The sequence below is a fragment of the Juglans regia genome, chromosome 8 (genome assembly GCF_001411555.2).
Source record: "Juglans regia cultivar Chandler chromosome 8, Walnut 2.0, whole genome shotgun sequence".
NCBI lineage: Eukaryota > Viridiplantae > Streptophyta > Magnoliopsida > Fagales > Juglandaceae > Juglans > Juglans regia.
The window spans coordinates 10,600,788-10,672,876 of record NC_049908.1 but is presented as its reverse complement, the minus strand read 5'-3'; the positions used below and the strand labels follow the sequence as shown (position 1 = coordinate 10,672,876).

Below are 72,089 nucleotides of genomic sequence, written 5' to 3'. Positions count from 1 at the left end.
TTAATTAAATATTTCATGTGTTGGGCCACCTATTAAGGGGAAGTCTAGCCCACAAGTGAGGGGGAGTGTTAAGATATAAAATAAATAATAAAATCCACATCTTCCCATCAGCTTAAGCTTTTGAGACAAGTGGTGATTTCACAATCCTATGTTGTCTGAAATCTATCAAAGAATTACCATTACAAACGATCTCGCAGTAAACAACCAACAAGTTCATCCGCTAGTCCTACATGTTTAGCTCATGTTGGACATAAATTGACAGATAGTAGCATCATTCTGATGTTCATCCTCATGTGGACTTTATATAAACTATCCTAGTGCATGGCTTGGAGCATCTTTAAGTGCAAAACATCACAAAGAAAGATGAATTGGATTTGGAAAAACTATGTTTTGGTATCATTTTTATCATATCTTTTGAAGCTTCGAGTTGGTTAAAAGAAGTGCCAAAAGAAGCACCAGACCGATATCAACTAGAAAACTTGGGTCAGGTGGTGATATGTTTGTTGTCTTCAAAATTCGTGGCCATAAGATACTTGGTAACCACAATTTCTTAAGATTAGTGAAATATTTCCACTACGCAAGTCAACTTTACTTTGAGATGCAAGGATATAAGAGTTTGAGTCTATTTAAGCCTCACTGATTACATTGTAAATAATATCAAGTTAAGTATTCTATTTGATGTTTATTATCTTATTTAATTTCCGTAATTATCAAATAAAATGATTTTCATAAATATAATAATAATTGAAATGGAGAAGGGGATCAAGGAGGAGAATGATGGGGGGTGGGGCGGATTAGAGCTGTAAGACTATCGGTCCATGCTGGAAATACCGACTGGACCGATAGTATTATTGGTCAGTTTCGGGGTGTAATTTTTTTTTAACCGGACTGGACCCAACCGAAACCGACCAAATGTATATATATTTTTTTAAATATTTATATACATATAATATATTATTTTATATAGTAGTTATATAAGTTAATTATGCAATTTTCATCCAAGGGATCACCATTGACCATATACAATGAAAATATTTAATATTCACTAACCATATATAAATTGTTAAAGAGATCACTTAATTTTAATTTTCTAACTTAATTAATATTCTCCCAGCTCTATCTTTTCTCAGATCTAAACAGTAAAAAAAGCATTCAACAACTTATTTGTAAACATTGTATGAAAGAAAACATGCATTAAAAAAAGAGAGAGAATTTGTAACCCACACTCAAGTAACTTGTTCTCGATCTGGCTCTAGTTTCTTAATTGATAAAGAGACAATAAAAAACAATGAGAAGTGGGAATTTATTATACCTTTTTTATACTTTCTCATCAGAGTTGTCATCTTCTACGCTTACTTCAGTTGAATAATCAGGGTGCACATGACTTCAGAGTTGTCAACAACAGGTGCATTGTAAACTAGAAATGACAATGGAGGATCAGAACCATCATAGAGGTAGACACAGGAGATGACCCAACAAGAAGAGATTGGAAATGAAATGTCCATTCTGAAACTCCTTTTTTGAAAAGGAAGAAATTGAATAAAACTCACATTTACAGAGTTTCAATTTGTGCCAATTGTAATCTCAAGTCAAACATTAAAGAGACTGAGAGGTATCATTATTGTGTAAAAATGCCTCAAATCAACTATAAATTTATGTAAGTTTTTTATTTCATGATTTATGAGCCAACACATTATAACATGCTTAGGTTAAATCCTCTTACAGAAGTCAACATTGTTCTTTGCTGCTTTGTCTTTCTGTTAAAGAAGAAGTGGTGGCCATATTAAGACAAAGCTGCTGGTTCTAGTCTTAGATGATGGAATTTTCAATTAGAGCAAATAGAACAGGGTGACTACAATTCAGATCTACAAAGAGATGGTACTTAAGACTCCAAAGAAGGTGTAATATATTAGATATAAGATAATACCTTTAGTAAATTTAGGTGTGCATGTGCTAACAGTGACAACATACAGTCATGAGATATCTACATGAGTTTTTAGTGTAATAACTCATCCATAATGACCAAGCGATTGAAGTGAATACGAGTTACTAAAGGTCAACATGAAAAAGTTGTCTAACGTAGCTTAGAGTTTGCAAGCATCAGATGCATTCTGGGAAAAAAACATGTGCAAAGAAAATATATATATATATATATATATATATATATATATATAAGGATACCATGGCCCACAAGTTCTCAAATCATTAAACCTGAACTAAGATAACAGAGGCATAAATCTAGGCTTCTATGACTTATCAGTCATGGTTTCTCTGTTAATCGCATGTCAATCCATCAACAAACCAAAAATTGGAAAAAAAAAATACAAATTATAAACAAGATCAACAACATTGATAGCAGTTAATACCATACAAGAAATGGGTTTGGCTTGCCTCCAGTTGTCTAGTAACAGGACATCTCTTATTATATTGTCCCTTTACTCTCTTTTCAAATACATGGTTGAGATTAGATTCTATAAGCTCTTATAGATTTTAACAAAAATGGATGTGTTCTTATAAATGAGATTTTATATAAGCTTTTTAAGAAAAGTAAGTCTCATTAATAAAGAATATTCTTTTACACTTTTTTTTAAGCGAAATCTCCTTTTTTTTCAAGAACTTATTTAAGATTTATCTATTTAAATTTTTACAAATCATTTCTCTAGTTAATTTCTTTTGTCACGCGTGGTCGGATTTATATCGCTTCCTCATTAATTATTAAGATTTATTTTTCTCACCACACTTAATGCCAGGATGCTTTATTTCTGGTTCATTTAATAATCTTAGAAATGCCCTTATTGCACATTTAAGCATTGGCATTGCTTTTAAAATTTGGTGAATTTGACTTTAAAATCACTGCATCACCATATTTCAAAATCTGAAATTATGAGCATTTTAATTCATCTTTAAATTTAAGGTCCACTGTTCATTACTATCCGTATTATTTTATTAGCAAAATCATCATCTTCCGATTGTGAATTCGTTGCTTTCTCCCCTTTTCTCTTCCTCTGCCTTTCTTCCTCTCCCAACAACCCGAAATCCCCTTTCTCTTCTTCTACCTATCTTCCCTCCCAACCGCCCGTGAATTCCCAAATCCCCTTTCTTCCTCTCCCTTTCTTCCCTCTGTTTCCTCACCCTTTTTTTCGCCAAGCTATCCATTCTTTATGTTTCTGTCCTCATGGCCACCATCACAACCTCCACTACCACCACCTCCATCATCACCAATTCAATGGTCGCCGTCATATATGCCCCAGTTTTAATACTTTTCCTCGAAACCCAGAACCTTCTGGTCCGGTCCTGTTTCTCTCCCAAACGATTTGAATAGGTGTGTTTCTGGGCGTGAAGAAGCTTATGATTTTGCCACTCCGTAAATTGCTCTAACCCAGTTATTCTCTACTCTTTGATACGTTTCGTTCATTTATTTGTCATGGCAAGGCCTTTTGCTCTCAAAATCTTGAGAGTACCGGATAAAAGATCTTAATGGAATTGCATATCATTATGTTTGGGAGTTAATTGGGCTTTTGAAATGAGGCTAAAGTAGATAGAATATTTGTATTTCATAGAAAATTAGATAAGCTGAGTTCAGTTAAGTGAGCTTAAATTCTTTCTTTTATATTTTAGATGGTTGGGTTGGGAATTGATTTAGGTAGTATTTGGACATCCTAATTCAAGTGGTTATTACACATATTGAAGGGGGGGGGGGGGGGGGAAGATTGCGAGAAAAATGTTAGCACCTAAATCAAGTGGAAAAAAATAGGTAATTTGTTTAATTTTTAGAAGCCCTTGTTGGAAGTTCTCTCGCAAACAATGGAATTTGTTTTGTTTCTTGTACAAGACCTTTGATTTTTGAACTTATATGACTAATGAGACTTGTTTCTCAATTGAATTTTCATGCTTGCTTTGGTTGCCGTGATTACGAAAGTTTGGCACTTTGCATCTTTTCATTATCCGTGGTGTTGCAAAACTAAGACCATTATTCAATAAAATGTGCTATAAATGTTCAGACTAGTTGGTCTAAATGAGAGAATACATTTGGAATTGTTTGTCAATTAGAACATGTTCCGTGTAACCCAAGCAAATTTTCTTGTCTAAATATGAAAGAGAACCAATTCCTCGACTGCGGAAAAGAAGTCAATTGTGGCAATGGTACTAGCTGGATCCTTGAATATCTAATGTCTTTTTGTTTATTTGTTGATGTCTAATAGAAAAAAGTGATTCACAAGCTCTATTATTAGTTTTCTTGTCTAATTTCTTTTTGCATAAACACATTCATTATTAGTTCTATTGTTCTGCATCAAAAATATTCCTACTAGTTACAACAATATTTTCCATTTGGTTTTTCTTATTAAAATTGGTCTTTCATGGTGGTGTTGAAATAGGATGTTACAAGAGTATAACTATGAGGGATTAAAAAAGGAAGAGGATGACCCAATTTTTGTTCTGACTGATGAATGGAGGGAGTTGTTTGTTTCATTTGTTATCTATGTTAGAAGCAACTGTTGCTCATGAATGAATGAAAATACTGCAAATTTGTATTGATTTACTGATTTACTACTCCAACATCAGTAACTAATATTTATATGTTCAAGTGTCTTCTGTGATTGATACACTCGAAAGTAGAATCCAGTTTGGTGTGATGAGAAAATTCGGCTACTGCAATCCTCTCATTTTTAAGTAGGCAATTTGGAGGAGCTTTTACTTTAATTTATATACAATATCACAACATTTTCTCCAAAATCCCGTGCAAAATTTCAAATTTTGCAAATATTTACCTATTCTATTCCTGCAATGACTATGGTTACTTTTTTTTTTTTTTTAAAGGCAACATAGTAATCAATCTTATTGATCTGAGATATGGCGATCAGCCAATACAAGAGATTCTATACAACCAGCAGTACAATCAATATCTATTAATTCATAATCTAAAGTCATTGCAACTTGAGCAAGTCGATGAGCAACACCATTCAAGTCCCTCTTAACATGCTGAATTTTCCAATGAGCAGAACGCAGTAGCTTAAGGATATATGATATAATACACTGCAAACATCCAGTAGAAGATCAAGACAATGCACTGCTTTAACAACTTGACAGGAATCTCCTTCACAGATAACAGATTCAAGTCCTAACTCTTGACAAAATAACACAGCAGTGAGTAATCCCCTTGCTTCTGCCAAAACAGGATCTGTGCAATAAGATTTCGGTTGCATTAAACTTGCCAAACAGAACCCCTATCATCTTTTATAACCAAACCAATAGCAATCTTGTTAAGAGCAGATCTTAGAGCCACATGCCAATTAACTTTCACCCAATGTGATGGTGGTGCTTCCCAACGAGAAACAAGCAGAGGATTCTAGTTTACTGACCTTACTGGCTTTGAGCTAGCATTATAATACTCTTCCACAGCTTTGACTGCATTTCCATAAAGCAAACTGGGAGCTTGAAAAGGCCCATCATGGATTAATAAGTTTCTTCTAAACCAAAGCAAACGTGCTATGGTTGCAAAGAGCACAAGATCATGCATTGGTAATCTGTTAACCAGATATTCAAAAACATGGAAGAAGGTAGTTGGTTGAAAATTAGCCTTTTGAATAAGCTTAGAGCACAGAATCCATACATCTTTTGCAAAGGGACAAGCCCATAAGATATGGGCTGGTGTTTCATCTTCCAACATACTCCAAATGAATTGTTTAACAACATTAGTTGTTTGAACTCCAAATGACTATGTTTATTTTAATTAACATATGGTTAGTGTAATTGTAAAATATGAAAAAAAAATTAAAAAAATTATTCTTAAAAAAAATAATATTATATTATTATTTTGATGAATCTAATGGCTAATCCAATATAGGGTTAATTTAGAACTGTAATCGAGCCGAGCAGAGTTGAGCCGGTCTTTGGCTTGCCGAGCTCGGCTCGACTCAAAATACTCAAGTTCGAGTCCGAGTTCGAGATTTTTTTTTATTCTTTGTTTGAGCTTGACTCGGTAAGCTAAACTCTCAACTCGAGCTCGAGTTCGAGCTCTTCCCACAAATGAGTTCAAGTCGAGTCGAGCCGAGCTCGAGCTCAAATTGTTTATTTTTTAATTTTTTTAATAAGATTTAATAATTAATAAATTAAACAAAGAAAAAATAAAAGATCTAATATTAAATTTATACAACTAACAAGTAGAACCTCTATTGAATTATAAAATTTTAAAAGATTTATAAATAATTAATATCTAACTAGTTGATATTTATCCAAAATAACAATATATTATATGCCTACATATATTATTAACACATACACTTAATATGATACCATATATCTATTTCATATATGGTTCCTATATACTAGTATATGAAATTATTAAATTTTATCGACTAATTATTATACACATTATAAAATATACCTATAAAATATATTCATTATATAGACATAAGTAATTAGATTATATATTATATATTTAATTATAAAAGTGATATGCTTATATTATTAGCTAGTACATATATATGTATATATACATAGGTGTATGTATATGTTTATCAATATATGAATGAGTTTTAATCGAGTTAAGCTAATGAGTCGACTCGAGCATAAACGAGCGGGCCTTTACAAGTCTTAGCCGAGTCGAGTCGAGTTTTATCGAGTATGTGTTGTTTACAAATTAAGTGGGTATCTGCTTTCACGAACGAACTTTTTTTTCACGAGTCGAATTTGATTCGAATTTAATCGAGAGAGTACCGAGCAGGCTATCGAACAGACTGATTCATTTACAGCCCTAGGGGTTATGGATATGGAGGTTTTGGATTTATGAAAAACATATATTTTTCATCAAATTTTGAAGATGAGTTTGATGAAACTAATGCCAATGCTTTAAAGACGTGTCCCTTTGAATTTCCCATCCTTGAGTCTTTTGTTGAGAGACATCTGGCTCCCCTTTAATTTGCTTGCCCTTGCCATATGGAAGAATTCTTTTAATATGAAATAAAAATGGCATGCATATACTTTAGCCTAAAATGCCTTTTTTTTTTTTTTTAATTTAAAGAAATGGAAACTTTATTGATCATACTCTATAAAAGAGTTTGAATACAATGAAAAATTTCTTCAATATTAATAATAACATCAGAAATTGTTAATGCATCCCTTCCCAAAGCATGAGCCACAAGGTTGGATTCTCTTTTGACATGTCTAATGGACCAGCTCTTGAAATGTGATAGAGTCTTGCAGGTATCAGTGTTGATCATACCACTGCTATCCCACCCCTGCATTCTAACCTTGATTGCCTGCACCACATTTGAAGCATCTCCTTCTAATATGATTCTTTGAAAACCCAACTCAAGACCCAAAACAAAAGAATGAAAAGCAGCCAGTGATTATGCTAGTAAAAGGTCTGGAAAAAGTGGTCTGTTCATCCTCAGTGTAGCCAACACATGTCCCTCACAATCCCTTGCCACAGCTCCTAAGCCAACACTACACTTGTTCTTGTCGAGAGTAGCATCCCAATTGATTTTAATCACATCCTGAGTAGGTGCCTCCCAATGAGAACTACCATCAGGTGATCTTACAGTTGAGGTTTCATGCTCCTGGTGAGAAGCTTTGATGTCCATCAGTCTTTGGTAAGCTTGATTATACATTGTGAGGGGATTTGTGAAATGTTTCTCAAAAAGTACTTCATTCCTTCTTTTCCATAATTTCCACATCACCACATCAAGCTCCATTAGTTCCTCTTTTCCAAGAGTTTCAAGAAGGTTAAGCATAGTATCCTTGAAACTCTAATTTATCACTTTGCATTTCTGTAGTTTCTTGTAGCAGTAGGCCCACACATCCCTAGACGAGGCACATGACCAGAGGACATGCTCAATAGACTATTCTGTTTGTTCACAGATTGGGCAGAGAGGGTTGTTTGTTACTTTCCTCCTATACAACTTCAATATAGTTGGCAATCCCTCATGACAAGCCTCCTAGATAAGAAGTTTTTTAGAGTTAGGAAGCTTGAGTCCCCACAGTGCAGCCCATTTATCCTTAGGACATGAGTTAACAGAAGATTTTCCTTTTTTCATCATTTTGAGATCTATTTGCAAATGATGGGCAGACTTGACAGAAAATATTCCATTTTTTGTGCATCTTCAAATCAGTTTATCTGCACTTCCACAAGGGCTAACAGGCATTCTTATAATCAAACCAGCCTCTTCACTATTAAACACTGCTTGAACCAGCTACATCTTCCATTGCCTCGTGTCCTCATCAATCAATTTAGAGACGTGCATTTTCAGAAAGAATAGATACCTTGCTTTGAGCTTTGAATGTAATAGACTTGGGAATCCACCTTTCAAACCAGACCTTAACAGCCTTTGCGTTGCCAATTCTCCAAATTAAGCCTTCATTGAGGAGAGGTCTAGCGGCCAAAAGACTTCTCCATAAGTAAGATGGCTTTGTCCCTAGCTTAGCATTTAGCAAGTCCCCTCCAGGAAAATATTTTAAAGACAGTACCTGTGCAGCAAGTGAATTTGGATTTTGCATCAATCTCCAATTTTGTTTAGCCAGCATAGAAATGTTAAAATGTTCCAAGTCTTTGAACCCAAGACCTCCCACAGCCTTCCTCTTCCCCATTTGCTCCCATGGGATCCATTGAATTCTTCTCTCTATCCCTTTCTGTCCCCACCAGTAGGCCAGCATCAGTCTATTAATTTCCATCAATATAGATTTAGGGCTTGTTTGGATAGAGAAATGATCTAATCTCATCTCATATCATCGTTACAATATTTTATTCAACTTTTTCAAATTCTAAAATAATATTCTAATAATATTTTATTCAACTTATCTAAAACTATCTCATCTCACTATCCAAACGAGCCCTTAGGGATTCTTGAAGACCCCTAGTTGGCCTAAAATGCTGTTAAAAGACAATTGTCAGGCAATGAAGCAAATTAACCATTAGTTATACCCATTAAATACATAGGTTTTTATATTCTTTTTATGAAGTTCTAGATGATATAATTAAAAGAACTTGTCATGAAAAACTCTCAAGTCAAGTCTATCTCTCTCATTTTAAAATTTTAATTCGTGCAAAAAACTTTAAAAATATCTATCTCAATAGAACATATTGTATACCAAACAAAATCGATTCTTTTTACTTTAACAAACTAAAAGGTAGTCAAGGAAAACTTAAGATTCATAAAGTCCAAGATTAAGCTGTAGATTATGGATTTAATATTCTCACCTATAAGAGATTGGATTCGAAAATTTGAAAACTAAAAGAAGTAATATATCATAAAAAGCTTTAAATTATAGAACTTTATTGTATTTCTTTTGTAGATGTTAAAAAAAACTGAACTTTGTTTGGATCCAAATAATTAAATGCATGATCAGGAGCAGCAAAAGTTTGAAATCCGGGGGGGCCTTTCAAAAACATGTAAAACCGTTTACTTTCCTAGTCGACCGTTGAAGATGGGACCCGACTGACTTCATGATAACCTAAGCTTTCCACCTAAATCGACCGTTTCAGTTCAAAAGCAACTGCAGGATATTTCCTAATGTACGGTCCAGATCAGCCGACCGTTGAAATTCTCGCAAACCCCAAGGAAGACCATTTTCAAATCCGACCGTTGCCCCCAGTTTCTTCTTCTTCTTCTTCTTCCTCCTCTTCTTCTTCCTCCTCCTCTCTCACCCAAGTATCTCAGCTTCCTCTACTATTTACCATTTTTCATTACGAAACTCAGTTTTTTTCGTAATGGGTCTTTGAGGGTTCTCTCTTTCACTCACTACTTTTGTCCATTGCGACTCTTCCATATTTTCTCAGTACATTTCCCTTTCTTTTTCAGAAAAGTTTTGCTTTCTTGGCCGAAATTGAGCTGTTAATAAAATGGTGAAATCGGCTTCGTCCCCTTCTTCCTCCCCGGTGACCATCACGGTCTCATCGGGAGGGAAAGGAGGAGGGATCAGAAGCATGGGCTTAACCAGTCCAGTTCCGCGAGCTTCGGTTTCAAACAGCCAGAATTCTCCTCTCAGCAGCCGAGGAAACCGACGGCTTTCGAGCGGTGGAAAGTACTGTTCGATGTCGAAGGAGGAAACCACCTCCACCACGGAGGAACTGAACTCCGACTTTGTGAGTTACACCGTGCATATACCACCTACTCCTGATCACCAGCCCATGTCAGCTTCTCAGACTAGTCTCCCCGAGGACTGTAAGAGTGCCGGAAAGCCTGAGAGGAGCTTCATCTCGGGTACTCTATTCACAGGAGGGTACAATTCGGTCACTAGAGGACATGTTATTGATTGCTCAATGGAAGGGACGGATCCAGCATTGAAATCGGGACTAATTTGTGGGATGAAGGGTTGTGATGAGAAGGCGATTCAAGGGATGAAAACGAGGAGGGGTTTATGCGAATGCGGGTTCAAGATTTGCAGGGATTGTTACTTGGATTGTGTTGGAAGTGGAGGAGGGAGGTGCCCTGGGTGCAAAGACTCTTATAAGGAAGTTAGTGATGATGATGAAGACGAAGATGATGATGATGAACCTAGGTCGGAAGCAGAGGACCAAGCCTTGCCATTGCCTTCTATGGCAGAGTTTAAGCTGGATAAGCGACTTTCGGTCGTGAAATCATTTAAGGCACAACAAAACCATCCGCCAGATTTTGATCACACCCGGTGGCTATTCGAGACTAAAGGGACGTATGGGTATGGGAATGCGCTGTGGCCTAAAGATGGGTATGGGGTTGGGTCTGGGACTAACGAGTTTGAACACCCTCCGGATTTTGGAGAGAGAAGCAGGAGGCCTTTGACAAGAAAAGTGAAGGTTTCTGCAGCCATTCTCAGTCCATATAGGTGAGCTCAACTCTGGACTCTTTTTCTCATTCACTCTTTGTATGTTTTATTTGTAGAGTCCATTTTTATCTGGAAATATGAATTTTTGTGCTAGTCGCGAATTCGAATGGTGGTTAATGTTGATCGTGTCTAACTTGGTGTAATATATCTCTCCAATTTGGGACATAGTTATCTCATGTTCTTAATAATGGCTATTTCAATTATTGGTATGGTCATTTATAAGCTTGGCTAATTCAGCTGGTTTCGTTTGGGTTGTGATGACAGTCTAAATTTCAAAAACTGGAACTTTGTTTTTCTGCAGATTACTTATTCTGCTACGTCTTGTCGCCCTCGGTTTTTTTCTTACTTGGAGGATTCGACACCCAAATCGCGATGCAATGTGGTTGTGGGGAATGTCCACAGTTTGTGAGACTTGGTTTGCTTTTTCGTGGCTTCTAGATCAGCTCCCTAAGCTCTGCCCTGTAAACAGAGTTACTGACCTCTCTGTTCTTAAAGAGCGGTTCGAATCTCCAAACCTGCGCAACCCGAAAGGGCGGTCCGACCTTCCGGGGATTGATGTGTTTGTTTCCACGGCAGACGCAGAAAAAGAACCCCCTCTTGTCACTGCGAACACCATTCTTTCGATCCTCGCCGTTGATTATCCGGTGGAAAAGCTCGCGTGTTACTTGTCCGATGATGGCGGCTCTCTTTTGACATTTGAAGCTCTTGCCGAGACTGCCAGCTTTGCGAGAATTTGGGTTCCTTTTTGTCGGAAACATGGGATAGAACCAAGGAATCCTGAGGCATATTTTGGGCAGAAGCGCGATTTTCTTAAGAACAAAGTACGGCTTGATTTCGTAAGGGAGAGGAGGCGGGTGAAGAGAGAGTATGATGAATTCAAAGTAAGGATCAATTCCTTACCAGAGTCTATACGACGAAGATCTGATGCTTACAATGCGCACGAAGAGCTGCGAGCAAAGAAGAAACAGATGGAAATGGGGGGAAGTCTCTCTGAACCTGTTAAGTTTCCTAAGGCTACTTGGATGTCAGATGGTTCTCATTGGCCTGGAACATGGACTTCAGGAGAGATGGACCACTCAAGAGGGGATCATGCTGGTATTATTCAGGTAATTCTTCACATTTCAATTTGTAGAGGGCTTTGCTTTTGAATTGCTCATGATTTTCAAACACTAATATGTGGTTTCTCTGCAGGCAATGCTAGCTCCACCCAATGTAGAATCGGTTTATGGTGCAGAAGCAGATGCGGAGAATTTGATTGACACAACAGAAGTTGACATTAGATTGCCAATGCTGGCGTACGTGTCTCGAGAGAAGAGGCCAGGCTATGATCACAACAAGAAAGCTGGAGCCATGAATGCACTTGTGCGAACCAGTGCAATCATGTCAAATGGCCCATTCATTCTTAATCTCGACTGTGATCACTACATATACAACTCCTTGGCTCTTAGGGAAGGAATGTGCTTTATGCTGGACAGGGGCGGTGACAGGATCTGTTATGTTCAATTCCCACAAAGGTTTGAGGGTATTGATCCGAATGACCGGTATGCAAATCATAATACGGTTTTCTTTGATGTGAGTATGAGAGCTCTGGATGGGCTACAGGGTCCAATGTATGTAGGGACAGGCTGCATTTTCAGAAGAACTGCACTCTATGGGTTTAGTCCTCCCAGAACCACAGAACACCATGGATGGTTTGGTAGGAGGAAAATTAAGTTGTTTCTGAGAAGATCAAAGGTGGGAAAGAAGGAAGAGAATGAAGAGGTAATTTTGCCAATCAATGATGATCATAATGATGATGATGCAGATATCGAGTCCTTGCTTCTTCCGAGGAGGTTTGGTAACTCTAATTCTCTGACTGCATCTATCCCAGTAGCAGAATACCAAGGAAGGTTGCTTCAAGATTTACAAGGAAATGGTTACCGAGGCAGACCTGCTGGTTCTCTTGCCGTTCCTCGTGAGCCTTTAGATGCTGCCACTGTGGCAGAGGCGATAAGTGTTATTTCTTGCTTCTATGAGGATAAAACTGAGTGGGGCAAAAGAGTAGGATGGATATACGGTTCTGTAACAGAAGATGTGGTAACTGGTTATAGAATGCACAACAGAGGGTGGAGATCAATATACTGCGTCACCAAAAGGGATGCATTCCGAGGGACCGCTCCAATTAATCTGACAGACAGGCTTCACCAAGTACTTCGATGGGCAACAGGGTCCGTTGAGATTTTCTTCTCAAGGAACAATGCACTGTTTGCAAGCTGCCGAATGAAATTCTTGCAAAGGGTTGCATATTTCAACGTGGGAATGTACCCTTTCACATCTTTGTTTCTCATAGTCTATTGCTTTTTGCCTGCAGCTTCTCTCTTTTCTGGGCAGTTCATAGTCCAATCCCTCAGTGTGACCTTCCTGGTGTTCTTGTTGGCCATCACCATCACCTTGTGCATGCTTGCAATTCTTGAAATTAAATGGTCAGGTATTAATCTCCATGATTGGTGGCGAAATGAACAGTTTTGGTTGATCGGTGGAACAAGTGCCCATCCTGCTGCTGTGATACAAGGATTACTGAAGGTTATAGCAGGAGTTGACATCTCTTTTACATTGACCTCTAAGTCTGGCACTCCAGATGATGGAGATGATGAATTTGCAGATCTATATGAGGTTAAATGGAGCTTCTTAATGATTCCTCCAATCACAATCATTATGGTGAACATGATTGCAATCGCTGTTGGAGTAGCAAGGACAATGTACAGCCTGTTCCCTCAGTGGAGCAAGCTCCTCGGAGGGGTGTTCTTCAGCTTCTGGGTGTTGTGCCATCTCTACCCATTTGCCAAGGGGTTGATGGGAAGGAGGGGAAGGGTTCCGACCATTGTCTTTGTCTGGTCAGGATTGGTCTCAATCATTCTTTCCTTGCTTTGGGTGTATATTAGCCCTCCTTCTGGTAAGCAAGATTACATGAAGTTTCAGTTCCCTTGAATGTCCTGGGCAGCTGTAAATGCAGGCAGCCACAGGCAACAGAAATGAAGTTCCTCCAGCTTCATATTGTAGTTACGTTTTGTTATTTTCTGCTTCATTCACATTGAATTTACTTGGCTTGTACTCTGAACTATATATTTCTGATTGGACCAAGCATGGCACCCCATGCTCGGATATGTTGCACCACTAGTATAGTCGATTGTTCGTACTTTTCTGGTCTGGATTGAACAGAAATGAAGTTCCTGAGCTTCATGTTGTAGTTACTCGTTTTGTTATTTTCTGCTTCATTCATACTGAATGTACTTTGGCTTGTAATCTGATATTTTTTTTCTTACTCTTCTATAGTTTGGAATGTACTACGTTTTTACCATTTCATACTTTGAAGGATTTATGTTCTTATTCAGCAAAAAAGAAAAGGATTTTTAAGAGTTTTCATATTGGTTATGGTTTTTTGGGATGAATCCAAATGGCATAACAAGGACACACATTAAGGCGATAAGATTCTTCTGCATGCTTCGTGACAAAATGGTCCATATTATCTCAGAAAGTTTGAAAAAATAGGCAATATCGCTGTCTGCATTTTACACATGCCAAATTTGGTTTCTTCCTGGCACCTTTCGCTCAGTTAAGGATTCAGCCATTGTAACCCGGATCTTGCTTCGCTCAAATCATCAATTTGCAAACTCACTATGTCCGTATTCGTTCCCACAAAATTATTCGATCCACAGATTCAAGTCCTGCTGAAAATTGAGTTCATGTATCATCCATCCAGATTAGCAAACAATATAATCTACAGCTTGAAGCAGATTTGGAAGGAAAATTGCTCTGCAAGATCTATAACCTAAAAGTGATGATTTATCTCTTCTCATCAATTTAAGCATTTGAAAAGTGATGATTTAATAATTTGAACTCTGACTTTTATCCTGTACATTCAGATTTTTAACTCTTGTATATAATATGTCAAAAGAAAAAATCTATTTATAAGCCGGCCTGAATAACACACCTAATAAAATATTCACATGTCATGATTTGATTTGGAAAAGAGATTTTGAAATTTGAATCTTACAAATTAAATCTTACCATTTAAATGATGTGGACGATATGTTTTATGCACCGGTTTAAGAATAGAATAGCTCTATGTGAATAGCCTCTTACTCTACGACTCTCATGGTTAGGTGAATTTTCTTAAAAATTACATCTTCAGTGCTTCACTTTCGACAAGGGAATACCATGTGTACTATAGAAATTAGAAAGCCTGGGGTCCAAAAATCCCAAAACCAAGACTTCAAAAAAAGTGAGAATGTAAAAATCTAGATGTTCATATTTACAAACATCAATCAAGTACTATAGATTGTGTACAGTTAGAAAACTATATGAAACAAAATGTATTTAATGAGGCAAGTACATGTAATCCATCCTAAATTCATCTAATGCCAGCCTTAGGAAACTCTGGGAAGCTAAGAAATAAGTTCCTGAAATACCTGCAGCCACTATTTTACCCTATTTTAACCAAAGCATCAGCCACGAGTTATTTTCTCTATGAGTGTAGAAGAGAAAATGGGAAAACTTGCTGGAATGATAATATGTCATCCCATATGCCATAATACACTGCCAGGAAGGACGAATAGAATTTGTAAACCAAAGTACAAAAATTAGGGGTGGCAATATATGATACGACCCGTGAGTCCGAGACGAAACAAGTGGGTTTAGATCAAAACAAGTTGACTCATATAGTTTAATACTCATGATTTGACATAACACGAATATGACTCACACACACTAATCGTCATCCCTAACAAGAACCACTGAATCTATTCCAAAAATCACTCCCAATAAACCAAATTGTAAGTAGTATAACAATCCCTGTCTAAAAGTCATTGGTTATGCATGCGTGTTAATGCCATCTCCCAAATGAAAGAGAGAGCAAAAACCAACTTGTTCTAATAATGCCTCCACACCCTGTCTTCCTAGGCCTATTAGACCCATCTATATTAAATTTAAGCATCCCAGAAGATGGGTGCGGCCTACTGAGTAAAATAAGCCTTTTAATCATCACTTGTTTTGGATTTAAATCCAAAGTTTGCAAGGATAGATTTGCATCAAAAGGTAAAACCTTGGATGGTTTTATCAACATATTCAACTCAGATATCCATCGACAGGCCTCGTGAATAACTACAGCAACTGTTGTTTCCTTTCCATTGTGGTAATGATCATCTCAGGCTATCCAAACCTCTCACAAAATGAGCATAGGAGTGATAGATGGTAGAATTTACAGGTTAATAGTTTGTTAAGATTAGAATTCAGTAGTCTAAGGGCATATGAAATAATGGTTAGAACTTTAGTCATTGGTCTACATGATTAGGGGTGTAATCGGTCCCGTCAGGTCTAAGGGGGTCACAGACCGAAAATTTCAGTCCATCATTTTTGCCAGACCGGACCATTAGCTATTGGTCCAGTCGGTCTGATTCGGTCCATGAACATTTTTTTCCTCTTTTTTCTTTGTTTGGCAGAAAAATTAATATAAAAAGTTAACTAAATTAGTAAAATTAAAATTAAGTAATCTTTTTAACATTTTATAAATGGTTAATGAATATTAAATAATTTCATTGTATATATAGTCAATGGTGGTCACTTGAATGAAAATTACATAATTAACTTATACAACTACTGTATAAAATAATATATTAGATCTATATAAAATATTTAAAATATATATATATATATATATATATACATTCGGTCGATCTCGATCTGGTCCAATCCAAAAAAAAAAAAAACAAACCTCGAGAACGACCAATAAGACTACTAGTCCGGTCTACACCGAATCATTCAGTCCTGTCGATTTTTTCGATCCGGACCGATAGTCTTACAACCTTATACATTATAGAATATCATAATCCTATACATTAAAATTTTAATTAAATTAGTATCTACTACTTAGGTGTCTAAATAACCCATAACAACTTACTCGAAATCCTAAAATAACATATATAGCTAATAGATTGATAAATCCTAAAACAACTCCCCTTCCCCATCTTACTCAGTTACATGGCTAGATTGAATACAACTCCAAGGTATAAATGATCTTCCTATATTATGGGCCTAACTATATTTCAGCCTTCTGTGAAATCATCACTTGTTCCAAAATCTTAAATTAATATGAAGGGATAGATTTAATCATTTATATTTATCTCAACACTCCATCTCAATACGTGAAATATTTAATTAAATGGTTGAGGTGTAAAATCAGAGTTCGAATTCAGAACTTTTACTCTGATACCATGTAAAATCACTACTTATTTAAAAAAATGCACTTATTGAAGAGGAGTTTAGCTCACATGTAAGGATGAGTATTAAAACAGATATAAATGATTAACTCTAACACTTCTTATTAGTTTAAAGTTTTTAGATAAGTAGTGATTTCGCCCTTCATTTTCTATCATTCAAAAGTAGCCATTATAGTATCCCAAGGACCATGGCCCACAAGTGTGGTATACATCTCCTAGCACTCTAACTTTGAAGGTATCGATCTTCTACCAATATCCTTGCTTTGGCTAGTAGAATGAAAGAATTTAAGGGCTGACCAAAAACAAAAATTGGGGGTTAGTAAAGTTGCACGTAATATGTCAACTCTTTAGTATCTTAACTCAGCTAGCTACCTCTCATTGAATTGGTACTCCGGAGCTGTTACAGTTGAAGAATACATGTACAGTACTCTACTGCAGCCAAATGCCGCCTTTGGCTTCATAGCCATCATGTGCATCCTAATTAGAACATAACTTTGGTTTTGAGGGCGTTGAATCGCTTCTTTTAACATGATATTTGCCCTTGCTCATTCAAAGTTTCCTACCATCTTTCAGGTAAATCATCCCCAAGATACAACAAAGTCTGTGAATTTTATAGATTGTAATTCCAGAGAATTCTCAAGAATTTCATATTAGAACCCAAAAACTGAAAAAAAAAAAAAAAATTAAATGAATATATCTGGGATTAATCTACAATTTAAGGGATACATATATAAAGTGTTTCAAACCATCCTGAATTACTTGTGTTAAGACGTGTTTTGTAGCCACCAGCTTCGAATCCCGTCGAGAACCTGCAACAGAATAAAAGAGGGTGGTCGAGTGTGTAGCCAAGAGAGAAAGAGCTAAGAATTTGATGATAGTGATTAACATTTTTCCCTTAGCATCTTTATGTTACTTATACCTCTCACATTGGGGTCTTGTCCGCTTAAATTTTCATTCTGCCACATTTAATGCGGCAATCTTTTGTCAGTAACAGGATCTTCTGCTAGGATTTCATATTTGCACTCTATGCTAGGGCTGAAAACCGATGGGTTCGGCGCGGTTTCGGTGCCAAACTGACACCGAACCGATGTCTGCCATGAGATGAAAAAACCGGCCGAAACCGATCGACTAGGGGAGAGAAAACCAATATTATCGGTCTCGGCGCGGTGTGGTTTGGTTCCTCGGTCTACCGTCGGCGTCTCTGTCACGGAGGAGGGATATGCCGCCGTCTACTATGAGAGAGTAGAAGAGAGTTGCAACTAATGTTTTGAATACCGTACCGGATGGCGTACCGGTCAAGACACTGGAACGAAATATTTCGGTATCGGTACCGTTTCGTGTACCGTTTCGGGATAGTCGATATATGAATAAATTATATATATAAATATATATAACAATTATATTCTAAAATAATAGTTTATATATGAATAAATTATATATAAATACATACATACATATAAATTATAAATAGTCTAGTCTAAATTGGAGGTCAAAAAATAAACTTGTAGTTTGAAAAAATGAAAAAAAAAAAAAAAAAAAAAAAAAAAAAAAAAAAAAAAAAAAAAAACACAGGCTGAAATATCGGCCGGTACCGGCCGAAATATAGGCCGGTACAAGTCGAAATTTAGGCCGAAACGGCCTGTATTTTGGCCGGTACGGTATATATCTAGTACCTGTACCGGCCGAACGGCCGAAACGAAAAATTTCGACCGTACCGGCCGGTACGGTACGAAATTAAAAACATTGGTTGCAACTTGCAGGTGAAACAGAGCGAACGGAAGAAGACGCGGGGAAGAAGAAGAAGAGGGGCGAGGGGCAATTAAATCCATTTTGAAACGACGCCGTTTGGCTTTTAAGCCAAACGGCGCCGTTCCATATATATATATTTTTAAGTTCCAAGAGAAAAACGACGTCGTTTCACTTAAATAAGTGAAACGACGTCGTTTTATATAAGAAATATATTGTAAAAAAATATATATAAGACGTCGGCCGGTTTGTCGGTTTAGACCGGGATTGAACCGCAGACCGAACCGGCCGACGTCGGTTTCCTTAATTTCCTACCGCCGGCCGACCGGTTCTTTGCCGGTTTCGGCCGGTTCCTGAATCCGGCGGTCGGTCTGAGTCGGCGGCAGTCGGTCCGGCCGGTTTGTGTACAGCCCTACTCTATGCTAGTGCATTTAATGCAGTGCGGCCTTTTGTGTATCAGGAGAGTGCATATGCTTGTTTTGGCCTGAACCTCCCCCACGATGGTGATCTGGACTCGGTATGCCTAACTCCCAAGTCTCGATGCTCAGATGACATAGGCTCGGCCCAAGAACATGGAGGAGTGGGGAATATTGAATATTCCCTTCCAACTTGAGCTGTTTCAGACCATCCATTAAAGCCATTGACAAAAAACTGAGCCACTAAATTACTTGCTGTGATTTAAACCACCGTAGTTCCATTGTTATGCAACCGTCAGGATGTATTTTCAGAATCTATTTGGTATTTTTTCAGGTATATCTGGTCAGAGTGATCATATGAGTTTTTTAGGTACAAAAAAGTACGTCCCAGTCCCACGCCAAAAGGGCATGCATGCCCTATGATTTAGAGGTTTGATAACCTTGTATATGTAGGACTAGGTCTCCCTAATAAGTTCAAAAGGGATACTTGTATTTTTGGAAACGATTTATGGTGGTGGGCCAAAAGAACTGCTATGGTCCCTCAACCCAAGATTTTAATTAAATGGCTGTTTCTAGCTGTAGAGGTTCCCATGGCCTGATCAGCCTTTTGGCCTACCTGTGAGTATGTTGCGTGCTTCTTTTTCTTTCTTTTGTTCCTTTCTTTACATACTACAACGACTCGTAGATGTTTTTAGACCCATAAAAGCTTAAATGGGGATGGGATATCAGCATCTCTACAAAGAGCCCACCTTGAGTTGCCTTCAACTTTTCTCGGGTTAACTAATCATATGATTCAAGATCAGAGAATGGATGCTAGGTGAAAAAGATCTTACAATACTAGAACTACTCATATACTAGTATGGCTAAATTAGAACGGATCAAACACTCACGTGGTTAGATGTGATACATTAGATTTATTTTACAATAAAAATAACTTTTTACAATCTGATACATCACAACAAATCAGATTGTTGTGACTTTCACTTGGAGAAACGTTTAATTCACAAAAAGATCTGATTCTCCCTTTTCTACGCAGGCATTCCTTGATGTCCAAATTAACTTTGTGTTTTGGTCGAAGGCCAGGCTCTTTAATAGCATATATAGGCAATAAATGGCACGCATAGATAGAATAATTGGAGAACATGTATTCTAATCAGTGTGGACCAACCGATGAAAAGGGCGGAGGGGTTACGCGTCTACAGCAGTACTACCTGTAGCTCTCTTTCTTGTACCTTTCAAGTGTGTTGGCCCTTTTATGCATTTTGAGTCGTTTTGTTCTCTTTCTTTTACCTTCATCTTGTTACCATGCAGATAGAGTTCTTCAAACAACATATATTCAGGCACGTACGAGTCAATTCCATCCACGTGAATAACCTACTCTCTCTCCTACCCAAAAATAGAATTATACATACGGATAATGTTATATACAATCGTGTAATACGTAAATACTATATAATTATTTTAAAAAAGAATAAGATCTATTATTAAAAAATTAATTTTTTTTATGTGAATCTCATATTTGTTTATTTTTTTTAAATAATTACATGACACGTATACACTCAATCACGAATGTAACAATCATTTGTCGGTGGCCCTCAATTAATCGCCCACCTCTCGCTTCTATAACCATCTTACCCAAACCCAAAATGATTTAAAACAACAAAAGATTGCATTAGGAGATTATTCAACATAATAATAATAATAATAATATTATTATTATTGTAGACAGCTTTGCTGTCGATGTCACACTGATATTTTTCAGAGACTGTTGGCAAGTCTCAATCATTTTTGTTATTCAAATGCAAGAAATAAATAAACAAATAAAAAGTTACCCCACATATTAACTCTAAACTTGGGGAAAAGGCAAACAAAGCCCAACAAAACATATTTTAGCAATCTAATCGATAGAGCATACTGACCACATGTTAAACCCTGATTATGCCACACTCAGTCCACGTGTGAGCGCTGCCAAGGCAAAAGGAATCCATTTCCTTCTACTCTGGACACTTGCTATATGATGCAAAAATGTCGTCTGGGTCCCAAATCCAATTAGTTTTTGTTTTTGTTCAATTCCCTATATACTTTTTATCAATCATTTTATGCTCCCTAAAACTAGAATTAATAAGATAGAAATAGATCCCAAAAAAAAATGAAAAAAAGGCGAGAGAGAATAAGGGATTGCCTGCAGTGTGCGTAAAGGGACATAGCCGGGTCTAGGAGAGTAGCTCACAACTCCCAATTATTCCGCCCCGCTGCTGCCGAAGCCAACATTTTAAAGCCTTTTTTTTTTTTAGTTAGATTCTTCCAATCGCCTCAATTTGGCATCCTCATGCCGTCACACAAGAGCACGCTCCATAGACATCCACGTTGTTACGGAAATGGACAACTTCAAACAAAATCATCGAACGTACATTCTCTTTCTTTTCTCTCTTCAACATTTTCTTCTTTGCCAAACAAAATTAAAGTGTCTAAGCACACACTAAAAATTTGGCCACCGTAGTGCTTTAAGTATTGAATTTCAAGGAAAAAGAGGACAGTATGTATTAGTTCTCTACCTATCAGTTCTCTTTCCGATTCCTAAGAGTAAGTAAATTTAATGGTGCGAGTCAGTCCTTTTATGTCAGCCTCCATTGCAGGACAGCTTTTCATCGAGTTCTTTGTTTGGACTATGACCAGAGAATGCTACAAATCTAAACACACACTCTAAACAGAGTCCGGACATTATGCAATACCAAATTGAATAACCCTTTTTTTTTCTTTCTTATTTCCAGAGGAAGGAGTAATAGAATAGAATAGAATAGAATCAAATCGCCTGAGAAATAAGTTACTAATGAAAATGAAAGAAAAATCAAAATAAGAGACGAGAAGGAGGAGAAGAAGAAATTTCTGGGTTGCAGAGGTGATGGAGAAATGGGAAGGAGAGAGAAAACAGTATAATGAAGAGAAAATTAAACAAAAATCAGTCCGGGTGAGAATTTACCGGCGAGCACCCACCCCGCGAATGTCGTGGAGGGTGGTAAATTTTCAGTGGGAGAGTCCGTACAAGTCGTAGGGTGCCCAAAGAGCGTCGAGTGGGCACGGTCGCTTGGAGTCCAGCCTGAGCCATGGCTTGCCGCTACCAGACCAATGCAGCAGGCTAACCGCACCGGGGTGGAGGTCACGACAGCTGCCCCTGATGTTGTCGCCACCTAAGCCGTGCTGGTTCCACCGGTGCTCTATGGGCGCCACGTGTCCCGCGAATACCAGCAGGAACGGCGGTAGGGACCCGAGCTCGTAAATCCGGTGGCTCTTCTGGATCTCCATCCACCTCTCGATCCGCCCCGTGTACCCGACCCGTCTCCACTTGGCCAGATCTATTACCATCACCCCGGAATTGAAATAGCACGGCTTCCGGCCCTCGAAAACACCGGAAAATCGCTGGTCCAACCAGAACCCCGCCGTGAAGTACTTGGTGAAGTTGGCGTGGCAGTACTCCGGGGCTCCGATGGTTCTGGAACCCAAGTTCGTAGTCCACAGCTTGGAGATGTCGTCGACCACGACTAGGTCAGAGTCCAAGTATATCACTCTCCGCACGCAGGGCTCCAGAAGATCGGCCAAGTAATTCCTCGCGTAATTCAGCGGCTGCTCGAGCGCTTGCCTCACCGAGGTCGAAATCAGGCCCCGAACGACCTCCGGATCGAAGTAGTACACCTTGAACTTCAACTCAGGGAAAGTGGACCTCACTAAGGTTTCCAGATTCGTCTCCGAGACCAGGAAGTGGAAGAAGATACTCTCCGGGCACTGAGAGTGCTGCAGAATCGAATGGACGGCGGCGATTGAGCCCCGGAGGTACTCGACGTCGAGGGTAATCGCCACGTGTACCAAATTAGGATCGCAGACACTGGTTTTGCCGGAAATACGCGAGATGACAGAACCGCACTCATCGGCATTGCGAAAAGCCGGGGCTTTTCGGAACGAAAATTCGACGAGGTAATCGGGAGGGGACACTTGAACGGGTAGACGCAGGTAGTTGTCGAGGTGGGAGGACCGGATGGCTTCGGCGGGAGGGAAGGACTGCAGGGAAGGAGAGAGGACGATCATGACCATTGCGGCGGAGAAGAAGCCAGAGAACCTCATAATCCAGAGCATCTTCACGTTGTAAAACCCTCTCCGCTTCTTCTTCTTGGACCCGAAATCGAACCGATCAGCTAGAATCGAAGAGAGGAACGCTAAGGTTCCTTTAAGGTCCGCCAGAGCTTTGTCCAAGAAAGATGATTAATAAATGAGAAAAACGCAGAGAGAGAATGGAAAAGCTCTTCGATTCGAAGTTTGCTCCTTTTTCTATCAATCGAAGTAAGGTTGCCGTGGGAACGAAGCCACGACCACGGAGGAGAGATAAAGCAGAAGTGGAGAAGAAAAATCCTCCATGAACCGAACCAGGGCGCAGGATAATTTCCCTCTTCTACAATGCACCGCCAGAGCTCTTTTAATCCCCTCCTCTTCTTCCTCCCTCACACCATCTCTCACATTCCCAAAAGATGGACAAGAGAAGGCAGCAGTACAAGTAGAGAGAGAAGCGCAGAGAGCTAGATGGAGAGCGAACGAGCATTTCTTTTCCAGCTCTGCCTTGCGTTTTCCACCATAGAAATCCACGGTTCAACACAAAATTAAAATAAATAAATATTCAAGGATAACTCTTATAAATATATTAAAAAACAAATTATAGGTAAAAGTTTTGTCCAAGACACTTCTACCTAATTAATATATAACTTTTTATTTTTATTCTTCTATTTTAATATTTTAATATGCATATTTTTTTTTAATATAAAATAAACTTCATTTATTCATAAAAGTAAAATTACAACTATGACTTGATACATATTGAAAAAATCTCAGATTATAAGTCAACTACTCACTATTAAGACTCCATCAGTACATAAATTCTTTTGTGACTTGTATGATCTAAACTTCTATAACTCTGTATAGACAAATTATCTAAAAGATCACACTCCGTCTAAAACAGAGATTTCAAACCTCACATTCAGAAGAAGAGAAAACTTTCACTCTATAGACAAAAAGTTCAAAAAATTATTTCTTTTTTATTTTACCTAAACAAAATGGAATAACAATAAATATTAAGATAGGTGTGAAAATGATGAATTACAACTGTAGATTTAAATTTTCAGCTTGAATGAAAGTAAAATACAAGAAACAAAGAGACTGTGGTAGAGCTTGAGGGACACACTCCATGCTAGGAGTATGGCGGTCAGTCGAGTCTGAAGAAATTGAAGTCCCTGATCCCAGAAACGTCGTGCATGGTGATAGTAGAATCTTCCTGGTGCGATGATGCGTAAATCTCATGAGCTGCTATGACCCACGAGTGTGACTCACTCGCCGCTCCGAAAGATCAACAGCCTAAGAATCTTGCGGAGGGGACGTGGTGGTCTTTGGGCTTCGGAAAACAGCAGATCGGCATTTTGCCATACTTTAGAGGGAAAAATAAACAAAACTAAAAAATAAAGAGGTACACAGTCTCTGGTCTAACCAAATGAGAGGGAGGGAGCTCTTTGGAGAGAAAAGGGAGAGACAACTTTCGGCTTGAGCAATGCCTTAAATATGCATATTTAAATAGAAGTATAAAAATAATAAATCACATATTAATTAAGTGGATGTATATAGTGCAAAATTTTCTTATAACATTTCTCATAAATATATATATTTTATTGCTAAATAGTTTATATTTTGGTTAAACTATTCATGTAGTTTATATTTTACGAAATAGTTTATAACCATTCGTGTAGTTTTTTATTCAAATTTTTTAATAAAGGTTTGTCCATCCCTAGTTATGTCGTGTACCATATATGCCATAATATCAACACAAATCTATTATGGACATATGTCAAATGGGTCATATATGTTATCTACGTTATTGCGTAAAAAGTAGATATAAACGTTAAAGCAGGAAGAAAAAGTAATTATCAATTAAAAAAAAAAAAAAAAGTGGCCAGCGGCGGCGCGATGCACCACCCTAAGTTTGGCGCTGAAGTGACGCAACCGCCCGTGGGTCTTGGCAGGGCAATTGCAATTTGCACGCCACTTAAGGCCAAACCTTAGGCTGTTGCATAGCCACTCCTCAAACCATCTCAAATGGCACCTTTAACTTATAAAAAATATTTTAATTATAAATAGATTTTATAAAAATAAATTTATAAATTAATATAATTATTGTGATACGTCAAATTATAAAATTATTTTTATTATAAATTACATCTAATGCTATATATAATCTACCCAAATCTCTATCCCCAATTGGTTTTGTTAATTGATTATGACATTATCCACAGAAATTAGGACTAAAATCTTGGATATCTATTTTATGATTAGTGAGTTTTCTTTATTATTGTACCCTAAACAAAATTGATAGATCAATTATAAGGTGAAGTTTATATAAGTACTGCCAATATGTACAAATTATCCAAAACAATCTTCACCCAAGAATCTAAACTCCACCATCTCACTTTATTTTATATATATATATATATATATATATAAATATAGTATGAGAAATACTTTAATCATAAAGATAATACACAACATTAATCTCATAAATTAATGTAACTTGATGTTATTCGTCAGATTATAAAATTATTTTTATTATAAAGTAGATTAATGAATTACATGAACCCACATCAATTTGTAGGATTAATTTTTTATAATTCTTTTATGACTAGTTCACTTCTCATATAGCATTAATCATGGAAGTAATATGTAATACTTTCAAGGATTAATATGCTTGGACGGATAAAAAGCAGATTTTTCTATGTTAATACTCTGACCCAACCATCTTTGATAAAGATCCAGTGTCTCAATGAGCCTCTTCACCGACCTTCTACCACCATTCACAAAATTTAAAATGTCATCTGCATATAGTAAATGAGAAATCAAATAGTCCTCTATCAAAGGTATTTTGCTTGGTCTTATCCCCTGCTTAATAACGTGGAGGTCATTGACAAGGAGATGCAGGGCTCGTATGGAAGGGGTGCAGGATTCAGCTGAGTCTGTTTGGTGGTCGGTAAAATTTTGGGCGCGTACAATTGCAGGTGATTTGGCGGCATCTGGTTCATTGTCTTCGCATGATAAACTAGTCCTACACAACCTGGGTGTGCCTCAGCCAGCAAAATTATTCTGTCGACATAGTTTGGTGGCTTGGACATGACCTCCTACTGGCTGGTTTAAATTAAATTGTGATGGTAGTTGTCGTGGTAATCCGGGGAGCAGCGGAGGTGGGGGAGTGATAAGGGATAATTTTGGCATGGTCCAAGGGGCTTTTTCTGCTCACTTTGGGTATGGTACTAATAATGAAGCTGAGTTAAAAGCCATTCGAAAATGTGTAATTTTGTGTAAACAACTTAATTTTTTTAATGTGATAATCGAGAGTGATTCTAAATTGGTGGTGGACTGGCTCATTCAGGGTCGTTATTCGATTTGGTACTTGTGAGATTTTTGGGAAGATTTATTTAAGGAGCTTGACGGGGTTAATTACATGGTGGGTCATCAATTTCATGAAGGAAACCAAGCGGTGAATTTTCTTGCAAGACAAGGTGAGGAAGGGAGGTCCATTTGTTATGAAGGTGATCGGAATTTGCCAAGATTGTTGAGCGGAATTGTTCGGATGGATAAGTCGAGACTGCGAAATTTTCAACCATAGATATTTATGGTTGGTTTATTGTTTTAGGCTCTTTGGTTTATTGGTTGGTTTTGTAATGTTGGCATTTCTCCACCTTAAGCGAGAACTTTTAATAAATTGAGGGGATATTTCCCTGTTTAAAAAAAAATACTTCGAAAGATGAAACTCTTAGAGAAAATTATAATAAATTTGTAATTATTATTCAAAAGCATATATTTTTTTTTTTAAATATTCAAAAGCACGTTGAGCCTTAAAAATATGGAATGATAAATAATGCACACACATCTCTTGTGAACTTATTTTGATTTTAATTCTAATGTGGAAAAAAGATATATCTAAACAAAACAATGAGTGTGCTTATGACTTTTTTTATTTTGTAGTGGGTGTGTGATTGTGATTTTGGTGGTTTTTTCCGTGCTATTAATTTTATTGAATATTCTGAAAATGTCTAGAGATTAATATATGCAGCAACTAATCTGATTGGTTAAAAACTTAAAATGGCATTTTCTCCTTGGCTTTGTCTATTTGATTGATTACAGAAGCTGAGCTATTATTAGCAAACAATAGTTTGGAGCTTAGTAGAGTGGTTAATATTTAGAAAAATTCTTCTCTTCAGCCACTATTCACCATCTCATACTCCACGCCCTATAAAAATACATTCATATCCTGTGAAAAATACTCACACCCTATGAAAAAATTATAGGCGTAGGGCGTGAGAGTGAATAATAACTGATGCATAATAAATCACTAATATTTATCTCTTAAACTTGGAATGAAATATCCTTACAAACAAACTAATTATACACTTTTACCTTTTATAAGCAAAATAAAAATAATAATAATAATTCATTTTTAAAACCATTTGTTACATAATTATACCAAGACATGACCCACTTGCCTTTTATAAACAACTGAAGTTTTTTGTTGATTTGCATTTTATGTGTGGTTTACAAAATGCAACACAGATTAATTACCAATTTACCATGTGGTTTGCAACATTTTTATGTATCCAATTTAGCTGTACAGTTACCGTATTTAAGGATAAATTAGCATGACAAGACATAGCCCTGATCATTTCCAGCCTTTTTGTTTCTTGTTTATTCTCTAATAATGTTACATCAGTTTTAGGGTGCCTATGTACGCACTCTTTTATAAAATAAAACTAAAATTCAGATTTAAAAATAAATTTTTTGAAATGAGTACTATTTATTTATTTATTTTTTTAAAACGAGTAAAATTAAATACAGTGTTAGAGTGTATAAACTTTACGTATTTTTTTTAAAAAAATTGAGGTTTCCTATTAAAAATTAAATTTTTTTTTTATATGAGTTTAATATTTAATTATTTTTTTCGGAGGGAATGCACATAGTGTATATATTTTATATTTTTAAGGCTGTAAATATAATTTCTATTTTTAAAGAATTATGCTCACACTGTACAAATCCTTTCCAGTTCTTTTTATAACCTTGAATATTGCGAACTATAATAGACACTAAAACACTAAATATTGGGTTGATAAAAGTAATAAACATTAAGCTCTCGTTTATTTTTATAAACCATCTCATTTTCATATTTTTTAATTATTATAATTTTTTCAAACTCGCATACAAAATATAATAAATAATTCAAAATTTTCAAATTTTAAAATCAAAATTATATTCTAATAATATTTTATTTAATATTCATCTCATCTCATATGTGTAAACAAACGAGGCTTAAGGCCTGGTTTGGATCGAAAGAGCATCTCAACTGGTCTGGATCGAAAGAGCATCTCAAATGATCTCATGTAATTATTACAACTTTTTCCAAACTCCCACATAAAATATAATAAACAATTCAACTTCAAATTCAAGAAAAAAATAATATTTTATTAATATTTTATTCAACTTTTATTTCATCTCATCTCACTATCCAAACTTTCACTAAGCGTTAAAATCTCATCTATTTGACTTTAAAACTAACAAATTAAAAACCAAGAGATAAAATATTATGAGAATTTTAAATTGCTCAAACTCTGGACTCACCTGGTATTCATATATTCTAACAGAAGTTTATAATAAATAAATAAATACATAATTAATTGGAAGTATTATTACATGCTCTCCCCATGAGAATAAAACAAGAAGATCATATGCCTAAAAAAACAACGACCAAAACTAAAACTGGTACAGCACGGCTTGTCCTCCCTTATACTGTATTATTATTATTATTATTTTTTATTTTTATTTTTCGTCACCCAATGTCAGCATGTAAGTGAATCAAGGTTATTAAGGAGACGTTTATATTTACAGTTCATCTCAACTTGTCTCACTACTATTTATTATTATTCAATAATTTTAATTCATAAATTTTACTATTATTTATAATTCATTTTACTATTATTTACAATTCATTTCAATTTATCTCAAAAACGTTTTCTAAATTAAGAGTTTGCTAAAAAAAAGGCTACTAAATTTATCTATAATTAAATAATATGATTAAAAGACAGAGAAGTGGGTCCTAATATTTCCGACTTCACAATTTTCTCCATTTTTTGTCATTTTTATAAAAGTTAAATAAAATAAAAAGCCTGAGGAGAGGAAAAATCCAGTGGAGTTCAGCAGAACACAGGAGAGACGCAGCGAGTACGTAGTTCACAGAAGAGTGGTGGACCAGATTGACTGTTCAAACCAATAGATTGTTGCCGCGTGGAATAGATGTTTAGGCAAGGTGGTGAATCGGTGACGTTGAATTTGCTTTTGCTTTTGTCAGGGAGATTAGGTGCAGGCGGTGCTCCTGCGGATGCAGCAGAGCAGTCTGTACACCCTGCCCTCTTTCGCTCCACCAACCTGGCCTCCACTATCTATGCAAGCATGGCTATCGGATTTGAATAATATTAGATATACATAAATACGTCATATATATTTTTTTTAAATAAAATTTATTATTAAAAAATTAATTTTTTTTATATGAATTATATATTTATTTACTTTTTAATAAGAGTGTATGATACTTACTCATTCTATAATTGTTGTAAGGGAGTTTTTTCGCCTATTGACCCATATAGTAAGTTTACGAGAGACCACTGAAAAAGTAAATCAGAAAGCCTGGTCAAGCTCAACCAAGCCCAACGACTCTCCTCTAAAAGGAGTTAGTAAGCTTCTGCAGAATACCCAACCTCATGAGCAAAATTCATCCACGAAGCAACTCACACGTGGAGAATGCGAACGATAGGAGAAAATGAGACTCGCCATCCTGATACCCTACCCTCGGGAACCTGCGTGGTCTTTAGGCACCAAAGAAGTAGAGGTGCTAGTTGACTCTCAAGTTGTGGTCAATCAAGTACGGGGGGAGTTCGCTGCAAAGAGAGAAATATTGAAGAAGTATCTAACGCTGATAGAGGCTGAGCATGCCCACTTCGGATACTTTCAGATCCAACAAGTGTTGAGGGCTGAGAATCAAAAGGTGGATAAATTGGCGTCAGTGGGGTCTGGGCAAGAAAATTCTCCCCTGTTAGAACAAATTCAAGACTGTCGAAATACCCGCCGTGAGAATTGAAGTGGTAGAGGTAAAGCCGAGGATATTATCAAGTACATAGATGCCAATGAGCTACACGAAGACATGTGTGAAGCTAGAAAGATCAGGAACAGAGAAGCGCGTTACACTCTCATCGAGGGGGTCCTGTATCGAAGGATATACTTCACACCTCTTCTGAGGTGCATCTCATTCGAAAAATCCCAATACGTGTTGGTGGAAGTACACGAGTGAATCAACGACGACCACTCTGGAGGAAAGGTGTTGGTAGGCAAAGTGACGAGGGTAGGGTACTACTGGCCTTCAGCCCTACAGGATGCCAAGGAGTACGTGCAAAAGTGCAAGAAATGCCAAGAATACTCCAAAGTGCCTCATTGCTTGCCGTAAGAACTAACGTGAATCACTTCCTTGTGGCCCTTCGCCCAATGGAGAATTGAACTAGTAGGCCCCTTTCCCCTTGGTAAAGGAGGAGTAAGATTTGTAATAGTGACAGTAGACTACTACACAAAGTGAGTAGAGGCCACGTCATTGGCAATGAACACGACAAGCAACATCACACATTTTGTGGAAGACGGTCATCTGCAGATTTGGCACTCTCCGCTTCATCATGTTAGATAATGGGAGGCAGTTTGACTCTGACCACTATCGAAACTGGTGCCGGGAACTGGAGATCAAATTCTGCTACTCGTCTCCAGGACATCCTCAATCCAATGCGCAGGTGGAGGCGACCAATAAGACAATGATTGAACTACTAAAAAAAACTTAGCGACAGAAAGTGTGCTTGGTTGGAGGAACTTCTCGGAGTTTTATGGGCATATCGGATCACAGTGAGGACCCCAATAGGAGAAACCCCCTTCATCCTCACTTACAGCCATGAGGCGATGCCGCCAATTGAGGTCGGCATCCCCACCTACATGGTGCAACACTTCTAGCAAGTTTTTAACAATAAGCGATTAGAAGAGCAGCTTGACTTACTAGAAGCGCTCAGGCTTGAAGCTGAAGTAAGAACAACCATCAACGAGTAGAGGGAAGAACAATGTTTCAACAAATGGGTACGCCCAAGGATATTCAAAGTCGGGGATCTCGTGCTGAAACAGATAAGAAAAACTACCTGAGACGAAGGGAATTTGGGCCCTCGATGGGAAGGCTCCTATTGGCTTTGAGACTCCCAAGAGAACGAGCTGCCACAACCTGGAGGTAAACCAATGAGTATTATTATTCACTGTCTAATGAGGTAAACTAGAAATATAGACTATGACATCCAGAATTGACAGCTTCATACTTGTTTATTAACTCTTGTGCAACACTTGTGCGACATTTTATATGCAATCTCAAGTGGTTGTGATGATTAAGGAAAATAAGCACTAAGTAGTAATTAGAACAACAAGAAGAATTTAACCGGAATTCAAGAAGCTAGAAGAGGGAACAGGAAAAAAATAGTATTATATATAATTATAATTTATATTATTATATATTATATATAATAATTACATATAATATAAAAATATTATATATAATATTAAAAAAATTAAATATATATTATAGTGAAACGGTCCAGTCCGATCCTAAAAATCATAGAATCGGAACCGGACTGGTTCCGGCCAGTTTTGGCATTTTAGAAACCAGTTCCAGACTGGACCGGTTCCACCGGTTCAGGCTGGTGCAAATCGGTTTTCCAGTTTTTCAATTAAAATTTACACCTCTACTCGCGACGGGAGCAAATCCAGTCCCAAACTGCCTGATAATTGACCTTCTCATGGGTCCTAAAGGGCAAGATGCGCCTTAAGGCCATCTCATCCCACTCGCGACGGAGAGCGAGTCTAGCCCCTTGGTTGCCCGACAACTTACCTTGATCAACACTAACTTGACCCAACACTTACCTTCCATGTGATGTCAATGGGCGGGAGTGTGTCTAGTTTCAAACTGCTCGGTAACTTATCTCCCCGTGAGTGTTAATAGGTAGGCAGGTGGCTCAACCTCCATCACATGGGAGAGTGGGTCCAACCTCTCGGTTACCTGACAACTTACCTCTCCCCTATCATGGCGAAGAGCTGACCGGCTTCTCAACCGTCTGGCAAACTACCTCCTTGGGGGAACCAAAGGGGCGGGCTTAGCCTAAGGCATTCCAACCCCTCTCTCGATGGAGAGCGGGTTTAGTCCTTCGACTGCACGATATTACGTCATCTTCAAAAACGGAACGCCAAACAAGTAGCGTCTCAGAATCCTCGCCAAACTCCTCATCCGCCAAAGGAGAAGCCAAGTTTGCAAACTTCGCACTCATAGTTGCGGATTAGTTATATTAACTTGTTTAGTTTTTCTAGTGCTATTAAATAGTTCCTACCTGCCTTAGAGCAAAAAATGAGACAATTCCTCAACTAAAGGGCAACTCACGCCCCTTGGGGAGACCAAAGATGAGAGTTTAGCCTAAGGCACCTCGACCTCTCTCCCCATGAAATATGTGTATGTTCTTTCCACTACACAGAGTAGGCTCCCAAGGAGCCCCACCCCCCAAACCAACGCCAACGAATCAAGACAACCCAAGTTTATATTTGTAATAACAGACAAATTTTACTTGCGGTTGTTTGTCACACTAGTGGCATCACCCCTATGCTCCTCACCCAATGTACTCCCTGAAGAGTGCAAATGAGAAGCTAAGAGCAAAGAAGAAAAAGAACCTAAGAAGAAAGAAAAGCATGAACAAGGAACTCCATTAATATTATTGTGAAGTACATTACAAAGCGAAGAAGAAAAAGACCTAGGAATAGGAGAAAAGTATGTCCAAGGAATTCCATTAACATTATTACAAAATACAAGCAAAGGAGAAGGAAAATACATCAATACATAGGGAAAAATATTCAGTTGGCGGGGTTGGCACTGGAAGGGTTGTCTGAGAGTGTGTTCGGGATCAACTCTTTCTTTAACGAGGCACCTCCCTTCAACGCCACTGGGTCCGGAGGAGGTCTTGCACGTTCAGTGCCCTCAATTTTCTCTGAAGATTCAGGAGCACGTGATCTATCATTCTCTCCAAACCCTCCAAGTAGCCGTAATTCTAGGGGTCACCATGGACCAAATGAATTTGTGACAACTTCTCGCGCAGTTGCGGAAGGGCGGTCTCGGCGCTGTCAAGGCGAGAGTGCAAGTCCAGGATGGTGGCCCCATGGCGGCTATCACACGATCGGCCTCAACTTTCTCGAACCCCAAGATCTTCACTCTCTTATTTTTGTCCTTGTGAGAGTCCATCTTTTCCTGCAGAGACTTGGAGGCCTCCTCGAACCTCCCTTCCAACCACTTGTATGACTGGGAGACGAAGTCGTGCTATTTGAGCAACTTCAAGTTGTCAGCTTGCAACCACTCCAGCTCCTCCTGCTGGCAATCGAGCGACTCCTAAAGGTTGTGCCTCACCTTCTCGGTAAGAGCCATTTCAAGACGGGGCGATTTGGCCTCCTCCCTGGACTTAAGTTGGGCCTTGTATCCTCTTCTGCCTCAACTGCCAACTAAACTGCACCTTAACGAAGGTTTCCTCCAACTCCTCTTTTCTCTCCCTCTCTTCTTTGGCACTGCGCAAGGTCAACTGTGTCAAAGATTGGAGCGCCCAATTCTTGCCTTCCAGTCCCTCCCAATTATCCACAATGAATGCTGCCAACTGCTCTATGCCCTAACACAAAAATTTTAAGTTAGTGACGAAGAAAAATGCACCAAGAAAGCTTAAAGGAAAATATGACGAATCGATAGGTGACCCCAGAGAAGAACTCCTTGAGCCTCCTAGCCACTTCTTAGATATGGCTAAAAGGGTCCCCACCTACTGCCGACCTTGGGGCAGCTTCCCCCTCTCCTCAGAAGGGTTCTCGAGCACAATGCCATCACCCCCCGATGCCTCAACGCCCACCATGAACTCCGCCGAGGATGGACCTCCCCGGCCTTCGCCTTCACCTTCGTCGTCCATGGCACGTTCATGAATCTCTCTGACTCTTGAGCTCGTGGAAACTCATGAAGCCTCGCCAGCACGTTGACGCATCTGTACAAAGGTTGAGGGGGGCTCCCTCGGTCTCCCCTACCACTCTCATTCCCTCCTTGGCACCAGCCCCAATCGACACCAAGGCTGAGATGGTGTCAGTTAAGGCCAAAGAAACACCAGCGTCCACCGAAGTGGCCGGGGCCTCACCACCCTCGCCAACTTCAACTCTTGCCCCAGCTTCCACCAAAGCCAAGGCTGAGGTGGTGTAAGTGGAGGGCAGTGGAGCCCCAGCGTCGGTCTCAACAGTTGAAGCTTTGCTAACCTCCATTGACACTGCCGCAACCTTAGTCTTGGGTGGATCTGCCAGAAAAGGAAGTGCTAGGGCTGTACAGGATCTGTGAAAATCGGCCGGCACCGACTCAGACTGGCCACCGGAGCATGGAATTGGCCGAAACCAGCAGAGAGCCGGTCGGCTGGCTACAGGAATTAAGCAAAATCGACGTTGGCCGGTTTGGTCCCAGTTCGACCCAAGGAAAAACCGCTGAACCGGCTGACGTCAGCTATATTTCTTTTTTTTCTTTTTTTCTTTTTTTTCAATTATATGTATATGAAATGATGCCGTTTCACTTAAATGAGTGAAATGGCATCATTTTGGGGACACATGTTGTAAAAAAAATATAAATGCAACGACGCCATTTGGCTTAAGTAATTTTGAATTAGGGTAAAAGACCCCTACGAGCCCTTCTTCCTCATTCATCTTTTCGAAAAAAATTTTCCCTCTCTTAGATTCTCCCCTGCATCAGCCACCCCCCCAGCCTCCCTCTCCATTGCGACGATACCATCTCCCTCTCCGACGATGCGGCGATGCCATCTCCTCTCCGATGCGGTGATCCCATCTCCCTCTCGGGCTCTCAAAGCCTCTGTCTCAGCCTCATTTCCCTCTCTCTCTCTCTCTCTCTCTCATGGGATAGTTGATGGCATCAACTTGATGTTTATTGTATGAATTTGTATAGTGTATAGTTGATGGCATCAACTTGATGTTTATTGTTGAATACTTGAATCTGTATTGTTGAGTATTGGAACTGATGTTCATGCCAATGAACCAATGACAATCGGTCGAAACTACGCCAGCCAGTTTTACCACTCTCCATTGACCGGTTACGGTCGGTTGCTCCACCCCCTTTTCTCTCATCAGTCGGTATCGGTTTTGCCCAAAAATCGCGCCGAAAGGGTCGGTGTTTGTAAAAGTTCAACAGATTAAAAATTGCAAAAGATGAAAATTCTTTCCTTTGTTTTAGTAAAATCATATACACAACGTATATAATTTATATACATTATATATTGCTATACATAAGTTACCTCCTATACGTCAGCTATTCAAAAGACTAAATCAAAACAGAATCAATCATAACAGCAGAGCATCAGTCAACAAACTTGGCCCGAGATATGAGTAACAACTAATATATTTAACAACCAATATCTTCAACTTGGCAGCACACTAGTTTGCTTGGTCTGTGGAGAGTCGTTATAGGCTGTTTGAATTTTAACTTCAATACACCCCCTCAACCGAATGAGCAAGTCTTAAACATGAAGGTTGTCCCTTAATAACTGGAAACGTATAGAAGCTAATGGCTTTGTTAATACATCTGCAACCTAATTTTTAGATGAGAGGAAGGATACTTGGAGCTTCTTTGCCAGAACTGATCTCGAACATAGTGAAAATCGATTTCAATATGTTTGGTTCTAGCATGGAAAATCGGATTGGAGGAGAAATAAGTAGCCCCAATATTATCACACTAGAATTTTGGACTACTTGATAAGGGAAGCCGCATATCATGCAAAACAAATTGAATCCAATTTAATTCAGCTACTGTGTTGGAGAGTGATTTATATTCTGAACAGTGCTGCTACGAGCAACAATTTGTTGTTGTTTGCAGTTCCAACTGATCAGATTAGATCCATGAAAAATGCAGTATGCGCCCCATACTCTGTCAGTCATCCTTATCAGAAGCCCAGGCAGCATCACTAAATGCTTTTAAAAGAGTGATCTGAATTTTGTTGTAGATGAAAGCCAAAGTTTACCATGAATTTGAGATACCATAAGAGCCTTTTGACAGCTTGCCAGTGAATGTCTTTAGGTTGATGCATGAATTTGCTAACACGGTGTATTGCGAAAGCAATATCGGGACGAGTAAATCCCAAGTACTATAATGCACCGACTGTGCTTCGAGAAAGTTGAGGGTCTTTGAAATCTTGGCCATTAAATTTGGACAAACTGCATGTGGTACTCATAGGGGTGGAACACGGCTTTGCGTCATGCATATTGACCCGTTTTAAGAGCTTGGCAATGTAGTTTCTTTGTGTCAAATATAGATCATTACCATCGTGCACATCTTCCTTACCAAGAAAATAGGAAAGAGTTCCTAAGTCTTTTACAGGAAAAGTAGCCCCAAGTTTGCAAATAAAATTTGCAATCTCATCTATAGATGTGCCGGTGATGATTATATCATCAACATAGATGAGAATAAAAATAGAATAGCCATTGTTGTGAAGGGTGAATAATGATGTATCTGCTTTTGAACTGATGAATCCCATTTGTTGTAATTTTTCAGTTAGCCCAGAGTACCATGCTCTCGGGGCTCGTTTAAGGCCATCTAAGCTCTTCTTCAAGCGAAAAACATGATTAGGAAAATTAGGCTGACATATCATTGTGGTTGTTGCATATAAACTTCTTCCTGCAAGAGGCCATGTAGAAATGCATTCCGAATGTCAATTTGTCGAATGGTCCATTGCTGTGAAACAACTAAAGATAATAATAACCGTATAGTCCCTGGCTTAACCACGAGACTAAAGGTCTTCGTGAAATTGACACCTTGTTGTTAATGATATCCTTTTGCCACTAGTCTCTCCTTAAAATGCTCAATATTACCATTTGCATGTCTTTTAATTCGGAACACTCATTTGTTGCCAACTAGATTAATACTCGGTTTAGGATGAACAAGATCCCAAGTACCATTTCGAACAAGAGCATTGAACTCAATGTTCATTGCCTCACGCTAGTGTTGATGTTTAGAAGCTTCTGAGAAAACAAGTAGGTTCTATAGGAGTACAGACATAATTAGTAATCAAACAGTGAGGTAGGGGGTATCGAGCTATACCAACATAAGGAGATTTCAGCTTGATTGTGTCTGTGATCTGGTAAGCATTCGGTGTTGTTGGCATGGCATTGACTCAGTTGGTTCGGTTGGAGGTTGAGATAAATCCTGATGGTGAGAAAGTGCAGCAGTGTTTGAATTTTGAGTTGGATCCCTTGCTGGTAGGTAAGCCACATTTGAACATAACTGAGTTGTTTGAATATCCAAAGTTTGCTGATTTTGTGGAACAACTTGATCACTCGGCATTTGGACAGGTGAAACAATGAATGAACCTGCATTGTTTGTGTAAGTAGGCAAGTGACGTAAGGAATGGGGTAACGAAATTTTTTCTGGTTCGGGATTACTAATTTCTGAAGACGTCTTTTGGTATGGAAATAATGACTCATCAAAGATGACATGGCGAGACACATATATTTTTCCTGTGGCCAAATCAAGACACTTATAGCCTTGGTGTGATAGATTGTAACCAAGAAAAATGCAAGTTTTAGAACAAAAATCAATTTTATGTTTGTTAAAAGCACGCAAGTTTGGCCAACAAGCACATTCAAAGACACGCATGTATAAGTAGTTAGGTTTGTGATTATAAGCCATTTCAAAAGGGGACTTGTCGTTTAAGGCTTTGGAAGGAAGACGATTAATAATATAAGTAACAATTAGAAATGCATCTTCCCAATAAGGTTATGGTAAACTTGAATGAGCTAGCAAAACTAATCTCATTTCAACAATTTGACGATGTCGACGTTCAACAGAATCCATTTGTTCATACGTGTAAGGACAAGCCAAATGATGGTGAATCCCCCATGTTTTGAAATAATTATTTAAACGCCAATACTCACCCCCCAATCAGTTTGAATTGCCTTAATTTTTGTATCAAAATACCTTTTAACATATTGCTGAAATTGAAGAAAAATATTTTCAACGTCAGATTTTAATTTCAACGGAAATAGCCAAATGAATTTGGTAAAGGTATCCAAAAAACAAACATAGTAACGAGATCTATAACTAGAAACAACTGAGCTAAGCCCCCAAACGTCCGAATAAATCAACTTAAGAGGTTTTAAAACAGAATGAGTTGAAGCATAAAAAAGGTAAATTATGGCTTTTAGCCATTTCACACTCAAGACAAAAATTGTCTCTTATTGGAACTAACAAGTAAATTATTATTGTTGAGTACATGTCGAATAGTGATATAGGAGGCATGACCAAGACGACGATGCCAGTTTGCAACTGAGACCTGAGTATCAACAAAAGCAGAGGGAAGACATTGCTGAAGGAATGGAGAGAAGCAGTAATGGACATAAATCCTTTATGTAGGACGTTCCCCGAGTAATCCTTGAGGAGAAAGAAAGAACTGTGAAACTCAAAATAAAAATGGTTATCCTAAACACATTTTTGAATTGAGAGTAAATTTTTTGTAATTTGTGGTACGACAAGAATTTTATCAAGAAGAAATGTTGAAGAGGAATTAGATAAAGATGCAGTTCCAGTATGAGTTATTTGCAAACCTGTACCATCACCTAGTTGGATTTGATCATCACTTTGGATATTCAAATTACTCATGTTGTTGGTCAGATGATGTGTCGCACCAGTGTCGGGATGCCACTCTAATTCAGGTGATTGCTGTTGTGGTTGGAGGCTAGGTTGGCCTGAGGAGATGGGCGAGGTGGTGGTGTTTGGAAGTGCGGATCAAAACGTTTCCAACATTGAGAAGCTGTGTGGCCACGTTTGTCACATAACTGACACCACAAATTATTATTGATGCGGCCACCTGCACGAGTGTCAATAAATTGGCCACGCCCCCTACCTCGAGGAGCTGAGAAGTTGCCACGACCCCGTCCTCCAGAAAATTGTTGTTGTCGTGTGGTAACATTAGTTGAAGCCATGGGCATTACTTGGTTATGATGTTGAATTCGAGCTTCACACGTAAGGAGCATAGAATAAATGTCTTCCAAAGTAAGATTATCATCCTTATGAGTGACCATAGAAACAAGTGAATCATATTTTGGACCAAGTCCAATAAGCATATATGTTATAATATCATCACACTGCAGTGCTTAACCAGCAATAGCTAGTTCATCCGTGGGATGTTTGATAGTCATAAAATAATCAATCGCAGACTGACTTCCTTTAAGTAGTGTAGAGAGTTGAGATCGACCTCGAATTGGTTTCGCACGAGATTGGGATGCAAAAGCCGAACTGAGTGCCGTCCAGACGTCGATAGATGTTCTACAATGAGCAACTTGGGCTAACGCCTCATCCAAAAGAGGGGAGTTGATGCAGCTGAGGATAAGGTTGCCCTGAGTGTCCCAGACATCATAGGATGGGTTGGGTATTATAGAGTCATCAGAGGTAGTAATGATCTTAGCAAGTGGGCAGAGGGTGCCATCAATATAACCAAAAACTAGTTGGTCTTTAAGGTAAGGTAACATGGTAGCTTTCCATGTTGGGTAGTTGAGTCGAGTGAGTTTAGTTGGGTTGATGGAGGAAGAGGGATTAAAGGCTGGAAGGGTGGATTGGGAAGACATTTTGAAGAGGATCGTTTAGATGTGAGTCTTCTGGTTTTCTGATACCATGTAAAAGTTCAACAGAATAAAGATTGCAATAGATGAAAATTCTCTTTCCTTTGTTTTAGTAAAATCATATACACAACATATATAATTTATATACATTATTTGTTGCTATACATAAGTTACTTCGTATACGTTAACTATTCAAAAGACTAAATCAAAACAGAATCAATCATAACAGCAAAACATCAGTCAACAAGCTTGGCTCGATATATGAGTAACAACTAGTATCTTCAAGTAACAACCAATATCTTCAACCTGGCAGCACACTGGTTTGCTTGGTCTGTGGAGTGCCGTTATAGGCTGTTTGAATTACATCTTCAATAGTGTTCACCTCTAAGAAGTGCTACAATTATAAATAGATCCTATAAAAATAAATCTATGAATTTATATAATTTTAAATGATATGTCAGATCTACTTTATAATAAAAATAACTTTATAATACTCTAACCTTTCATGTTAAAACATGTCATCTTATACATTTCTTTTGGTGAAATTTCTTTATGGCACTAATTTTAAGTAGGTGAGATCTGACTCAATTTGCGTAGACGAAGGGTAAACTTTTCTATTCCTATAAAACCTTTTATATTCATTTGCGTAGGTGCATGATAATTTGACAACGATAAAATTATAGAATTGAACCGTCGTTTTGACATTAAAAACCATTATTGACAATTTAACGATCAAAATGTTTTGGGACAGTAGTGGATTCACGTCGATGTGTAGTCGGTCGGTGACAATAACATGTCAAGGCCTTTAATTCAGCAATGCCTATAATTGGATTAGAAGAATGGAACACATGCATTACTCAACATATGATGCCCATCAAAAGCATGAGAAGGACTTGAAGTGAGGCACATTAGTACATTACGTCACCCAGCTCCACTTAACAAGATTTAAAGCATCGCATGACATGGGCATGATTTTAGTGGATGGTGTCCTTTAGGATCAACTACTTACCTTACACTTATGACTGTTCACCCAAATACGGATTCTGATATCTAGTTATACCTAGACTCAAATTTGTAATGTGGTCCGGGTATTCGCCGGAGTTAACCTTGGCCGGCACTCAGAAGAATCTGAAACTCGAAAATCCGAGTATTCAAGTTGGACATAACTTATTTTTTTAAAAAAAATAATTTTGGTTTGTGGATACCATGTTTTAAACTCGATACCTACTTCATGTGTCTGTACATGCTCCCGGACATGGGCAGGTGGGTAATCCAGTTATCAATCAGGTAAAATCCTAGCCAATAACTGCCTCTGAAATCCGATTATCCGAGTTTCGGACTAAGCTTAGAAAAACCCGACTTAGATAAATATTGCTACTTATAACCTATTTTATGGAGAGGACTATGAGATTTATTAGCTCGTTGTTAATATGGGGCCCTAAGAGAATAAATTTTGAGATAATTTACATGAAACTAATTTTGTATTGAACCTTACGAAAAATGCTATTCTAAAATCTCTACACTACACTTCATTCACATGTCGTGGATGAGACATGTGGATGATTTGTAGTATAAATGCCTTAGAAAAGAGTTATTATTCCTAATCTAAATAGCAAATTGTTAAGTGGATCATCTCCATTTTATTTGGAATTGATAATAACAATCTAGTGTAAAAAATGAATAATTATATTTGTTAGTCGCTCAACCTCAATAACATAAAACATGTATTTTCATTGTAGTAGCTCAACATAATATATCTACACAAAAATTTTACAAATTTAATCTTACAAAATGATGTGATAGATTATATTTAATTTACACTAAAACGTATTTTACAATATGTTGTGTTACATCAAATTATGTAAATCTATAAAATTTCATTTTATAAAATCTCTTATATAAAAAAGGATATTTTTTTTTCTTTCTCTAAGGGGTGCAACCAATAAAAGCCTAGCAAATTCACGTAGCAGTAAAACAATTAATAAACTATCAGCTATTGTGCAGTTTAGCACAAGTAAGGCTGCGTTTGAATCTTGAGTTAGTTGAATTCTTTATAAATAATAATGAATTGAGATGATATAATAGGTTTTGTAAAATTTACTTAAAATAAATTTAAATGTGTTGAGATGGCAGCCATCCACGTCAAATTAACTAAGGGAAAAATAGACAAAATATTACTTTCTATTTTTTCCAGCCACCGGTTTGTATGCATCATGTGTCCACTGCAGAATTTCTGTCATTGTTCAGGGCGGTTACATCAAACAGTGTAGACTCATTCAAGTTCTTTTCAGATGTAGTTTAAATGGCTGTTTGGAAGGTAGAAGATGTTTAAAAATAAACTATATTGAGTTGAGTTTAACAATCAAATGAGGCCTAATTTGGACTAGCCGTTGGCACTCTCATTCGAACTTTCTTCCATTATAAAAAAAAATATAAATGATATTTGAAATTGTAAATTGTATGACTGTTGCGTAATCGTTTTGAAAAAAGTGAATAAAATTTGAAATTTATAAGAAAAAATTTAATTTTTAATAGTGGATCTCATTTTTTTTCAAAACGATTATGCGATATTTATACACTTTACAATTGTATGTAGAATTATTAATAAAAAACTACTATAATTATAAAGAAATTTTACAATATATATATATATGAATGATACGTTAGATTTATTTTATAATAAAAATAATTTTAGATACCATGCTAATTTATATTAATTTATGTATTTATTTTATAAATTTTTTTATGTTTAAAGTATTTTTAAAATAAAAATAAAAAATCCCAATTTTCAAACGACAAAGTCCTTTCCCCGAGCCACTGACATTTCTCCACGGTTTCTTTAGCCGTTGGGTGATCAATACTTGCCCTACTGGAAGCTTCCTTTCTCGGTTGGACAATGGGATCGAAAATTTGCCCCGTTGTATCGATCACTGCAATTATATTATTTTTTTAAACAATTTTAAATATTAAAAAGAATATATACATTTATTAACAATCAATTTCTTAATTATTAAAAAAGAATTATTAAAGACGTAAAAAAATTATATAAATATAAATTTATAAATTAACATAATTTTATGAAATTTATTATATTTATTTGATAATAACAATAATTTTATAATCTAACGTATTATATTAAATAAATTATATTTAATTATAAATTTATTTATATATATATATTTCTTATGAAATAATTTTATATAAAAAATATACAAGATCGATGAAATTGGAAGAATAAAATTATTTTGCGCTCCCATTTTGATCACTCTATTTAACAGCTGATCAAATTTTTTTTTTTTTTAGTAATTAAAGAAATAATTTTAAATATATTGATGTATTTTTTTTATTTTTTAAAAATATTTAAATATAAAAAAAAATATAAAAATAAAAAAACGCCGGGCGTACCAAGTGGGGCGGCAGAGTAGCCCCACTCAAATTGGAAAGACCACTTCCCGTATCATTTTCCTTCTCGGTTTCTCCACCTGATTCCACATTGATTGGCACCAATTTCCAAACAAGTAAACGCATTGACCCAGTCTTGTTACTGCAGTAGCACCGCTCTCTTTGATCCTCAGTAAGGGTGTCCAATCGTATTAATAGTTTGTGTTCATATTGTGTGAAGATATATAAGTTAATTCTAATTTAACCTGTTAAATTTATCATATTAAAATTTTAAATTTTAACACGATCCGTTATATCTTTAACATAATGGACCGTGTAATGTCATTTTTGTTTATATAAATCGATTGAACAAATTTAAAATTAATCTATTTGATCTAGTTAAATTTAATATAATTTAATATAAATATTAAAATCATAATATCTATAAAAAATATAAAACTAACTATAAATCTAAAATTACAATCTAAATAATAAAAATATCGAAATTAAAATCTTAACAATTTTATTTTTAGGTATAAAGGTATAATTATAATTTTAACTTTCTTAACGGGTCATAACGAATTGACCCGTTATCAACCCGTTAAACAATCGTGTTGTAACGGGTCAACCCGTTTTGACCCAAACTTATTAAGGTTAAATCTTAACCTGCTTTTATCATGTCGTGTTTATACTGAATTAACAGATCGTATCATATATTGCCATTCCTAATCCTTAGCTAATTTGATCTTTTTCTTATATATATATATTTATTATTTTAAAATATTTTTAAAAAATATTAAAAAAATATCAATACATTACTAGTTACTTATTTAACTATTAAGTAAAGAAAAAAACATTTAACAAAAATTAAAATACATTAGGTGTCAAAATGAGAGGATAAATTGAATGGACAAAGTAGTATTTTTCTTTCTTTTATGTGAACTTTTGTAATAAATATCAAAGTGATTTTCATAGAATTTATAATCTTTTTATAAAATTATTTCTTCACTTTCTTCAAAATATCATAAAAATACATCTTAAAAGTATTAAAACTTTAAATAGAGTTAAAATATATACAAATTAGGTGTATAACACACCACTAATTACCGCAGAACCTATTATATTCATAAAAGAAAATTCAAGTACTATTATATTTTTATGTGAACTGACTTCTATACCAATAACGTATTTGGTGCGTTAAAAAATAGACTTATAATTAAATTTATTATTTTTTTAAAAAAATATTTCATATGAGTCACATCACTCCTATGTGTAGGTTGAGACGTAGAAAAGTATATATGCTCTATGTTGATAATTACTCTCTAAAAAACACTTGAACAATCCGTTTAGATTTTGATTTAGAATTGAGTTTTTATAAATAATAGTGAGTTAAAATAATAGAGTGAATTTTTTAGAATTCATCTAAAATAAATTTAGATATATTTAGATGTATTTATAAAAAGTTAAAAAAAAATTATAAATTCTGCGTATAAAGATATATTGAATTGAAAAAGGTTGTTAATACACGTATAAAGAGTTTTCGAGTTGAAATGAATTTAGTAATTTGAGTTTTAAATATTTGAATGTTAGATTCAGTTTAAAATTAGACTGAATTGAGTCTAAATTTCAAACAAACTAAGAAATCATCAATCAAGGACGATGTATACTCTCTTTTTGTCAATTACGGAAAAAAAAAGAAAATATTAATGTAAATTCCTATGAACTCATGTAAGTTGGGATAAAAGTTGGTTGCCAAAATGGTCAGTAGTACCATAAAAATGGGATTAGGAACCTGTTGGACCAATCACCTTGCAAGACACTTCTAAGTTTGCCAACTAATCTATTGACATTCTTTAGTTTTTTTTTTTTTTTTAATGAATTTTCAGTGAATTATTGGCTATACTTGGTAGTATATTTTCTGTCACAACATTAAAGAAAAATGCATTGAAACCGGTCCTCCTCTTAATTTAGACATGATTATCGGTAAACAAAATTAATTAAGAATCAATTATTACTAACATTTCTTCTTTATCATTATTAAATTATTTAAAAATGATTTATTATCTTTCACTTATTTACCAATTATTTAATGTCATATAATTAAAAAAAGTATTATTTATCGTCATTTTATTCATAATATATATTCCTCTTATCAGCACAGTCTGTTACATACTAATAAAGCTCGACGTGGTCAATGCAGTAAGGATTTGGTTATTTGAATCAACTGCAACCGCTGAATTGCTCAACAAAATTAAAGGCCAAAACAATAATGGAGGGCTGCTAAAAGTGGTTTGGATTTAGAGATGAGTTGATATAAGTTGAGATGATTTATGAACAGTAGAATAAAAATTAAATTATTTATTATATTTTATATAAAAATTTAAAAAAATTATAATGATGAGATGAAATGAGTTACTGTCAGTTTTAAATGCAACCAAATCTGCAATTTGACTTGAATTCTTCCCACCATCTTCCATGACTTTTCAGCTTCTGAAACACTGCAGGCAAAATATTCTAAAAGAGACTACAAAATAGTGTCAAGAAAATTACCTACAGTGAATTAATGACCAATATATATGTGTGTGTGTATATATATATATATATATAATCCCTTTTTACTGCAGAGAAATATTATTTGATTGTTTTAGCTAATTTGTTATATATTAATGGTAACTAAAGAACATGAAACTTGCATGTAACCCCATGCTTGCATGCATTATTAAATTGATAATAAAAATTAAGATGAATTAATTGGAAATTAGTACTCAATCTGCATGCCAATTATCTACTCCAATAATGATAGTCTTACCACTCTTCTTCTATTCTTTTTAATTTTTAAAAATTTTTTCTTTTACTGAACATTTAAGAAAGTGACTATTAATAAAAGGAAAATGATTTACACATAATATTTTTTACAACACTTTACACAATTATATTTTAAATGAGGGGTATTTTTGTAAAACATCTTACAAAAGTAACATAATTTTATAAAAATACCCTCATTTTATAATATTGTTGTGCAATGTATTGTATGTATATCATTACTAAAAAACAAATACACTAAAAATAGTAAAGTGGCGGTAAAAAGATTGTAAGTCTATCATTACCCATATGTTGTACGTCAAGAGTCGTCCTTGTCATACATCTAATGTCATGAAACTTCATAAGAACATTATTTTCGCTGAATCCGTGACGAACACGCTCATGTTACAAAAAATAAAATAAAATAAATCAAAACAAAGACACATGAGATGACATTAAAAAATGACATCTTAAGAATGAAGTTAAACCAAGGAGACTTGAGCAAGGTATTGACTCCAAAGTCTAGATGATCATACTATAAATATATATATATATATATATATAATATCATTTTCTTTTAGGATTTATATCGATCTCTACAGGTAAAGCATAGCTTGTCTTGTTTTTAGTTTCCTTACTTAGGTCCTAAGGTAGGATATTTATTAATTGCATAAAGAAGCAACTTCGCCTACTTTTTACAAGGCATATATGCATGCATTCTACCTATTTTTTCAGGTATTATGTTGTTCTCAACGCTTTTATTATTTTTTTTGCTTTAGCGAAGCCATACAACTACTACAAGTGATGATGTTTTAATATTCTTAGTTTTAAATTTGAGTTAATCTTATCCCAAGGAAAACACATATTGTTCTTGATCTAATACATATATAAACATTATTTCATGACTCTATTACGAACCTCGAAAATATTTATTTGCAAGTCTCCTTATTGACACACCTAACATATTATCGATCATGTAGAAGTATTCCTCGTCAACTATCTTGAAAAATTCTTGGTGTTTGATTTTTTTTTTCTAAAACTGTAACGTGTGATCTTTGCACCTTTGGTAATTTCTCAATAGATAAAGGCCGGGCTGGAGTTCTGCTAAGTATAGCCCAAATTAACCCAATTTATGTTTGTTTCTCCTGTTTTGGATGGTCTCTCTCTACTCTTCCATCACCTAATAATAATAACACCTTGTAAGTTCAAAAAGTAGAGGCCCAAGGGCGAAACCCTGTTCTTGCTCGAACTTTCCATTCTAGGCTCTAGCTAGCACGTTTATAATTAATGTTAAATACAGTTATGAATAGTGTAAGTGCAGTGTATTATTTTTGAAAAAGAGAAAAGTGAGTTCCATTATTAAAAACTTAATTTTTTATATAGATATCATATTTACTCATTCTTTTAAAAAAAAAATACATTATTTAAGTATTTTATGACTGTAGATATTATTTCTTATAATTATTTTCTTTCTATGTCAAAGCTGTTTATTATAGGCTTATTGTAGCATTACAATGGCGTGAATGGCATGGCAATTTTAATATATATATGTACGTAGTTGCAACTTGTAGGTACGTACTTGTTCGGATAAAGCATGAAGGGGCTAGCTAGGTTTGATGCAGCTTATTGCATTAGATTGTTTAGTGACCGATTGGTGTAGGAAATTAAAGAGGTTAGAGGCTCGAACTCTAATAGAGATTTAATAAATTAATTGATAAACCAATTTAATAAATCGATGAAAATAAATTAGTAAGTTAAAATTAAATAATTGGTTCGAATGGCATTTGTAGTGGTCGAACGGACACTATAACATTCAAATGGACAAAATTGTGGCCGAATGGAAAACTTCTTGTTTGGTTCAAACCGTTCGAATGCCACAAAATGAAGAAGAAGATAATCCCTGAGACGGAGGGATAAGATGAAGAAGAAAATGATCTCTCTACTCAAGAAGTATACCAAGAGAGTTAAACAGCCTTAACTTATTAGTCGATTTGAATCAGTATGAGATGATCCCATTATATAGGGAAGATATTAGGTTTGCTACCCGCATGGTGTGGTCCCCGCACCTTGCCCCACACCATGCGGGGAGTGTGGCTTTTAACCCCTAACCCCAATGCAGGCGGGCGGGGAAAAAATCTCATCTGCCCTGCCCCTGCCTAGGCCAACATATTGGGTTTAAAAAAAAAAATTTTGGGTCCAAAAACTTATTTTGGATCCAAATTATAATATAATTTAAATTTATAAATACAAAAAGAACTTAAACTCATTAGAGTTAGATTTTCGATTGTCTTGGCCTCCTAGGCCAATATTTATATAGGAAGCCAAAGCAATACAAAGTCATATTTAAGTAATGTGGGACTTAGTAGTCCAATAAATTGATTACAATTTCAAGTCTTTAATAAATTGTATATATCTATATACAATATATTTATTTATATATATAAATATAAAAAATAATTTTTATATATGTGGAGTGGAGCAGGGGGCGGGGTGGGGCCCTGTTGGGGTCATCCCACCCCCCTCCCCTGCCCTCGCTAGGCCTTGTGTAAAAACTTCAATATCACTTGTTGATGAATTTTGATATGATGCAGTTTCAGCACAGAGGGTAACCATTTTATCCTACACACAAGATATAAAATTATTATTGACACAATAATTTAAATATGTTTAATTAAAACAAATTATAATACTTACATAATTCTCACGAGCATCGGAATTAGTCCACTCTCCATTACTATTAGTATGTGATGTATCATATAATTTTGTTAGGTCATAATTTGTGTCTAACTCTTTCTATAAAAGACATTATTAAGAAATAAAGTCAATATTAAAAACAAACTATATAAAATAAATAAAAAGAGTACATTACCAATTTCAGAGAGAGACAATTGAAAGATCTTGAACATGCATAATGATGAATCTTCAACTTTGATCAATTTGTTTTGTTTATAGATTTTTGCTCCTGCATAGAAGTTGTAAAAATTAGTAAGTGAAAATTACAAATAGGACACATAAAAACTTCATGTAATTTACCTTATATGATGGATCTTTAAACATGTCGCTAAGTTTTTCTCAATCTTCAGGATGGATATCCTCAAAATGATGCTGGTGTGCATCTTCCTCGTTGTCGTATTTCTTGTAATTCTCATGACACATTGCCTTATATTTACGAAATGCATTACACATCAGCTTATCGACAGTCTTATGCTCATTTCTCCGACCAGAATTTAGTTCAAAGTCATTCGTTAAAATGTATATATACAAAGATATTATCATTTAGAATATTAAATAATATCAATATAACTTTATTATTTAGATATTACGTATTAAACAACGCTTCTTTATAAGCTCTTTCACATTTTGCGAGATTTTATGTCATAAAATCGTAGCCAAAGGTGCATAAGTCCATGTAAGAGCACCCACATGTGATGCAAGTCAAGCTGTTTGTTGTCCATCATCTCCGGTATGTTTGTCAATAATGCTAACCTTAATCTTACCCACTTTATGATATTTCTCCAATGTCACGCCTCTAGTAGTGCTTCGTCCATGACGAGATTGTGCTGTCTCAATAAAATAATATTTAGTTATTTATCTCGTATCAATTATTAATTATCTTAATTGAAAAAATGAGTATTAGTTATTTATCTTGTTTCGTATAATCAGACTTTAATGGTGAGTCAGACGGAAAGCTAGGAACAGGTGGAGATGAGATGCGAACTTCTTTCCTCTTTGGTGGTATAATTGCAAGATACTGTATAATGTGAACACAAAATCGGTCAATCATCTATATCAGTTTCATCTGTAGATATAGATACTTCATATGAGTCAACACTTTAATCAACTGTTGCCTTGACTATTTCAACCTCAATATCTTCTAGGGGTGGGCAGCAGGGATCCCGTACCCCACCCCCGCGTATGGGTGAGTGGGCTACATAGTTGAGGCGACAGTTGATCAAAGTATTGAGTCATCTGAAGTATCTATAGATGAAGCTAATACAGATGATTGACTGATTTTGTATTCGTATTATACAATATCTCGCAATTATGCCACTAAAGAGGAAGGAAATTCACATCTCATCTTTACCTATTTCTAGCTCTCTGTCTGACTCATCAGTAGAGACTGACTATACGGAACAAGGTAAATAACTATTACTCATTTTTTCAATTAAGATAATTGATAATTGATACGAGGTAAATAACTAAATATTATTTTATAGAGATAACAGTACAATCTCGTCACGGACGAGGCACTACTAGAAGCGTGATGTTGGAAAAATATTGTAAAGTGGGTAAGATTAAGGTTAGCATTTCTGACGAACATATCGGAGGTGAGAGACAATAAGCAGCTTGGCTTGCATCGCATGCGGATGCTCTTACATGAACTTATGTACATTTGGCTACGAGTTCATGGCATAAAGTCTCGCAAGATTTGAAAAAATTTATAAAGAAGTATTGTTTGGTACGTAATATTTAAATAATAAATTTATATTGATATTATTTAATATTCTAAATGATAATATCTTTGTGTATATACTTTTTTAAGGATGATTTCGAATAAAATTTTGGTCGGAGAGGGGACCGTAAGACTGTTGATGAACTGATGTGTAATGCATTTCGCAATTATAAAGCGATGTGTCATGAGCATTACAAGAAGTACGACAACGAGGAAGATGCACACCAGCATCATTTTCAAGATATCTGACTTGAAGATTGAGTAAAACTTAGCGATATATTTAAAGATCCATCATATAAGGTAAATTAAATGAAGTCTTTATTTGTCCTATTTATAATTTTTACTTACTAATTTTTACAACTTTTATATAGGAGCGAAGTTTTATAAACAAAACAATTTGATCGAAGTTGAAGATTCATCATTATGCATGCTCAAGATCTTTCAATCGCCTCTCTCTGAAATTGGTAATGTACTCTTTTTATTTTATTTTATATAGTTTGTTTTAAATATTGACTTTATTTCTTAACAATGTCTTTTATAGAAAGAGTCAGACACCAATTATGATCTGACAAAATTATATGATGCATCACATACTAATAGTAATGGAGAGTGGACTCATTCGGATGCTTATGAGAATTATGTAACTATTATAATTTATTTTAATTAAACATATTTAAATTATTGTGTCAATATTAATTTTATATCTTGTGTGTAGGATAAAATAGTTGCCTTCCGTGCTGAAGGTGCATCAGATCAGAATTCCTCAACAAGTGATATTGAAATTTTTAAACAAGTTCTGAGTCAACGTTCAAGATATTTAAGGGGTTTGAGTTGCTACGTAAAGCCTTCAGGCTCTTCATCAACGTCAAGTACTACTGTCATTACGTTAGAGAATACGAATTCTAGAATCGAGGAATTGATTGCAAAACAACATGAGTTAGATGTTCAATTGACGAAACAAACAAACATGAAGATGCGCATAAGACAATAAGAAGATTAACAAAGAGAGATGCAACTCCAAATGCAGAAGCTTCAGCAACAATCCAGTCCTCCATGCAATTGATTTTCGTGTTTTGCATAAATTTTAGGATTTATAAAATTATATACTGATAATATTATTAATATTATTACTGTTTTATTTATTTAGTTCTGATTTATTAGATTAGTTTTATTTATATTGAACAATTTGTAATGTATTTTTGAAATATAAATATCTATTTGTTTTTAAATTAGTATTTTCTATTAAACTAATAATTGTTTGAACGATCATCAAACGTTCGAACATATATACATCAGACACAACCGTTCAAATCTCACAAGTTAGAGTTCGAACGGTATAAAAACGTTGCGACTCGTTCTAACATGCAACTCACTCTTTCCGTCCCAAACACGTTTGAACAACTTATTTAATTATAAAAATTAATCTAATTTACGTTCGATCATCAATTTATTTGTTCAAACGCTTCTTCATGTCTGTTTGGTCGAATGGACTGGTGTTGATCGATCGGCCATGAAGTATCCGTTCGAACAGACATATTGTTTGAAACTTTTTTTGGCTGTTTGAACGACTTCCTGAGATGAATTTCAATCATCGCAGAAATAAAATTCCATTCGACCGTGATCGAACGGTTCAGCAAAATTTCATCCCAAAAGATTATTTTGGGACGAATTTGTTATTTTCATCCCAAAATACCTTTTGGGACAATGATTTTCGTCCCAAATCCAGTCTTTTGGGACGAAACTGGATTTGGGATGAAATTTTTCATCCCAAAAGACCTTATTTGTTGTAGTGAGTCGTACACGCCATACTAGGCCTATGCAGAAAACGTTAGAACCCAGCCCGTCCGTGCGGCCCGACCCGACCCCACCACAAAAAGAGGGTGGAGCAACTTGCGGGTCGAACCCGCTGAAATCAATATTATAAGAAATCTCAAATTCAGGTCAAGTCGTCAAACGATTTGAACCCCGTAGAACTCTCGAGAAAACACTTTCTCGCCCTTTCCTACCTGCCAAACAACCACCTATTCCTATGGTCTCTCCTCATATCTTATCCTCTTCCAAGTACTCCAACAACCTCACCATCGTGGCCATTTCGTTATGCACTTTCATAGTCTGCAATGTTATTTCATGGCTCCTTATCTATCGCATCAACTCCTAGAAGTTGAGGTCCTCAATTGACAAGGCTACCAAGAAGTTGGAGATGATGAAAACCGAATCCTCCGCCAAGATCACCAAGAAATCTAAGACCAAAAAGATGGAACGCGTCGAGACCAGCCTCAAGGAGTTGAGCCGCGACCTCTGCCTCTTTAAGTTCAAGTCTGGCGCCGTCGTTGCCCTTGTCCTCTTCGTCGTCTTCGATCTTCTTAACTCGCTCTTCCTAGGGTTTTCACCACCACGCAACGCCAGCTATCTCCATAATATTTTCAACGAATAAAAAAAGATGGGTCGTGAGAGAGGACCAACCATATGAAACAACCAAGAGAGGGCCTAAGACGAAGAAACTAGCCCAGAGACTAAAAGCAAGAGCAACCCTCATGCTGTTTCTGCTTAGAAATTGAAGCGGTCTGACAGCATTAGCACTCATGGAATTTGAATGGAGTGGTTTAAGGTTTCTATTCATGGGATTTGTAATTTTTGCCTGATTGTGCATTTATCCATGAATTCTCGAGAAAATGAGCTCTATTTGTATTGACTGATGCTGGGTTTTAATCCGATTGTATAATGATAGTAGGATTTGTAAGGTTTTTGTTAGATCTGTTTGTATACAATTTGGGTTCCCATTACCTGCTTTCAATCTCAGGTTGGGTCGGCCCATATCGGATTGTTTAAGACAGGTCGGGTCGGGCCAATACGCAGCCCTACACCACACCATAAATTTCTCAAATGCTAATCTATCGGTTAGGGCAATAGTCGCCGTCATCAAGTAGTATGTGAGGCTCGCGCTATTTCTTGGCTAGTTAAGATACACAAAATGTGTCTCGACCCATCCCATTCTCACCTACATGCGAGCACCACATTCTGATACATGCCAAATCACAGCATTTCTCAAATGTCAATCTATTGGATGCAGCAATAATCGACATTAATATGATCCAAATACTATGTGAGGCTCACGCTATTTCTTTGACTTATGTGAGGCATGTGTCTCAATCCATCCTATTCTCACTAACATGCGGGTCCAACACTCTAGTATACTCAATATCGTTCCTTAGGAGTTGCCAAAGATATTTTCTTTATTATTATTAATTATTATGTTCTGATCACTTCCCCAAGACAAGATTTCGAAAGCAATGGAAGTTGACATCTCCAATGAATTATGCCAAAACAGAATAATATATAATATCTTTTTACTAGTTGCGACTTTTTCATCACAACTATTTGATTCATTATTTGTTAGATTACATCAAAATGAAATGAAAATAGGCATGAACTTTGGTTCATTACCCTTTTATTTTAATTTTATTTTCCTATCCCCTCTGAGCATTGTTGCCACTATAATGAGCCTTTCATATGGGGTATCCTACCTACTTCCCTCATCCATGGTCATTTTTCACTCTAAGGTGGCTAAAAATTAACTATGACGCTACCATTAGGAAAGATAAGTCAATAGTTGCAACCCTATCTAAGTGCTCAATAAAGAAGCTCTAAGATTTAGATATCTTAGAGTTCTTACCCGAACTCTAGAGTTTAGAGTATGAGAGAAATAGACACATAAAATGAGTCCCACAACATTCATTCGAGCAGTCAAGAATGCTATACGATTACTTTGTGTGTTTATATTTCTCCCATTCTATATCCTAGATCAATTTGGACAAAAACTCTAGAGAATCCAAATAAAAAGAAAACAAATGCATAAGCACAAATCCCTCAGTTTATGGATCCCTAATTGCCTTCCTTGGAGCAAGGAAGAATGCATGCTAAAATTAAGGGAAGACATCCTAGCTTGAAGGGGGCTTCGAAGCAATTCACAAAGGCCCTCGAAAACACCACTATCTATTTTAATTGTAAAACCTCCCCTATCATCTTTCACCATATCTCCTCCCTCCATTTTATAGTCTAGAAATACAGATCATGAAGTTATACAAATATTATTCCATTATGGGATTTCATATTAGTAAAATAATTATAAATAAGATATGAGTATCATATATATATATTCGTACTAGAGAGTACATAATAATTAATCTACCTTTCAATTTGATTAAATATTGGAGAGGATTATGATCACTTGTACAAGTATATTGATCCAGTACAAGAAAAAGGGTTTTTTACGGCAATTTAAGTATTTTTGGAAAAAACAATCGCCACAAAAGAGTCTTAATTCCAGCAATTTTGATGTCGCTGCGAACTTTAAACATCTTTTGCGGCGATCGTGATCTATTTTAAGGTGGGGAAGTCATATTAAATCAACATTGATAATGTATAATAGAAGGAAAAAAAAACTTAGACAACAATTAATATTTCAAAATTTTAGGAAGGTGAGAATTATATAAGGGCAAATAAAGATTAATTGTTTCTTAGGTTTATGTGACGTTGCTGGATGACAGATGATGATGAATAGTATAGGTAATATTATAATTGGTGTATATATATATATATATATATATGTAGTTTCTTAATAATGCTGATGCTTTTGACCAAGAAAGAGACTGTAAAAACGACCCTCTAACCCACGTGTTTAATAAATTTATAACTTTAACATCAAACTCGTGTCGCAATAATCTCATCATCTCACGTCACTTAAAAAAAAAAGAAGTATATCTGGGCCAGCTAGCCCCATCACACATATTGTACGGTAAAGCATCTGCATATTATGTAAAGGTGATTTCGCTTCTTTTTTTTTTTTTAATTCAATTATAATTAGAATTTAGGGTTTCATGATTTTGAGATCTAGCTTTCTTATCATATTAAGTAAAAAGGTATAAAACATGAAGAAAAATAAGAAGGCAACAAGTCACCCAATGAAATTAGAGATCAAATGATATTTATAGTTTTAAAATGTATAAATTTTATATATTTTTTTTAAAAAATAAATAAATTTGCGACACGTAAAAAAATTATTATTTTTTAATAATAAATTCTATTTTTTTTTAAAATAAATGCTCATTATATCTAGGCATTACTCATGAAATTAGCCAAACATGATCTCCTCTGGAAAAATTAATCTTGTTGAAGTAATTAAGAAGAATAAATACATGATTGAGTTCAGTACTCCATATATTTTAAATTTAGAATTTCCCAAAAAATATATTAAGAAAAGTTTCCCAACTAACCTCAATATTACTTATAAGAAGTCAGAAGACATTAATTAACAATTTTAACAGCCGATTAATTGTAAACTAAAGAAGCCTACTACTTATTGTGACATTAATTAAAATTACATTGTCTGTTTATTCATAAATAAGACAATTAACAAAACCGAAACCAAAATTACCGTTCAGAGCAAAGTTTTGCTGTTTGGCGAGGAACCAGATGGCCCTGCGCCATGACCATGGATTTGTATATCTCTACTATCATTTTCTCGTCGTACTCCTTGACTGTGCCTCTCGGGAACTTGCCGATCCCATCGCAGACCGCCACAGTACTAGTACCGTACCCGCCGACACTGCAAACCCGCGAGTTGGCCAGTCGGAGCATCAGCTTCACGTACCAGTCGCGAAGCCGGACTAAGAGGCTCTTGGGCGAAGGAAGTCTCAGGACACGGAGCTTGGGCGTGATCTTGATCCGCCACCGCCAGAACCGTAATCTCGCCCGAGACGAACCCAGCTGCCCCGACCGTGTCCTCCGCCTATGACCCGACCCATTTAGCTTCTCGTACCCTCTCCTCCTCCAGTATCCTCTCAACCCCAGCTTGTACGTGGTCGCAGAGACACCTTCCATTGTAGTTGGAGCTGTTCTCTGATCTCTCTCTCTCTCTCTCAAACCAAAACTTTCAGAGAGAAAAAGAGAGGTTGGTGAGGGATTGAAGAAGTCGATAAATTCCGTATGAAAATAAATGCAGGAATAAATATATATATGTATGAAGATTTATAAATATATAGTAGATGGATTTGCGTGTGATGGTTGATGGAGGAGTAGAAATGGCGATCGATCGTAAATGAGAGCAGCAGCTAATACTACCACCTACCTGCATTTCTCACGGGCGTCGCTGTCCTTATTTAATACATGGCTCGACATGGCACGTGCCACACACCTAAGAATAAGATCATGGACTTTGGATTACATATTTATTTATTTTATTTATTTTATTTATTTTTAAAGGATGGGACGGAATCCCATTTTATTAATAAATCTTAACTTAGAACTTACATATCAAGAAAACCCATATACATGCTCTTAAAATTTAATAAAAGTACTCAATCCAAATTAAATACATGGATGATACAACTATGTCGCCCAGCGTTTACTACTGGATATGCCCATAGTGATGAATTTGTACTTTTTTATTTTTTTTTTTCCTTATTCTTACAAAATTTTTTTAAACATCTTTAAATATATATATTTTTAAAATACACAGATTCACTAATAGTCAATTCCTTAATCATCAAGAAAAAAAATAAACAAAATACATGAGTGATCAAATTGAGGGATGACAAACTCGGGCGGTATAGTATCATTTTCATAAATACATTCTAACTAGTATTTAAACATACTAAATGTTTAACGATGAAAGGAGGGAATACATGCACGATCTATAGAGAAAAAACGAATCACATGCTTAGGAAGCTCAAGGAGAGAAGAAAAATTGACTGGATTATCTATGGAGTAAAAAAAAGTAAGGCTATCTAACATAGAGGAAACGTACGAAGATAGAAAAATTCAAGAAGAGCTGTGTCTTCTCAAATAATGAGTCACAAGTTTATTGATAAACACTGTAATGCTTACAATAATTCAGATAACCCCTCCATTACATTATTCGGTTTCTTTATAAAGGAAGCTTAGGCAACTTAGGAAATTAATTCAAAATGGAGAGTAGACTACTGTAATGTTAACAACAAAGGTAACTTTTATTAGAATGGATATAAAATCTGCAATCATCCTTGATTTTTGCTTGAATCTTCTGATGGTCCCTCCATTCCTGATGTCACGCTTGTTGCATTAGATTCTTCCCCGCTTGGAAGGAAGCTCGACCTCGAGCTAATGTCAGGGTATAATGCTTCATCTGAAGGATGGTACTCAAATATGTCTGCAACATTGAAAGTAAGGGAAATTAACATACCATCTGGAAAGTCAACCACATAGGCATTGTCATTGATTCTTTTCACAACTCGACATGGTCTAAACTTCTTGTGCTGGAGCTTGTTGTATGTCCCTGCAGGAAAATGTTGCTTACGGAGGTGAACCATCACCAAGTCTCCCTCTTGAAAAATTTTTACTCGCCTATGCTTATCAGCTGCCTGCTTGTATCGCGAGTTGGACTTCTCCAAATTGAGATGGACATTGGAATGGACTTGCTGAATTTTTTCAGCCATATTTTCTGCTGCCGTGCTGAGTCCTAGAAGCCTTGGAAGAGGAATCAAGTCTAGAGTGTGTTTTGGGGCTCGAGTGTACACAATTTCGAAAGGAGTCTTCCCAGTTGATCAATTGATCATATTGTTGAAAGCGAACTCTGCTTGAGGAAGACATACATCCCATTGTTTCGGCTTGTCCCTTGAGATGCATTGAATCATATTGCCTAGTGTGCGGTTAGTCACTTCGGTTTGCCCATCCGTTTGCCAATGGCAAGTGCTGCTGTAGCTAAGGGCGGTATCAAATTTCTTCCAAAGAGTGATCCAAAAGTGGCTAAGAAATTTGACGTCCCTATCAGAAGTGATTGATTTTGGGATTCCATGAAGTCGCATGACTTCCTTGAAAAAGAGGTGAGCGATATTGGAGGCATCGGCTATCTTTCAGCACGGAATGAAGTGGACCATCTTCGAGAACCGATCGACGACCACAAAGACGGAGTCGATTCCACGCTGAGTTCGTGGGAGGCCGAGCACGAAGTCCATACTCACATCTTCCCAAATGTTCTCAGGCACGGGTAGAGATGTGTACAACCCGGTATTTTGCAAGTAACCCTTCCCCACTTGGAAAATTGGGCATTTATAGACAAACCTTCCCACATCTCATCTTAGCTAGGGTTAGTAGTAACGTTCGGATACTTGGGCTATTGTTTTGTCATGCCCCACGTGCCTTCCCAGGCCATCCCCATGCAATTCACGTATTAGGTGTTCGCGCAGTGACATTCGTGGTATGCACAATTGGTTGCCTTGAAATAAGTACCCATCTTGGAGGTGAAAATCAGTCATGGGTTGCCTGAGTTTACACTTCTTCCATGCCCCTGAGAAATCATCATCTTCCACATAAAGATCCTTGAGTTGCTCAAACCCTGTGATCTCGGTTTGTAAGATCACCAACAGCTCTCCCCTGCAGCTGAGGGCGTCGGTCACCTTATTGTGCTACCCTGACTTATGCTTAAGGACCATATTAAACTTTTGTATGAAAGCTACCCACTATGCATGCATCCGGCTCATGTGGGTTTGTGTGTTTATGAACTTGAGAGCATGGTGATCACTGTAAAGCACAAATTCCCGATGAACCAAATAATGCTCCCAATGTTTCAGGGCCCTAACTATAGTATAGAATTCCAGCTCATAAACGGTCCACTTGCGTCGCGCCTCATTTAATTTTTCACTAAAAAATTCAATGGGTCTACCTTTTTATGAAAGAACGACTCCAATGCCAACGATAGAGGCATCACACTTTACCTCAAATAATTTCTCGAAACTGAGCAAAGCGAGAACATGGGCAGTAAACAATTTTGCTTTGATGATGGCAAAGCTTGTATCTTGGTCATCACCACAATGAAACCTCCCCTTCTTCATACACTCTGTAATTGGTGCGGCGAGTGTGCTGAAATTCCGGATGAACATTTGGTAAAAAGTTGCTAACCTTTGGAAACTATGGACTTGAGTAATGGAGGATGGGCGGGGCCACTCTCGGATTGAACCTTTGCTTCATCAACCTGGACCCCTTCTGAGCCAATGACAAAGCCGAGGAAGAGCAAGCTGCTGGTGAGAAAATTGCATTTCTTCAAGTTGATATAAAGCTTGTTCTCCCTTAAGACCAACAACACTTCCTTCAAGTGCAAGAGGTGCTGCTTCTCATCTTGATTGTATAGGAGAATATCATTGAAATATACAACCATGTACTTACCAATGAAAGGTTTGAGAGTTTGGTGGATCACTCTCATAAAAGTGCTAGGTGCGTTTAACAAGCCGAATGGCATGACCAGCCACTCGTAGTCCTTCCTTTGTTTTGAAAGCTGTTTTCCATTCATCGTCGGGTCGAACTCTTATTTGATGGTAGCCGCTACTTAGGTCAAGCTTGGAAAATTTGTTTGAGCCTACAAGCATATCTAGCATATCATTCAGTCGTGGTATGGGAAATCTATATTTTACTGTGATTTTGTTGATGGCGCGACTGTCTACGCACATTCGCCAACTTCCGTCCTTCTTGGGGGTGAGTAAGGCCAGAATAGCACAATGACTCATGCTTTCTTGAATCAACCCCTTGCGGATGAGGTCCTCAACTTGGTCTTGTAAGACTTTGTGTTCGTTGGGGCTCATTCGATAGTGCGGCAAATTGGGGAGACTAGCACCCGTCACCAAGTCAATGCAATGTTGTATGTCACGCATGGGAGGGAATCCTGCTGGTAGCTCTTGTGGGATGATGTCCAAAAATTCTTCAAGCAAGAGATGCACTGTTGGTGGAAATTCGGATGTGGTCTCCTCTGTCCTTCCTTTCATGGCTAGTGTCACAATCTTGCTACATTCCTTTGCATCAATTAGGAATTGGTCTTCGCTCACAATAAGAAAGCTAGCTTTCTTCGCAAGTGATGTTGTGTTAAGCAATCGCTCTCCTACAGGTAGTAGTGTCACTTTCCGTTCATGCCACCAAAATGTATACTTGTTATCATGCCCCTTGTATGTGGCAGCCACATTGTATTGCCAAGGTCTCCCGAGTAACACGTGACAAGCATCCATATCCACCACGTCGCAATCTGCCACATCTTTGTAAAATTTACCAATTGAAAAAGGAATTTTACAGGTGTTAGTTACCTTCATCTCAGCCTCTTCTTGATCCAACTGATCTTGTAAGGTTTGGGATGCTTCTCTGTGTCTTGTAACGTTGAAACTAGTGCCCTTGACACTATGTTTTCACAACTCCCACTATCGATAATCAAGTTGCAAACTTTGTGATTAATGGTGGAACGAGCTTTGAAGATAACATGCCTTTGAGTGTGGTCTTCCTGCTTTGGTGCTACGAGGAGCCGTTGGATGACACAATTCACCAAGTCTCCTTCATCACCTTTGACAAGCTCACCTTCTTCCTCTGATCCCTCATCGTTTTCCCTAGCCAAGTCTTCACCATCCACTATGTTGATTGACCTTCTTGTAGGGCACTCGTTGGAGCGATGCCCTGGTTGGTTGCAATGGAAACATTTACCAGTGATTGCCTGCTGTAAGGATTGTTGCCAGTGCTCCCTCTACTCCCTGCCGTGGTGGTGTTGGACTTAGGGGCTTGATAGCTGTTTTGTGTCTTTGGGTCATGACTAGAGGAAGGAACATGTGGTAGATTCGGCTGAATCGGTGGTTTGGTTCCTTTGTTTGCTGGTGAGAAACTTGGTGTCCTGGTAGGGGGTCGAGAGAGTTGTGATTCAATCTTTATCACCAAATTGACTGCTTTCGAGAGAGTCCAAACGGTGTGCAGTGTCACCTTGTCTTGTATGGCGACGCGTAGCCCTCCAATATACCTGGCTACTTGTTGTCCTTCCGTTTTCGATAGGTTGTTCTTGGAGTTTAGGCGATAGAGCTCAGTGTATTCATTAATGGACCTTGTGCCTTGTCTGTAGTTTTGATATTGTTGGTACAGGATCTGCTCATAATCTGGTGGGAGAAATTGAGCTCTCATCAGCCTTTTCATCTTGTGCCACACATGGACAGGTTGCTTGCCTTGTCGTCTCCGGTTATTTTGAGTCTGTTCCCACCAACAAATGCTCGACCACGTAGTTTATAGGCCACCAACTTCACTTGTTGATTCTCGGGTATATGCGTATAGTCAAAAAAGTTCTCCACTTCCAGGAGCCAATCAAGGAAGCTTTCAACGTAGAGATGTCCATTGAAACATGGTAGATCAATTTTTATTTTGAAGTTGGATATACCGTTGCGGCCCCTTTGATTTTCTCCTACCACTGCATCCTCAAGTTCATCTTCACTGGAGGAATCGTCTCCAGTGTTGCCTATTGGTCGCTGTCTGAGTCCCCTCCCTCCTCTAGGGTAAGCTTGATCTCGTTGCCTCTCATTATAGTCTCTATTGTCTTCCACATGGATGTTGGTAATAGACCTTTGGATCTTCTGCAAGACATGCTCGATCATTTCGAACCACTACTGGTTTTGTTAGTTTTGCGTTTGGATGGATTCCCAAAGGGCCTCATCTCGTGGTTGGTTGTTATCATTTCTTGCCATTGTGCTAGGCGAAACCTTGCTCCGATGCCAATTAACGCAGCGGAAATGTACAAAGATAGGAAAATTCAAGAAGAACCATGTCTTCTCAAAAAATGAGTCACAAGTTTATTGATAAACTTTGTAATGCTTACAATAATTCAGATAACCCCTCCACTACATTATTCGGTTCCTTTATAAAGGAAGCTTAGGCAACTTAGCAAATTAATTCAAAATGGAGAGTAGACTACTGTAACGTTAACAACTAATGTAACTTTTATTGGAATGTACATAAAATCGGCAATCGTCCTTGATTTGTGCTTGAATCTTCTGATGGTCCCTCCATTCTTGGTGTCACGCCTGCTACATCACTATGGGCTAAAGCATTACCTTCCTTGTAGATATCAAATATACTAAAAAGAAAAAAATAGTTTAAATTGAAGAATTTCATTCCAAATGTTAGAATAACTAGGGGAGAGGAACTATTATTAAGCCAATTAATTACAAGAAGGGTATCAGTCTCCACATTAAATTCGGTCGGTCCAAATTCTAGTATATATCTAGATTGAGAAATGTAAACATGTATATAGTATATGAGTCTTAAAGATTTATGAAGCATTTAATATTCATTAAATATATTGAACACGCTCTAGAATAAATTCCATTTAAATATAGAATTAGTTAGCAGCTAGCTTTATTTATTTTGATCTTTGAACATGCATCGATGATGATCAGTTGTCCATCAATTGCAGTAGTACTTATGCAAAGGATTTATTACATGGTATTATCCAAGCTAGATTAAAGGATATGGGTCGATGTACATGATATTTCTTAAATATATGATCTAAAAGAGACGTTTTTGTTTTACAATGTGAGTTATAGTTTTTGTAGGATCACTAGAAGTGCATGCTTTGACTTCTTCGCTCTCCTTTATTTACATGTGAGTGTAAAGTCCACAATGCTAGCGCTAGGAAGAATATCTCTTTCACACAAGCAAACAAACACACGTGCTCTTGCAAAAAGAGCTTTGTTATTGATCGTCTCTATAAACCATGCACACACTATACTTATTTTTATTTTTAATATATATTTTTTTATTCTTCATAAACTAATTTATTTTTTCTACTTATCATTTATATATCATACATTTGATAAAAGAAAAAAAATAAAAAAATATGTGTTGTGTGTTGTGTGAGGATGATTAGTAAAAATTTTCTTCTTCCTATTAGGTGTGATGTACTGACGCCTATGCCTTGATTGGAGTAAAGGAAAATTATATTTAGTCCCGTGAGTTTGCCTCTTCAAAGTTATCGTTCGAGCATTTTATTTTACTTTTTTTAATGGTTAAGAAAATACTTATTAGCAAAGTAGTGTACTTTTTTTAAAAAAAAAGTGTTTGAAAGAAAAAAATAAAAAGTACAATTTGCAATAGTGGTAATTTGAGGGGACAAACTCATGAGATTGAGTACTAAGTACCGCACCCTTGGAATAAATTCAACCGTATTTTTTGTCTATATGATATCCCGTATTTTATTGTATTTTTTTAATTGAATGATTTTTTTAATTAATTTAAATATTGGTTCTCTTATTTTAAATTTATCGAATTTCTCGTTGGATTTATTTTATAATTTTTAAGTTATGAAATTTACTTTGATGTGCTTTCTTGGTGATAATTATCATTTTGTATTTAAATTGTTCTTTACTTTAAATCAGTTTAATATTAGACTTTAAAATTTTTGCATTGTTGAATTTTTATTATTATTTTATTTTAACTAGTCACTGCGTTTAAGTTATGTTATTTAAATTTACTGTTTTGAAATAATTTTCGTTGAATCAATTTTGTGACCCAAGTTGTGAGAACTAGACTTCATTTATTTCCCTCACTTTTTCACTTTTTTTCTTTTTCTCCTCTTTTTCTTTTTCTCCTCTTTATTTTTTCTCCGTATTTCTCCTCTGTTTCTCTCCCAGGCCGCACGAGTCCCTCCCTTCTCCCCCGTTCGTTTACTTCGTCAGCCCTAAGTGCCGCCATGCACCGTTCGTGTCCACCACTGCCCCTCCCAACCTCTTCCTCACCGGCAGGCGATCACCCCACTGTGTTTACACCTCCTCTCGCGCCACCATTAACCCCTACGCGAGGCCTCAAGCTGTGGCATTCCTTGCGTCCTTGCGCCGCCGTCGCGCCACCTCCGGCCACCATCTCTTCACCACATCATCATTGACCTCCCAGCAACCTAAACCACCCATCCTTAGCTCCAATCCGTCATCGGTGAAGCTCCACTATCTACTTTTTCGATTTGAGCATTTTGGCCTTCAAAAACCTCCCACGCCGCCACCCACGACCAACCACCGCCACCATTAGCTTCACCAATATCCCTAAGCCATTTCTTAGTAATCTCAAGTCTTCGTTTGTCCCCATTCAAAAGTTGGATTTTTTAGACTCACGGTCTTTGTCCATTTTTCCACTATTACATTGTTATGTTGCCACTTCTAGCACCTTTGTGATCCTTTAAAAATAATATTACAACGTTGTAAGTATATTCCCAAAGAACTTTGAGATTTAAATGTATTTTTTTTGCGCTAACTCATTTTTACTGTGAATTGGTTGGTTGTGCCGGACTGAGTCTGAGGAGTAAGGAGGTTGGTTGGATTGGATGATGGAGTTATTTGTGTGATTAGTTTATGATGTGATTTGTTGACTGTTTCGGGTTTAAATATTGGTGTCTTGAGTTTGGCGTAGGTTATGATGAATATTGATGATTTTAGAAAGTGATGATATATTTTGAGATTATGAGGGTTTTAAGTTTTGAGGAAATAAAATAGGTTATTTTAAAAGTTTAGGCTTAAATATCGAAATAAGTGAATGATTGGAAATTTACGGAAATTACATGATTATTTTTATAGGTGACGATTTATAGTCGACTCAACATTTTTTAGGAAAATTCTAAAAAGTTAAGAAGTCTAGGTAAGCGAGGTTTCTATGCTAGACTTTGCATAAAAATAAATAAAATGAGCTGATGTTGATTTTTGAAAAAATATGCATATTTTGTTATGTAAAGAAACTTGAAACGACCTCAATTATTTGTTCTGCATGACTCATGAAATTCTGTTTAAAAATAAAGTATTTTTCTGTCATGATTGGTGAAGACATGAGCAAAATTTTGGCATTCTGTTTCTGAACTATGTAAAAGAGTAAATATGAAAAATTGTGCATAAATTATATTTTTGTGATCTAATTCTGTTCTGTTCTGAAAATGTTCTGTACTCTGATGTGATATGATTTGATTTCTGAAATCTCTGGTATGACATTCTGTTTCTGTTTTGTTTTGACCTTACAACGGTTGTAAAGCTGTGGCCTCTGTTTGGGTTGGTACCAAATTTTATGTTTCTGGTGCACCCACTTTGGAAACAAAGTGGTTTTTTTATTGGTCTTTCCTATGTGCATACTTGGGGCTCCGAGAATGATAAAGGGAAGACTCACATTTTGTTTCTGCTCGGTTGGCCGCCGAGGTTTGCACAACCCTACCATGGGGGTTAAAGATGAAATTCTGTTCTGATATGATATTTTAGTTATATTGTGCCAAGAGAATTTTAAATAAGAATATTTTTGAACTTTCGCTCTGATATTTTTGATAACATGTTTTGACGCTGCATTCTGAAAAGAAAAAGTGTTTTGTTTTGCATTCTGAACTCTATAAATGCTAATGTTTGCATACTAGTATATGTTCTTTGCTTACTGAGTTGTTGATAACTCACCCCATTTATCTTCACAATATTTTTAGATGATTTTGAATTTTTCAGCTGATGATCAAGATTATGAAGTATTTGGTGAGATAACTTAAGAATAGTGGATTAAGAACAGAAAGTTTACGATGAGTATTTGTGATTTTTGTTAATTATATTGTTGAAATGTGAGTTTAAGTGACATGTAGAGAAATTGATATTTTTGGGATTACTGTATTGAGGATTTGACATATGAGTTTATATAGTTAATTAAATTTAAAGTGTTTACGTTTTGATTTAGAGCTTTTGAAAGTATATTAGCAATGTTGTAGTTGGGTAACATGAGTTAACTTTCCGGACTCTCAGAGACGGGGCGTTATAGTCTATATTATTAAATTTTGCCTTATACACACTCATCATTGAGCAAGTGGGAGTCTTAAAAGGTTTTATTTCGTGAATTGCTTAGTTGGGAGGTGCAAGAGGGAGGTAGATAGTATCACACGATCAATGCCGTTGATGGCAATGCCTCAAGTTTCATGCCATTGAGGTAGTAAACCGTTGGTGGTGTCCCAATTAAGGACCACAACATGCTTGACTTTTGAGGAAGGAATGGTGATGCGACAACTGTGTCTAGAGATAAGGCATGCCTTGTCTTTGGTTTCATAAGGATGTTTCCGTCGAGGTTGAGTGTCAACAAGACGGTCCAATGGCCTACGGTGATGCTTGGACGGCTATGGAGTGCTTAGATGCTAATTTTTTATTTTAATATTAAATAAATTGAAGAAGATATACTATATTTAATAAATTAATATTGAATAATGAACGGCTATGGAGTGCTTAGATGCTTGAACGGCTAGTCTACTATATTTAGTGATTTTATTGTTTCTCATAGCTCACTATGCTCTTAGTACAATTATAAAAATTGGGGTTGAGAGAATGGAGAAAGTCATCTGTTTGTGTAAAAGTCGAGAGCAGGCAGAAATCTAGAGAGAGAAAGTCCCTTCCCTTTATCTATCTTCTTCTTCTTCTATTTTTCTTTTTTAAAAAGAAACTTGTGTTCCTTACATTTTTAGCTTCAACCCACTTTATGTTCCTTTCAGTTTTATACTTTTAGAATATGTTTGAATGTTAAGCAGTTGATATGAGTTCTTTATGAATAATAATAAGTTGAATTGATAGAGTGAATTTTGTATGGACCATCTAAGATGAGTTTAAATGTATTAGATATAAAGACGAGTTTAATTGTATTTATAAGAAGATGAAAAAAGTTATGGATTTTACGTGTAAAGAAATTTTGAGTTAAATGATGTTTAATGATTTGAGAGTTGTGTATTTAAATATTGAGATAGGTGTAAAACAGAATCCAACTAAGACGAGCTGAACTCATTCAAGAATCTAAACGAAGCCTTAGGTTGCATTTGGATAGTAAGGTGATCTCAAATATTTTGTAAATAGTAATGAAAAAATAATAAAAAATTAGTGATAAAATATTGAATAATAATAAATAATAATAAATAGTAATAAAAAATAATGAAAATAATGAATAGTAAAAATACTTTACTACTCAAACTAGTCTTTAGTCCACCAGCTTTTATCTTACGTCAGCCCTTATCTTTTCCCTCATTTCTCTTTACTCGGCTATGGGCTTCTATTACCATCATGGGTTGGGCTTTACTACAAGATTAAGCTTAAATCTTACCCAATAAAGGATGTCTTTTATGGCACTGACTCACCTTGTGCAGAGTATATAAATGAGTGAAGCTGGTGTGCCGACAGCTTTGGAACCTGGCGTGCCTACAAATTTTATATTTTTTAAATGTTTTAAAAAATAAAGAATATATTAATAACCTAAAAATTACTTTCTTAACTATTAAATAAAAAAACTAAAAAAAAATTAAAATACATGACAATCAAAATGAAAGGACAAATTCATAGGACATACTAGCATTTTCCTAGATAAAAATGTAAATTTTGGTCAAAAAAAATTTTACTCATTATTTTTTACTACAAATTTATTTTTAATTTGTAATAAGTATGTAGTATAAGATTGATAAGTAGAACTATTTTTTGACCAAAAGAGATGTTGCAGTGAAGTAGTCAAATTTCACCTAAAATAACTTTATGCTACAGTATTCTAACAAATATGTTAAACATTGTACCTTATCTAAACCAATAGTTTGATGTTTGCTTTCCATGTGTACCAAGTAGCTGTGTGGAACTGTATAAACTTTAGAAAAAACTTTACTTGCAATCCGCTGGTGAACCCCCCATATAACCGGTTGTATAAAAAATTTTATTTTTCACACTCTTATTTTGTTCCCTCTTTCTCTCTCAATCAATTTTTTGGTCCACTCATTCTCCCCGTCAGATTTTTTTTCCTCTCTACTCTCTCATTTTCTCTTTCCCCCAGCCATCGACATAGAGCCATTTTCCTTCTCAATTTTCTTTAGTTTTAGACTCTCTCTCTCTCTTCCCTTCCACTGCCACCATTGCTAGCCTCAAGCCTAGGCAGGCCGAGAATCACTCCAGTGCAAGTCGTGCTCCGCCCATTTGGGGTCAAGCATCCCACTACAGCAAGGCCACTGGAAGCTCCCTTTCCCAATTTCTCCCACCCTCTCAATCTCTTATGTGCCAAGCAGTAAGCCTAACTCCATTTCTCTCTCTCTCTCTTCAAATTGAGGTCTGTTGCCCCCCTTTGTGTCGTTGTCGTCCAGCTCCTAGCAGTCAGCCTTCACGGCCAGACCACCAGACTCCACCTTAGACCACAGCAAGCACCCATGCCATCACTCACAAATGACCCAAACCTGCTGCTAACCTCCATCACAGTGAAATTCAAGTAAAAAAACTTGTTCAAACAATGAAATTGTCAAATGTCTCCTATTAAAGAAAATTGTTAAGGGATCATGTAGAAGAAACATACACTCGACAGCCACTTGTCAGTTTTGGTTTTTATTTTTTATTTTTTTACTATATCGGTTGACGTGGTTAAGGAATCATGAACAACCACTGGTTCCCCACTGCAAGGGTGATGAAGAAGTGGCCGTGGACAATGGTTCAGGTTTACCCATTCTAAACATTGGTTCATCAACTTTCTTTCATTCCCACAAACGTTTTAAGTTCAATAACATTTTGCAATGCCCAAATGCAGTAGCAAACCTAATTTCCAGTCAAAAATCTTGTGTTGATAACAAGTGTTGGTTTAAGCTAACTAACAATCATTTTTTTGTGAAGGACAATCTCACAGAGCCGACTCTTATGCAAGGACAAAGTATACATTGGCTATATCTTATTCAACTCTCCAAGTCAACCAATAAAGTCAAGAAATTTACAAGTTTTCATAGAATCTCAGCTAATGCCACTGTTTGGCATCGTAGATTAGGATATCCAGCTTTTCCTATCTTGAATAAAATCAAAGAATATGCTGATATTCCTGACATTGAGTCCAATAAAAATGTTGTCATGTGTGAGGCTTGTCAATTGGCCAAGGCAAAAACTCTTCCCTTCTAAGGTTCTGCTAATGTAACTTTGGAACCTTTGGAAATAATACATTCTGACTTATGGACCTCTCCTATTATTTCTACTAATGGTTTCATCTACTATGTTGCATTTATTGATAACTTCTCTAGTTTCACTTGGATATATCCTCTCAAAACCAAGTTTGAAACTTTTGAATATTTTGTCAAGTTCAAATATTTAGCAAAAAATTTGTTGTGAAGAAAAATAAAAGCCTTTCAATCTGATGGTAGAGGTGAATTTCTCTCCAACCAATTTAAAGAATTCCTCATTTCTAATGGCATAACCCATCGTATAGCATGCCCTTACACTACTCAACAGAATGGTCTTGCAGAAATAAAACATAGGCACATAGTTGAGATGGGCCTTGCCCTCCTTGCTCAATCCAAACTTCCAAATACATACTGGGTTGATGCTTTTAACACCTCAATCTACCTCATAAACAGACTTCTTAGTCCTGTGTTGAACAATAACTATCCTTACTTCAAGCTACTCAACAAGGCCCCTGATTACTCTTTTTTTAAAGTCTTTGGATGTGTCTGTTATCCCCTTCTCAAGCCTTATAACACTCACAAGCTCAAGTACAGATTCAAGAAATGCATCTTCTTGGGCTACTGCTCAAATTATAAAGGGTATAGGTGCCTTGATCCCTTGACAGGGAAAATTTTAATCAGCAGAAATGTGGTGTTTGATGAGCAGTCTTTTCTTGCCTAGGACTGGAAACCATCTCTACCTGTGTCTGCTGCAAGAGCGCTCCCTCAACAGGTTAGTCCTTTGCACTTTAATGATGTTAATTTACCTTTGCACCACACTGCATCAACACAAATTTTAGTTTCTGAAAATTCTCCTACGGTTGCTCAAAATTTAGCTTCACCACAAAATCATATATCCAAGACTCCCCTTCCAAAACCATCACAAGAAGAAGAGCCAGCAGTCTCTTCCATACCTGAGCCACCTCAAGCAGAGGACACAACAACCACTATTGTACCTTCTCCTAAACCCCTAGCAGTGCCTATACATCCTATGACAACCAGGTCTATGGATGGTCCTAGGAAACACAAAAGCTTCTTAGATTACAAAGTTTACACAGCCACTAAGCATCCTCCCATGGCATTGCATACACTAGCATCAGATATTACATTGCCAACCAGACCTCATCTTTTTTTTCCAAGCTATTTAATTACCATACTGGACAAAGGCCATGCAAGAAGAGTTTGAGGCTCTTTTAACCAACCAAACCTAGACCTTATGCCCAAGACCCTCTCACAAGAATGTTATTCATAATAAGGGTTTTCAAAGTTAAGCAAAAGGTTGATGGTTCACTTGACATGTTCAAAGTTAGACTAGTAGCTAAGGGCTTAGAACAAAAAGATGGAATTGATTACACTGAGACATTCAACCCAGTGGTTAAGGTGTTAACCATTAGAACCATCTTGGATATTGTTGTCCATTTCAATTGGCCTTTGAGACAGCTTGATGTTTCCAATGCTTTCCTCCATGGCACATTTGAAGAAGAAGTCTACATGGAACAGCCATATGGTTTTGTTGATCAAAGATATCCTCACCATGTTTGCAAGCTGCAAAAATCCATTTATGGACTTAAACAGGCCCCTCGCGCCTGGTTTAACAAGCTTGCAAACACTTTCCTTGCTCTCAATTTTCAAGAGTCCAAGTGGACTACTCATTGTTTGTCTTTCATCAGTCCAACATTCACTTATTTCTATTGATCTATGTAGATGACATCATTATTACAGACAACAATGTTCCAGCTATGACAAAATTGGTTCACTATCTCAAGCAACAATTTTCTATGAAAGACCTTGGCTCCCTCAACTTCTTTCTTGGTATTCATGCCCAACACATGCCAAATGGCATGCTGCTATCACAATCCAAGTACAAACTAGACCTACTCTCTCGGTTCAAGATGAAAGAAGCTAAATCTACAAAAACACCCATTCCAGCAAGCTCTCAACTGTCACAACATCCTGGGGCTCCCTTGGAGAATGCTACCGAGTATAGACAGCTTGTTGGGGCATTACAATACCTCACTTTAACAAGACCAGACATCAGTTTCTCAGTTAGTCAGCTTTGTCAATTCATGCACAACCCCACATCTGCACACAGGACAATAGCTAAAAGAGTTTTGAGATATCTCAAAGGCTCACTTAATCATGGTCTCAAGTTCACTAAAGGATCTCTCATACTCAATGCTCATAGTGACTCAGATTGGGTAGGGAACCCAGATGATTGGAGGTCTACAATAGGCTATGCCATATACCTTTGGCCATGTCTCATCAGCTGGAGTGCAAATAAGCAAACACTGGTAAGCAAAGTCAGCACAGAAGCTGAGTACAGATCACTTGCACTCACTACTGCTGAGCTAGACTGGATTCGAATGCTTCTTCAAGAGCTTAAGGTACTTCTAACTACTGCCCCTACCCTCTGGTCTGACAATTTAGGGGCACTATCTTTGGCAACCAATCCCATTTTCCATGCAAGAACAAAACACATAGAAGTGGATTATCACTTCATCATAGAAAAGTTTGTCAACAGAGACATTACCACTAGATACCTTCCAACCATTGATCAAGTTGCAGACATTTTTAAGGGACTCTCCTCAACTCGATTCTTGTTGCTAACAGACAAGCTAAAAGTGACAACTTCTCCCATCAGCTTGCAAGGGATGTTAAAGTATCTAAAGCATCTTCAG

General features: G+C 36.6%; 4 protein-coding genes across 4 annotated transcripts; 1 reads left to right on the top strand and 3 right to left on the bottom strand.

Annotated features, from left to right (window-relative positions):
- Positions 1-9,838: 9,838 nt before the first annotated feature.
- LOC108989016 (cellulose synthase-like protein D5) lies at positions 9,839-14,026 on the top strand. Its single transcript, XM_018962459.2, has 3 exons — positions 9,839-10,800; positions 11,102-11,906; positions 11,992-14,026. The coding sequence occupies exons 1-3, from the start codon at positions 9,839-9,841 to the stop codon at positions 13,765-13,767; spliced, it is 3,543 nt and encodes a 1,180-aa protein (XP_018818004.2). The 3' UTR covers positions 13,768-14,026.
- Positions 14,027-21,944: 7,918 nt separating this feature from the next.
- On the bottom strand, positions 21,945-23,842 carry LOC108989017 (probable galacturonosyltransferase-like 7). The gene has a single exon (XM_018962460.2). It carries the CDS (start codon positions 23,342-23,344, stop codon positions 22,241-22,243), a length of 1,104 nt encoding a protein of 367 aa, XP_018818005.1. The 5' UTR covers positions 23,345-23,842; the 3' UTR covers positions 21,945-22,240.
- A 32,078-nt stretch (positions 23,843-55,920) lies between these two features.
- On the bottom strand, positions 55,921-56,781 carry LOC108989012. The gene has a single exon (XM_018962454.2). The coding sequence runs from the start codon at positions 56,538-56,540 to the stop codon at positions 56,091-56,093; it is 450 nt and encodes a 149-aa protein (XP_018817999.1). The 5' UTR covers positions 56,541-56,781; the 3' UTR covers positions 55,921-56,090.
- Positions 56,782-59,902: 3,121 nt separating this feature from the next.
- On the bottom strand, positions 59,903-61,628 carry LOC118349183. The gene is made up of 3 exons (XM_035692759.1): positions 61,181-61,628; positions 60,938-61,124; positions 59,903-60,854 (listed from the first exon to the last, which is right to left on the bottom strand). Exons 1-3 carry the CDS (start codon positions 61,626-61,628, stop codon positions 59,903-59,905), a joined length of 1,587 nt encoding a protein of 528 aa, XP_035548652.1.
- Between the last annotated feature and the right edge of the window lie 10,461 nt (positions 61,629-72,089).

Bases quoted from the DNA above. Each gene is read 5' to 3' on its own strand.
- LOC118349183 (XM_035692759.1), bottom strand. From the start codon at position 61,628: ATGAAAAGGCTGATGAGAGCTCAATTTCTCCCACCAGATTATGAGCAG. The intron at 61,125-61,180 runs GCAACAATCCTT...GCAACCAACCAG, and splicing joins AGGGAGTAGAGGGAGCACTG to GGCATCGCTCCAACGAGTGC. The intron at 60,855-60,937 runs GCATGTTATCTT...GTGAAAACATAG, and splicing joins CAGGAAGACCACACTCAAAG to TGTCAAGGGCACTAGTTTCA.
- LOC108989016 (XM_018962459.2), top strand. From the start codon at position 9,839: ATGGTGAAATCGGCTTCGTCCCCTTCTTCCTCCCCGGTGACCATCACG. The intron at 10,801-11,101 runs GTGAGCTCAACT...GTTTTTCTGCAG, and splicing joins GCCATTCTCAGTCCATATAG to ATTACTTATTCTGCTACGTC. The intron at 11,907-11,991 runs GTAATTCTTCAC...GTTTCTCTGCAG, and splicing joins ATCATGCTGGTATTATTCAG to GCAATGCTAGCTCCACCCAA.
- LOC108989017 (XM_018962460.2), bottom strand. From the start codon at position 23,344: ATGCTCTGGATTATGAGGTTCTCTGGCTTCTTCTCCGCCGCAATGGTC.
- LOC108989012 (XM_018962454.2), bottom strand. From the start codon at position 56,540: ATGGAAGGTGTCTCTGCGACCACGTACAAGCTGGGGTTGAGAGGATAC.